This window comes from Ascaphus truei, unplaced genomic scaffold (genome assembly GCF_040206685.1).
Source record: "Ascaphus truei isolate aAscTru1 unplaced genomic scaffold, aAscTru1.hap1 HAP1_SCAFFOLD_1188, whole genome shotgun sequence".
In the NCBI taxonomy this organism is placed as follows: Eukaryota; Metazoa; Chordata; class Amphibia; order Anura; family Ascaphidae; genus Ascaphus; species Ascaphus truei.
In genome coordinates, this window is record NW_027454058.1 from 6912 (window position 1) to 78744 (window position 71833).

At 50.5% G+C, this 71833-nt stretch overlaps 1 protein-coding gene across 1 annotated transcript; it reads right to left on the reverse strand.

Moving 5' to 3' along the window:
- Positions 1-1313: 1313 nt before the first annotated feature.
- On the reverse strand, positions 1314-52292 carry LOC142475361 (uncharacterized). Its single transcript, XM_075581276.1, has 4 exons — positions 51985-52292; positions 4759-4962; positions 4458-4572; positions 1314-2815 (listed from the first exon to the last, which is right to left on the reverse strand). The coding sequence occupies exons 1-4, from the start codon at positions 52063-52065 to the stop codon at positions 1641-1643; spliced, it is 1575 nt and encodes a 524-aa protein (XP_075437391.1). The 5' UTR covers positions 52066-52292; the 3' UTR covers positions 1314-1640.
- Positions 52293-71833: the final 19541 nt, after the last annotated feature.

The following is a 71833-nucleotide window of genomic DNA, read 5'->3' on the forward strand; positions in this document are numbered from 1 at the left end:
CCACATGGACTGAACTTTGGACTGGGGTATTGTTGTCATCTGGAGCGCCGGGTCACTGCATTTTTTGTAATACGGTCCCACACGCGTACTTTACCACACAATTTAATTTGTGCACTACACTACTGTATTTCTTCTCAATTATTTATATACAACATATTCTCTTTACAGGTGAAAATGTTCAAGAGCCAGACATCCCGATGAAGATGCCGATTGAAGAAGAATGTAAATTTAGAAGACAGAAAGAAATGAGCATTATTGTATTTTTCATATTGTCATTTACTGTAATTTAATTTAAAAATATTTCATATTTTAAAATACTTTTTAGTCATCTGAAGTTTTCAGGGGTTGGTTATATTTAAATACCATTTACATATCATATCGTACGAAATGAATGGGAATATGGGACTGGTTACATTGCATTTAGGTTTGAAGACTAGTATCATCTCTGTGGAGTATTGCAACAAACACAAAATTTTCCCAGCTGTGACGCATTCGCGGGACAGCCGCGAGCAGCCAAAAAACTTGCAGTACTCCACCCCAAGACAAAATGCGTCAGTAAATTACGCTATATCTGTAAAATAAGTATGTCGTCTAAATTTAGCATAGGTTGAACTTGATGGACATATGTCTCCCCCCCCTTCTATTATATAACTATGTAACTATATTCATAGTTTTTTTCGTGTGTATTGTTTAATTGTATTCATATTTGTATGCATGTACCTATACTGTATATGCCTTTATGCAGGCGTGATATTCCCATTTTTAAAAGCTGGTTCTCCCCTAATAAACTTTTGGCTGCTGGAAGGACATATCACCACCACGTCACAAGAAAGACATAGTGGCATGCAAACCGTGGTGTGTTTATTATCAGCATATAGATACTCAGCATCATTACGCAGTGTCTTCAATATCAGTGTATAGAGATACTTAGCATCATTATACAAGACACCATATTCTTTATCAGTGTATATACTCAATTATATCAATATTTAATCACAATCATTATATAGTGCTGTGTATTCATTCTCAGTGTTTACTCAACATAATTTTACAGGGTGCAGTATTTGTAATTGTTGTATGGATACCTGGCATCATTATAGTATGATGTGTTCACATTATCTCCTCAGACACTCCCCACTGTCTCCCTCTTATTCCGCCTCACTCTCCCTCCCCATCCCGTCATGTAACTCGCCCCTCTCCATTTCTCTCTCTCTCAAAAAAAAAAAAACCTAATCCTCAAGATGTTATAATTAGAATACATTTTACACAAGGAATGTAGTATAAATAATTAAGTTTTACACATTCTAAATGTTTATACTCTTTATTAAGGTAACAAAACAGATCAGATAATTAAAGTGAAAACCGAGTATGCTGTCAAACCTTTGGAGAAATGTAGACCCATATTTACTAAGTGGTGCTATGATTCACCTCCCAGCACTGCAACACAGCCTAAAACCCATGCATTGGAAAGGGGTTAAATGGAATAGCACCACTAATTATGGACTTTAATGTCTTGAATTCTCTGAGAGCAAAATCCATAACTCACACGGTGGCCTTTTACATTTTGTATATATTTCAGTGTGGTGTTTCTGATGTTCAACAAGCTCTTAACTCTGGATAAAGAATTTCCCACATTTCAATCAAGCAAATGGCATCCCTCCATTGTGAATTATCTGATGTCTAACAAGAGTTGATTTCCTGTTAAAACATTGTCCACATTCAGAACAAAGAAATGGTCTCTCTCTTGTGTGAATTATTTGATGTTTAACAAGGTTTGATTTTCTGTTAAAACATTGCCCACATTCAGAACAATCAAATGGTTTCTGTCCTGTGTGAGCTCTTTGATGTGTAAAAAGATACGAGCTCTGGTTAAAACATTTCCCACATTCAAAGCAAACAAATGGTTTATCTCCTGTGTGAATTCTCTGATGTTTAATAAAAGAGGAGTTCTGGGAAAAACATTTTCCACATTCAGAGCAAACAAATGGCTTCTCTTCTGTGTGAACTTTCTGATGTGTAACAAGATTTGCGTTTCGGGAAAAACATTTTCCACATTCAGAGCAAACAAACGGTTTAACTCCAGTGTGTGTTTTTTGATGCATAACAAGATTTGAGTTCCGGGAAAAACATTTCCCACATTCAGCGCAAACAAACGGTTTCTCTCCTGTGTGCGTTTTTTGATGCATAGCAAGATTTGAGTTCAGGGAAAAACATTTCCCACATGTAGAGCAAACAAATGGCTTCTCTCCTGTGTGAATTGTATGATGTCTAAAGAGAGCAGATTTACAAGAGAAGTGTTTCCCACATTCAGAGCAAGAAAATAACTTATCTCCCTCATGAATTGTCTGATGTTTGACAAGATCCGAGTTACATGCAAAGCATTTTTGACATTCAAAGCAGTTATACAGACTATCTATAGTGTGTGTCCTTTGGTGAATTTTATAAGCTGATTTAGTATTAAAGTTTTTACCACATTCACTGCACTTATATTTTATTGCAGATAAGTTCTTGTGAATTTTCTGTGTACTAGTTTTTCCTTTGTCACATTCCTTAATATGAGTAGATGCATATTCTATCCCAGTATGTTTTCCAATGGTATATATGTGGGAGATTTCTATGAGATTTCCTTCTTCATGCGAGTTTGATTCCTTAGCCAACATTTTTACAGATTTTCTCTGTCTCTTGCTTGGTTTATTTTGCCTGAAGCGATTTAATCTCTGATCACTTATAATAATGATGTTATCTTCATTTACACTCTCTGGTGAGCACAGCGGAATGTGACATCCTGCAGGTGTATTTCTGCTCATGGATCCAACTGTTGATAACAAATGCACTGTGAGAAAATACGTTAATTAATAGCCTAACATAATGTAATATTTGCGGTTGAACGTTTAAATTAGTATAACATACATGTCCCTAATTGCAATTGGTATATAAGGACTGTGGCAAAAGATAAAGCACATCAAAAGTTAGCTTACCTTTTGTACAGATATTTTTTAAACAGGTTCTGCTATCTGAATATTTTTACTCCTTTATGTTAGCTGAGCTGCAAACATATGTCACAAATGTACTGCTTATTTGGCCCTCAGAAAAACACTAAAACACTGGAGTTCACATCAAAGACCAGGGACCAGAGCAGAGACCTGATGGAATGGCAGTCCTGGCTCCTTTTTGTGGGAAAAAAAAAGAATGTATAATGCCACAGAAACACCTTACAATGTATTTGTGTGTTAGAAATATATCTAGAATATATCTAGAGTTAGACTTTTAAGAAACCTATTGTTAAAGTATATAAAATACTATTTATATTGTTTTGAAAGGACAGTTAAAATGTGGAATTTATTACCTCTGGAGACTGATAACTGACACAATAGATATCTTTAAGAAAAGGTTAGACATTTTTCTAGAAAGGAAAGGTATACAGGAGTATACCAAATAAGTTAACATAGGAAGGATGTGGATTCAGAATTCTGATTGCCATTACTGGAATTAGGAAGGAAATAATTTTCCCCCTTATGAGACTTAATTTGATCAAGTTTCACTGGAGTTTTGTTTTTGCATTATGATATAAATAGATAATTACGGGTATATCACTCCCTGGGATGTAGAATTGGGCACCCCTGTCTCTTGTTATATACAATTGCCACGCTCAGTAGCTCTCTTGTTGACATAAATATATATTCATGATGTGGTGGGTGTGGGAGTTTGAGCTAGCTGGGAATGTGTGTTAATCAATGTCAGACTGGTAGCAGTCAATTGGAGGCTGGTGGCACCTCCCCCCAGAGCTCACTCCTCCTCCTTCACCTTTTTAACTTGGGAGGTCTTTTCATTTGCTGCAGGAACAAGACCTATAATGGTTCTTCCTCTCTTACAGAGGTAAAAGGAAGGGTTCACAGTGTAGTGTAGGACCTGCATTAATTTGGTTATACCTTGGCGTTGGTATGCAGGCTTATGACGCTTTGGCCAAAGGGTTAACTAAATAACTAAGTATTTAATATTATTATTGAAGTATTTTACTTTATACTTTTCACCATATATGTTTTGTTAATGGGATGTAGCATTGGGCACCCCCTGTCTCTTATATCACTCCCTACTTTTTTTTTTTTTTTAATCTTATTTCCCTACATGTCACTTAATGGCAATGTACCTGTTTCTGATATGAAGAAAACTCCAAGAGTACTCTGGTGAGATTGAGGGACAAATTAGAGAAGTCCAGAAACTTTGTGGAATTCTCTAAAATAGCCACCCCTGCGGTTCCATATGTAAACTCACTAGTGTCAGAGGTGAAAATCTGCTTGTTGTGCTTTGTAACTTGTTTCTTTTCCCTGATAGAAACTTCACATTAATTTATTATTTTTTTAAATGGCTAATCTCAAAGAAAATGTGTTACTTGAGTTCCTGTTTGCTGGATCCCCACAGGTCTGACATCTCTACTAGAATTAGAGAAAACCTCTTACCCAGTGCCTGGTCTTTCTCCATCATGACATCCTTGTAGAGCTCCTTGTGTCCACCTAAAAACTCCCATTCCTCCAAAGAGAAATAGATAGCAACATCATCACACTTTATAGGTACCTGAAACACAGAGAATTCCCCACTTAATATCCATACATTACAATTGGTCCTTTAGGAGTTTTTTTTATTTATTGACAGTAATGTGAGAAAGACAGGGAGGAGAATACAAATTGATAGAACAAAGTTTGGTCAAGGAAAGGCTGAAATAAAGATGATAAAAACTAACACTATCTAGTAGAGTATCACCTCTCCAGTTAGCAGGTGAATTATCATGTTAGTGTGTTCCAGGATCTTCTCAGTCGTCAGCTTCTTGTCACTGTTTCTCTCATGTATCAGTGAGTTAGTTGGATGCTCCATGATTGGTCTCTGGGTCCTGCAGAATTGTTCTGGCATGCAGGGATTGCTACAGTCTGTGACATGCTCACCATGCTTCTTCACAACGATATACTCCTACATATTGAGATAAACAATAATAGATATCAGTGTGCAGAGCAAGTGTCAAAAGTTCATATGTCTCATGTTCCTGCAGATTTGTTGTTCTTAGGAAAGAGACAAATCTCTTATTAACAGCTCTATACTAAAGTAATCTATTCAAAAGCCAAAAGATTGTATTAGTTTACCAAGAGAAGAGGTATAGAGTATGAAGTGTAGAGGGCCAAGGACAGAGCCTTGAAGGACCTCGTGTAAGGCACAGGTGAAGGTAGACTCTATGGCAAGGAACTGACCCCAATGGGGAAGCAGGGGGTCCCCGATGCTGAAATGCATGCGGCAATGCCTGCTTCAATACTGTATTATTAAAAAAAAATGAAAGTAGTGCGATTGCCTGTTAGAGGAACCCCGCTGTATTAATCACGATGGGCAATTACAGCCAGCTATGAAACCTTTCCTTCTGGATAGATGAAGCATCTTTCTCCACAAACAGATTATCTAATCTCCAATATACAGGTCCCTAGTATTAAACAACAGAACACTTGTTTGACTTTATTAATTTACATTTATATTAAAATTTAATTCTTTGTAATTATCACTGGAGAGCTTCACTATTTCATCAAAAAATCACGTAAAAGTTATTTTTGTAATAGGTTATATAAATAGCTTTACGTAACAATTAATATTGTAAATAGCTATATATATTCCTATCATCACATCATACATATTTGCATGCACTCTCATAAATTCATTTATTTATATATTCACTATTGCACTATTGTTTCTTATATATTATATGATATATTCTTCACTTACACTTCACACACATCACTATTTATATATTTATATATTAATTATTATTTTACACACATCATATCTATACACATCCTATTCACTCCCATACCTACACAGCATATTCACATCCATCCACCCACTACATGGGCACATATTACTTTTCACCATTTTTATATGGTCTACTGTTGAGGTTATTTTGCTATCTGCTCAACATACTTCTCATATAGGGTACACATTGTTGTTTATCATTATCAATGATGTTCCTAGAATTAGGCTTTATATATTTTTTTGTTCCATTTTCTTTATTTGTTGTAACTATTATTACACTTATGTTTCTAGGTAGTGTACATATATTTTGTATTATTTATTGAAAGTATGTATTCTGTTATCTTATGTTTTCTGTTTGTTTTTGTGTTCATGTTTATGTTCGAGACGCTGAGAGTCCCAGCGCACACATCTGCGCATGATCAAGTTTGTTTTGGTGCACTGCACCTTTAACACGGGACTATATATATCGGGACATACAGGGACTACTTTTTTATACCACGTTTACCCCTGAGGAAGAAAGCAAGACTTTCGAAACGCGTAGGGTGTTTCTGAGAGGACCCCCACACTCGGTGGTGAAGCCTGTCCCCCTTGGAACTTGCTAGTTGATGCCCGCAGGCTGACGAATCCGGACATATATCCATCCGCATTTGTACCAGCTCCGTTTGGCGCGCTTTGAGTAGCCGAGCAGGAAGGAATACTACCTCCAGCAGACACGCGAATCATCCGTGTCCACGGCGAACAGAGGTGGATGCCACAAACAGAGGGAGCAAGCACCATCCACGGAGGAGGATACACGTGTGAGCCCAGCAGTTTGTTGCAGCAGCAGCCATCCATAGAGGGGATACTCTTACCTATCCACTGCCTGATACCTTCTTACTTTCGGTAAGCAGGTACCCCCACCTGAGTTGGAGTGTCCTATCAGTTTCTATTTTATGTATTTTATGTATTTTTAATGAGATACTTTATTAAATGTGTTTGTAATTGGTCACCTGTTGTTCTCAGCGTCCGTCTCATGTTACATGTTTGTATGTATGTTTAACAGTATTACACTATGTTGTGATTTTTTTCCTTACAGTACATGTTTACCCATCTCATGTGGAACATCCATTCCTAGGAGAAACATCCACGCCACTGGTTGTATATTTTTATTATTATATATTTACACAATACTAGTGCAGAGCGCCATTGATATATTTTTTTGTACAGCTATGTGGTGTGCCATTGACTGTCAAGGCATTGCACACAGAGCACCAGCACATTCTCTAGGGCAGCTGATAGATACAAGATGCTACACTGGTAGGTGGCAAGGTCTTGGGCCATGAGGGTAGAAGGGGTGCAGATGTAGGTGGGCAGAGAAGGGACATAAAAGTTACAAATATGTGTTCAAGGATAGAGGACAGAGTTTGTATGAGAAAAGAAAAGTAGGTTCCCTTGGCAAGTGAAAGGGCAATATTACAGAAGGAGAGTATGGATTAATAGTGGAGGAAATCAGCGTTGGAGTGTGATTTCCTCTTGTAGCAGTCAGCACTTTTCAAGTTAGCAGATAAAGCATGTGGTGGTAGAAGTTATCCTGTTTAAGGCTGATGAATGTCAAGACAGAAAATGGTAGAAATGCAAGACAGGTGAGGTTGTAAAAATATGGAACATTGGAGGGCGTGTAGGGCATGAAAGTTTCTGTATGTGCATGTGGAATTAGGTATTGTGGAGGGTGCAGGGGGGACAGTAAGGCTAAAGGATAGGTGGTGAGCAGAGTGGGAAGGGAGTGTTAGAGGAGTTTGAGATGAGCAGAAGAAAATCATATCAAGGGAGTAACAATTGCAGTGACTAGGAGAGGTAACCCACTGGGAGAGTCCAAAGGAGAAGGTTATGGAAAGAAATTGGGAGGCTGAAGTGGCATTGGGATTGTCGGTAGATAGGAATTAAGGAAGACTGGTGGTAAAGTACAAAATAATGTAACACAGGCACAATATCTGCATTTTATAATATATGTATAATATATGAAGTGGCCCCTGGCTTTCCCACTGAACAAACATGTCTCTTCCTGGACCCAAGTACATCCAATCACTGAGTACATCCAGTGCCAAAGTACATCCTTCTCTTACCGTATCTGACTCTGTGCTCTCCTGCTGCCCAATCATATTCTTATGTGGCCATTGGCACTTAATATGCCCATTTAAAATCAGAGACAGAACATAAAACACAGACAGAGCTCAGTTTTTAGCACATCCAGTGAAACTCATACACGGTACAGTGCCTACACTGGCGACACGTTTAATTTGAGTAGGGCTAGTACCGCAAGCCGGGACATGTCCCGGCTTGCTAGCCCCACTCCCTCAGCGTGCCGCGCGTCGCCGACGCGCGGTCACGCGTCATCGGGAGCCTGCGCCCCCTGCACGCGCGTCCAGGGCTCCCCGAGGGAGCCCTGGTGTCCCGGGATGTGGGGGACGGCGGCAGGGGGTTCCGGGGGACCCGGCGGACCCGGCGAGCGAGAGGAGAAAGCCCCGATCGGAGGGCGCTCCTCCGCGGCTTCGGCGCGCGCCAGGCACATCCCGGTGCGCGCCTGGTTACTGCTGCGGCCGAGACCGGGCAAATGCTCGAATAAACTCGGCCGCAGCAGTAAATATATATGTATAAATATCAAGTAAAATGGTCTTTTAGTTTAACATTTTTGGCCAAAATTGTTGTAAGCCCCTGAGCCAACTGCACGGCAGACCACAATTCAGGGGTCTCTAACGCTAATATAAATTCTTAATAACCTGTGTAGTAACAGGAAGAATGATTTATAGTAAATCTGTCAATATTAGTTGCAAAGTTCTAAGTCTGATTGAAGCTTTTAATAACCTGTACATTACCAGGAAAAGCACTCTGTATTAGATACCACAAAAGAGAATATAATGCTCACTATTTTGATTGAATTAAAGGTTGAATATGGGGGTGCCTTAACGCCTAGTGTGGCGGTGGGTGCAGCTATGAGCTATAAGTAACAGTAACTAACAACAAGGTGCCATCAAAAAGAAAGAAATTATGCTGTAACACAAATTGCAAAAGCTCAATCATGAACTTGGTATGTTCAATATATCCTGCTCCCCTTGTAGAGAGAAAATGATTGCAAGCCTTAATACCATTGGAGTGTATTATGCTGGAGTAGAGCGATTCTACATCCAATGTGGCAAATAGGGTTGCCTCATCACAATTTATGCCATCTAATCGCAATAAGGTGTCTTTAGTGTCCTTAATGTGAGATGGAAGGGAGGTAACAAATGGACGCATGATTTTATCCAAATAGACACTGCAGTGTTCAGTTAGATTATTATTGCCCGAGACAATAGGTCTACCTGGTGGTCTTTTTTGATCTTTATGAATTTTGGGCAATATATAAAAAGTTGCCACTGTCGGTGTCTTTGGTAATAAATAATCATGTTCATTCTGATCTATGATATTACATGCATGAGCTCTATTGAGAATAGATTGTAGTTCATTAATGAACTTGATAGTTGGATACTTACCATTATTCCACTCTCTCCCGCCATTAGTACATTATATGTTGTTATTATTATTTACTTCATGTTGAGAACTTATTTTAAGAATGTTAAATAAACGCTAAGTTTTATCTGCCCAGGAGTGCATCTGTAAATGAGCATATAGTTGCTAGGTCTTGACACTAATATGTCTATACCTTTCAGCTGTTGTTAGTCACTCTGTATTAGAGTTGTCACAAACATACTGCAAGCCAACAAGTTCCCCTGATTGGACCTATTTTGATCTGGTTTGAAACTGTTTTTCGCCGGCCAATTCAGTTAAACAACAATTCTACTTGTTACCAAGTAGAACAAAGTAAAACCAGTCAAACAAAAATGTAAATGAATCCAACAAGTGCACTGTTAAAGTGCACTTAAAACAGAAGGGTTAATTCTGAAGAACCCTTGATGGGGGATACCGAGCAAAGCACCCCGCCTAACGCCCACTGAGAGGCAAACTCTGAAACCGTCCCAGTGGACTCGGCGTACGAGTACTCTGCCCGAATACGGGAGTGCACCAGCGCCCGGAACATGGCCACGATGTTTGTTGGGACCCTCCCCTCCAAATACTGCTTCCTGGTTTTACAAATGGCTACCTTAGCCAATGCCAGGAGCAGGTTGACCAGCAGATCCCTAGGCTTATCGTTCCGGGACACTGGGCACCCAAAAATAAAAAGACGAGGGGAAAAACCCAGCCAGAACTGCAGGAGAAGGCTCCTCAAGAAAGACATGAGGGGCTGCAGTCTAGCGCAACTTGAATAAATGTGATATACGGACTCCCGCTCGCCACAGAAGGGACAGGCGGCGGGGGAGTCCGTGAAGTGTGCCAAATACTCTCCTGTGCTCAGTGCACCGTGGAGGACCCTCCAACCCAAATCCCCGGCGGGACCGGGAACCAAAGATGAATATAGTTCCCTCCACCGGGGTCTCTCGCCCTCGTTCGCAGGGAATACCCGCCTCCAGATGGTGTCTGGGCGGGTGACAAGGGTGAGGTAATGCACTATATGGAGCACAAGAGAATACAGGACTTTCCTCGGCATGCCGCGAAAACATGCCGGGGACATATCCCCCAACTTGCTGAGGTTGGGGGAGAGAAGAGCCCGAGGGGGTTGCCGTGGCTTCGGTTCCACGCAAAGATCCGGAGAGCTGAAGTTGATAGGTTGACAAGGCTCTCCGGTCTGCAATACCCCCTCAATGAAGGTGCGTGAGTCGGGGTGGATGGCATCCGTAATCTCCTGGATCAAGCGACGAGGGACGCGGGCAGTACGCAGACCCATACGGGGCGCGAGCACCTCTGCTCTTACCCAGTATGGCCGCCCATAGTCCAGGAGATCCCCGACTCTGGTCACCTGTGCCAGGATTAGCCGGCGGCAAATAGAGGGTGAATCCAACATCCGAGCCCCCACTGCCGGATTATACAGCAGGGGCTCGGTGAGGAAATCAACCCCCACCGCCTGTCCCTTCCTGGTCGCGGAGACCAGTTTCCAGGCCTTAAGTAAGTCCCGATAGTATGCCGGCAGCATCGAGAGGTCTCTACCTAAACCCTCGGGCCTGATGATAAACAGTTGCCGGTCATACCTCATATTGTGCAGCTGGCGAAAGAAACTGGTTGCCAGCTGGCACCACTGCGGAGACGGATCTGCGAATAGGTATCTCTGCAGGTATTGGAGGCGGAAAGTGTGTAACTGGGAGCGGACACACACGACTCCCTGTCCACCCTCCTCCAAAGGGAGACACGCAACTCCCGCAGAGACCCAATGCTTCCCTATCCAGAGAAAATCCATCAACTTCCTCTGGATCTTGTTGATAAATTCGGGGGTCGGACCCATGGCTATCAGTCGGTGCCAAAGCTGACTGGCCACCAGCTGATTAATCACCAGGGTTCTTCCCCTGAGGGAAAGCATTCTCGACAGATACACCCATGACCCCAGACGAGCAACGACCCGTTCTTCAAGATCACTGAAGGTTTCCGGGGCCGGGACCTCCGCAGCAGACAGGTAGACTCCCAGATACTTGAGAGTATCGCTCTCCCACGAGACATTCCGAAACGCGGGGGGCAAGGAGTCCACCTGTAAGGGACCCACCAGAATGCCGGAGCACTTGGACCAGTTGATCCGAGCAGAAGAGGCCGCGGTATAGACCTCTTGGCATGCTTGTGCCCGCTCTAGATCATCTAGGTCCTGGGCCACGAGGAGCACGTCATCAGCATATGCCGACAGGACTACCCGCATGTCGGGTTCCCGCAGCACCAGCCCGGTTAGCCTCCTCCTCAGTAGGCAGTTCTCCGCTTAGGAGACATCCGAGGGTGAACGTAATACGGTTCACCCTCCTCGACCTCCTCAATCACCCTTTTGTTTTTGGTTTTAAAAGGCTTCTTCCTGGGGGGCATTTCCCCAGAATAGGGTGCCACTGTCTCTCCAGCCGGAGCTTCCTCCTTCTCCCCTGCACCCTGTACGCTGCTTACATTGGGGGTAAGGTGTTCTTGGGGGGGGTCAGTGACAACAGAGGGTGACTGTTCAGGGGTGACTCTTTTCTTCTCCCTCTTTTTTTGGGGGAGAGGTTCAGATGTCACTGTTTGAGATGGAGCAGTGACATCTTCTGTGGTCCCAGGGGGGACCTGGGCTCTCAAGGGCTTTTCCTTCTCCCTCTGTTCTTTAGGGAGAGGTACAGACGTCACTGTTCCAGATGGGACAGCGACATCTCTTGTGGTCGCAGGACGGACCTGGGCCCCTGAGGGCCCCGCTGTGGTGGGCACAGCGGTACGGGGTGTCTTGGCAGAGGGAGTGGCGGGTGTAGGAGTTGGGATAGGTCCTCTGTTCCCTTTGAGGCAACTCCTGCGAGTATGCCCCAGCTCCTTGCACAAATAGCACCTTACCCCCTCCGTGCCATAGTACACGGTGTATGTTATGCCCTCGTAGCGCACCCCAAAAGAACCCTCCACAGATTCAGTGCTCCCCGGCAGCAGCAGTTGTACCTGCCGCCTAAATGAGAGCACATGCCTCAGCGCCCTATCTCTGCAGCCCAAAGATAATTTTATTATGGGGGACTTAATGTCTCCCAGGGCTTGCAGGTATTGCTTCATGAGGCTATCTGGGATGAAGGGGGGCACATTTGACAGAATGACCTTTTTGCCTAACCCCTCCATGGGTTCTATAGGGATGTATTTCCCCCCTACACTGATGCCTTTCTGTACCAGGGTGTGAGTGGCAGCCAGCGTACGGAGGAAGAAAATGCCCCTCCCATACATTTTGCTGGCCGCCACCACAGCAGAGGGACCACCACATCAGCCACAGCCCTCACATATATCTCCATGTTTAGGCCAGGAGACATTGGGCACCTCACCCCAAGCTTCCTGCTCAGACAGGGCGTGGCCCCAGCATTGTTGTTGCTGGGGCCATTGCCTGCAACTGCCACATGCGCCCATGTTGGAACTGGGACTGCAGGGGTTACGCTGCTAACAGGTGCTGGGGGAGGCGTGGCCAGGGCACTGGAAGGACCAGGCCTAGGGCTGTGACTAAGAGTGTTGCTCCTAGGGGCCACAGTTTTTGGTGTTTTGTATCCGGGCGTCGCCCCCGTTGCCGCACTTGTCCTATTCCCCTTTCCAGGCATGATAACAAATAAGCCTCTAAGTCAGGGGAGGGTATTGCTTAGGGAGAGAGGTACAGAGAGGAAAACTTTCTCTTTAAGAAGAGATCTCTCTGCAAGGGGAAAAAACAGCAGCTTTTAAAAACCTGCTGCAGTTTTAAATCTTTTTCCCCTTATTAGTTACTCTCTCTCTGTTGTAATAAGCAATCACCAAAATTTTACAAGTCTTTATAGAAAAGACACAGAGCTCTCAATTGCAAGTGAGAAAGGAATCAGGCTTAAGAAAAACAAAAGAGTGAAATTGGAAGTTTAAACAACCAGTAAAAACCTCCAGTAGTGAGGGAGGAGAGAGGGGGTGAGACTGCAGTTTTCCAGCCAGCTAAACTGCAGCTATGCTGGGTTAAAACACTGCAGCCCCTGGGTGAAAACCAAAAATGGTTTTTTAATCCTGAAAATGCACCCAAAACCCTCTATAAAACTCCCAGTATACTCACAGTATACTCCCCCACAGATCCACAACAAAATATAACAAATAAAGAAAGAATAAAGCCGATTCCTTACCAAATGCCTGGGAGCTCTGCACATACGCTTCTGAATGGAAGGAGAAGCAGGATCCAGCCAGGAAAAGCACTCTGTATTAGAGTTGTCACAGCCAAACTGCAAGCAAGCAAGTTCCCCTGAGTGGACCTATTTTGATCTGGTTTGAAACTGATTGGCCGGCGAAGCCGGCCAATTCAGTTAAACAACAATTCTACTTGTTACCAAGTAGAACAAAGAAAAACCAGTCAAACAAAAATGTAAATGAATCCAACAAGTGCACTGTTAAAGTGCACTTAAAACAGAAGGGTTAATTCTGAAGAACCCTTGATGGGGGATACCGAGCAAAGCACCCCGCCTAATGCCCACTGGGAGGCAAACTCTGAAACTGTCCCAGTGGACTCGGCGTACGAGTACTCTGCCCGAATACGGGAGTGCACCAGTGCCCGGAACATGGCCACGATGTTTGTTGGGACCCTCCCCTCCAAACACTGCTTCCTGGTTTTACAAATGGCTACCTTAGCCAATGCCAGGAGCAGGTTGACCAGCAGATCCCTAGGCTTATCGTTCCGGGACACTGGGCACCCAAAAATAAAAAGATGAGGGGAAAAACTCAGCAAGAACTGCAGGAGAAGGCTCCTCAAGAAAGACATGAGGGGCTGCAGTCTAGCGCAACTTGAATAAATGTGATATACGGACTCCCGCTCGCCACAGAAGGGACAGGCGGCGGGGGAGACCGTGAAGTGTGCCAAATACTCTCCTGTGCTCAGTGCACCGTGGAGGACCCTCCAACCCAAATCCCCGGCGGGACCGGGAACCAAAGATGAATAGAGTTCCCTCCACCGGGGTCTCTCGCCCTCGTTCGCAGGGAATACCCACCTCCAGATGGTGTCTGGGCGGGTGACAAGGGCGAGGTAATGCACTATATGGAGCACAAGAGAATACAGGACTTTCCTCGGCATGCCGCGGAAACACGCCGGGGACATATCCCCCAACTTGCTGAGGTTGGGGGAGAGAAGAGCCCGAGGGGGTTGTCGTGGCTTCGGTTCCACGCAAAGATCCGGAGAGCTGAAGTTGATAGGCTGACAAGGCTCTCCGGTCTGCAATACCCCCTCAATGAAGGTGCGTGAGTCGGGGTGGATGGCATCCATAATCTCCTGGATCAAGCGACGAGGGACGCGGGCAGTACGCAGACCCATACGGGGCGCGAGCACCTCTGCTCTTACCCAGTATCGCCGCCCATAGTCCAGGAGATCCCCGACTCTGGTCACCTGTGCCAGGATTAGCCGGCGGCAAATAGAGGGTGAATCCAACATCCGAGCCCCCACTGCCGGATTATACAGCAGGGGCTCGGCGAGGAAATCAACCACCACCGCCTGCTCCTTCCTGGTCGCAGAGACCAGTTTCCAGGCCTTAAGTAAGTCCCGATAGTATGCCGGCAGCACCGAGAGGTCTCTACCTAAACCCTCGGGCCTGATGATAAACAGTTGCCGGTCATACCTCATATTGCGCAGCTGGCGAAAGAAACTGGTTGCCAGCTGGCACCACTGCGGAGACGGATCTGCGAATAGGTATCTCTGCAGGTATTGGAGGCGGAAAGTGTGTAACTGGGAGCGGACACACACCACTCCCTGTCCACCCTCCTCCAAAGGGAGACACGCAACTCCCGCAGAGACCCAATGCTTCCCTATCCAGAGAAAATCCATCAACTTCCTCTGGATCTTGTTGATAAATTCGGGGGTCGGACCCATGGCTATTAGCCGGTGCCAAAGCTGACTGGCCACCAGCTGATTAATCACCAGGGTTCATCCCCTGAGGGAAAGCATTCTCGACAGATACACCCATGACCCCAGACAAGCAACGACCCGTTCTTCAAGATCACTGAAGTTTTCCGGGGCCGGGACCTCCGCAGCAGACAGGTAGACTCCCAGATACTTGAGAGCATCGCTCTCCCACGAGACATTCCGAAACGCGGGGGGCAAGGAGTCCACCTGTAAGGGACCCACCAGAATGCCGGAGCACTTGGACCAGTTGATCCGAGTAGAAGAGGCCGCGGTATAGACTTCTTGGCACGCTTGTGCCCGCTCTAGATCATCTAGGTCCTGGGCCACGAGGAGCACGTCATCGGCATAAGCCGACAGGACTACCCGCATGTCGGGTTCCCGCAGCACCAGCCCGGTGAGCCTCCTCCTCAGTAGGCAGAGGAAGGGCTCAATGGCCAGCGCGTACAGTTGCCCAGACAGGGCTTGACGTACTCCCCGACCAAACACAAAAGGTGCCGTCAGGGACCAGTTGATCTTCACCAGACACTCTGCAGAGGCGTACAGCATCTGGAGAAAGCCCACAAATTGTGGGCCGAAGCCAAATGCCTGCAGGGTCTGCATAAGGTAACGGTGATCCACTCTGTCAAACGCCTTCTCTTGATCTAGGGACAGGAAGGCGAGTGATAGACCAGTCCTTTGTGCGTAGTGCATCAGGTCCCGGACCAGAAAGATGTTGTCATGAATACTCCGGCCCGGGACAGTATAGGACTGGTCGGGGTGAATCACCTCTGCCAGCACGGACTTGAGCCTCAGCGAAAGCGCTTTGGCTACGATCTTATAGTCCGTGCTGAGCAGTGATACCGGTCGCCAGTTGGAAATCTGGCGGAAATCCCCCTTCTTCGGCAGCAGAGACAGTATTGCCCGCCGACACGAAAGGGGCATCTCACCGGTCTCCAGGGCTTCGGCTAGGACCTCGGTGAAATCAGGTCCCAGCATCTCCCAGAAAAACCGGAAGAACTCCACAGTCAGTCCGTCTAGACCCGGCGTTTTTCCGCGGGACATGAGATTGAGAGCTTCAGAGAGCTCGGCCAGGGTCAAAGGTAACTCAAGCCGCTCCCTTCCATCCTCACCAACCGTGGGAAGCCCCTCCCATAAGACCCTGCATTTATCTGGCTGGATTGACTCCGGAGAGAAAAGATCTACATAGAATCTCCGGGTTCTGTCCCGGATGCTCTCCGGGTCAGTCAGAGGAGTACCGTCCTCTGCCAACAAGCAGGTGATATGTTTACGGTTTCCCCTCTTTTTCTCCAGCGCGTAGAAGAGGCGCGACTCGCGATCCATCTCCCGAAGGAAGTGGATGCGGGATCGCACATACGCCCCCCGAGCTCTCCGATCTTCCAAGTCCCTGAGAGCGTACTTCCTCTCCACGTACATACTCTGCAGGTATTGGTCTCCTTCCACAGACAGCTGCTTCTCGAGATCGAGCACCTCCTCCCTGAGGGCCTTGATCTCGGCATCGCGCTGCCCGCTGGCACCTCTGGTGTACTCCTGACACACGAGGCGCAGATGAACCTTGCCCACGTCCCACCACTGCTCTAACGTGGCAAAGTCTGACCTGCAACCTCTCCAGGCCATCCAAAAGTCTCGGACCGACATCTCAAACCCCTTGTCCTCCAACAAAGTATTGTTGAAGTGCCAATAAGCGGCTGAAGGTGCTGCAGGTAGCAGCGTCACCGTCACGGACGCACAATTGTGGTCCGAAAACGGCGCCAGCCTAATGGCACTGGACTGGGCTCGCGACAGGCTGTGGCTGGAAATATACAGCCTGTCTATCCGGGACCAGGACATCCGTTCACCCCTAAACACCCTAACATGTGTGAACTCAGTGGATGCCTCAGGATGTTGTTCTCGCCAGACGTCTACCAAGGAGTAGCGGGTGATGACCTCCCGCAAGGCCGACGCAGAACACGGGGGTGGCTCCGGACCATTCCGGTCTTTCCGAGCCTCGAGGGTACAGTTAAAATCACCCCCGAGCACCACGTATTCGTTCGCGTCGACTGTCTCCAGGTATTCAGACATTCTGACGAAGAACTGCCTTCTCAGGGGTCCGGTGGCAGGAGCATACACGTTCAGGAAATTAAACGTGTAGTCCTCGTGTCGGACCCTGATATGTAACAGGCGACCTGGAACAACAACTTTGGTAAGCATCAGTTCTGGTTGAAAGGACTCAGAGAACAGGGTCACCACCCCACTAGATGATGAAGTGTGGTGGCTGAAGAAAACACTGCCTCGCCACTCCAAATGCCAGCTGGCTTCAGCCTCTGGAGTGGTATGGGTTTCCTGCAGGAAACTCACAGAATACTTTCCCTTCTGTAAAAAGGAGAGTACCTGGAACCTACGCAACCTGTCCTTACAGCCGTTTACGTTAAGCGTACCGATGCTCAAAGCCATTGGTAGTCAAAGAGTTTTTCCGTCCCACAGGCGCTCAGGGTGCTATACCCCGAGAAGCCTTTACGTGCTCTCGCATCAATTTGTAGAACTTCAGGGCACGAACATGTTCATTAGACCCTGAGATTCTGGCCTTGCGGTTGGCCCTGGTGTATACAAAAAGAGAGTGGAGAATGAACGAAGCATCCTTCCACTTCTTGAGGGCCAACTTCACCTTCTTTTTTCCTTGCTTGTGAAGGGTATCTCCTAGGAACTCATCTATCTCCTGGGCAGGGATAACGGGGCTCAAGGAGCCCACCGACTCTGAGGTGCCAGAGGACGCCTCACTGAGCCCCAACTCCCCAAGCTCCTCTTGGCTGAAAAACTCAAGACCCCCGCCCCTCTCTGTGGGAGCCTTTCTCAGCCCTAGAGTGGGTCCCCTCTTCGGTGTTTCCACGAGGGGGTCCACTATATCCTCCACATCCAACCCCGGGGTAGAATCTTCAGGGGTATCTGGAGGCGGTATGATGGAGGCAGCGGTCTCCCGAGTGTCCTCGGGGGCCACAGAGGCACCCAGTGCCCTCCTAATCTCCTCTATCGCCATGTGGATAAATGGGAAGCCACAGGTGTTCTCACCAACCGTGGGAGGGCACTCGCCAACCGCGGGAGGGCACTCGCCAACCGCGGGAGGGCACTCGCCAACCGCGGGAGGGCACTCGCCAACCGCGGGAGGGCACTCGCCAACCGCGGGAGGGCACTCCTCAGCATGCACCCCAAGGAGAGAGTCCAGCTTGGCAGTCATCTCTGACAAAGACCAAAACTCTCTGCGAAGAGGGCTCACGTCAGACACCCTCCAGGTGTATCCCGAATTGCTCGCTAAAGCCTCCTCTCCTACACCTGCCTTCCCCGCTCCATCCTCTAAATCCTCAAACATGGGGGTCAGCACTAGCCAATCCCCTCCTTCCGGTGACATAAAACCTGACTCGGCCTCAGGTGCTTCACCCGAAGGTGGTACAGCCGGAGGGGGATTCTGGTCGACCCCCGAGTCTCCGAAGACAGCTACTTTCGGTGTGATAGGTTCACCAAAGCACAAGTCCCCGGGGGATGTTCTCCAACTGGAAGGAGTGTTGGAAGGCTTCCCAACGTCCATTTCTAGGGGCAAAGCCTCATGTTTTTGAGCACTTTGATCTTCCACCCCAGGGACGCCGGGTACCTCCTCTTCCCCTTGTATTCCCTCCAGATCTTCGAGGGGGGGGCTGCATATTTATGGATTTCGGCTCACACTGGCTAATCCTAACCAGTGGGCCGGATGGAGCCACCTTGTGCGGAACTGATGTTTCGTTCCGCTTAGGAGACATCCGAGGGTGAACGTAATACGGTTCACCCTCCTCGACCTCCTCAATCACCCTTTTGTTTTTGGTTTTAAAAGGCTTCTTCCTGGGGGGTATTTCCCCAGAATAGGGTGCCACTGTCTCTCCAGCCGGAGCTTCCTCCTTCTCCCCCGCACCCTGTACGGTGCTTACATTGGGGGTAAGGTGTTCTTGGGGGGGGGACAGTGACAACAGAGGGTGACTGTTCTGGGGTGACTCTTTTCTTCTCCCTCTTTTTTTGGGGGAGAGGTTCAGATGTCACTGTTTGAGATGGAGCAGTGACATCTTCTGTGGTCCCAGGGGGGACCTGGGCTCTCAAGGGCTTTTCTTTCTCCCTCTGTTCTTTGGGGAGAGGTACAGACGTCACTGTTCCAGATGGGACATCGACATCTCTTGTGGCCCCAGGACGGACCTGGGCCCCTGAGGGCAACGCTGTGGCGGGCACAGTGGTACGGGGTGTCTTGGCAGAGGGAGGGGCGGGTGTAGGAGTTGGGATAGGTCCTCTGTTCCCTTTGAGGCAACTCCTGCGAGTATGCCCCAGCTCCTTGCACAAATAGCACCTTACCCCCTCCGTGCCATAGTACACGGTGTATGTTATGCCCTCGTAGCGCACCCCAAAAGAACCCTCCACAGATTCAGTGCTCCCCGGCAGCAGCAGTTGTACCTGCCACCTAAATGAGAGCACATGCCTCAGCGCCCTATCTCTGCAGCCCAAAGATAATTTTATTATGGGGGACTTAATGTCTCCCAGGGCTTGCAGGTATGGCTTCATGAGGCTATCTGGGATGAAGGGGGGCACATTTGACAGAATGACCTTTGTGCCTAACCCCTCCATGGGTTCTATAGGGATGTATTTCCTCCCTACACTGATGCCTTTCTGCACCAGAGTGTGAGTGGCAGCCAGCGTACGGAGGAAGAAAATGCCCCTCCCATACATTTTGCTGGCCGCCACCACAGCAGAGGGACCCACCACATCAGCCACAGCCCTCACATATATCTCCATGTTTAGGCCAGGAGACATTGGGCACCTCACCCCAAGCTTCCTGCTCAGACAGGGCGTGGCCCCAGCATTGTTGTTGCTGGGGCCATTGCCTGCAACTGCCACATGCGCCCATGTTGGAACTGGGACTGCAGGGGTTACGCTGCTAACAGGTGCTGGGGGAGGCGTGGCCAGGGCACTGGAAGGACCAGGCCTAGGGCTGTGACTAAGAGTGTTGCTCCTAGGGGCCACAGTTTTTGGTGTTTTGTATCCGGGCGTCGCCCCCGTTGCCGCACTTGTCCTATTCCCCTTTCCAGGCATGATAACAAATAAGCCTCTAAGTCAGGGGAGGGTATTGCTTAGGGAGAGAGGTACAGAGAGGAAAACTTTCTCTTTAAGAAGAGATCTCTCTGCAAGGGGAAAAAACAGCAGATTTTAAAAACCTGCTGCAGTTTTAAATCTTTTTCCCCTTATTAGTTACTCTCTCTCTGTTGTAATAAGCAATCACCACAATTTTACAAGTCTTTATAGAAAAGACACAGAGCTCTCAATTGCAAGTGAGAAAGGAATCAGGCTTAAGAAAAACAAAAGAGTGAAATTGGAAGTTTAAACAACCAGTAAAAACCTCCAGTAGTGAGGGAGGAGAGAGGGGGTGAGACTGCAATTTTCCAGCCAGCTAAACTGCAGCTATGCTGGGTTAAAACACTGCAGCCCCTGGGTGAAAACCAAAAACGTTTTTTTAATCCTGAAAATGCACCCAAAACCCTCTATAAAACTCCCAGTATACTCACAGTATACTCCCCCACAGATCCACAACAAAATATAACAAATAAAGAAAGAATAAAGCTGATTCCTTACCAAATGCCTGGGAGCTCTGCACATACGCTTCTGAATGGAAGGAGAAGCAGGATCCAGCCAGGAAAAGCACTCTGTATTAGAGTTGTCACAGCCAAACTGCAAGCAAGCAAGTTCCCCTGAGTGGACCTATTTTGATCTGGTTTGAAACTGATTGGCCGGCGAAGCCGGCCAATTCAGTTAAACAACAATTCTACTTGTTACCAAGTAGAACAAAGAAAAAAAACCAGTCAAACAAAAATGTAAATGAATCCAACAAGTGCACTGTTAAAGTGCACTTAAAACAGAAGGGTTAATTCTGAAGAACCCTTGATGGGGGATACCGAGCAAAGCACCCCGCCTAATGCCCACTGGGAGGCAAACTCTGAAACTGTCCCAGTGGACTCGGCGTACGAGTACTCTGCCCGAATACGGGAGTGCACCAGTGCCCGGAACATGGCCACGATGTTTGTTGGGACCCTCCCCTCCAAACACTGCTTCCTGGTTTTACAAATGGCTACCTTAGCCAATGCCAGGAGCAGGTTGACCAGCAGATCCCTAGGCTTATCGTTCCGGGACACTGGGCACCCAAAAATAAAAAGATGAGGGGAAAAACTCAGCAAGAACTGCAGGAGAAGGCTCCTCAAGAAAGACATGAGGGGCTGCAGTCTAGCGCAACTTGAATAAATGTGATATACGGACTCCCGCTCGCCACAGAAGGGACAGGCGGCGGGGGAGACCGTGAAGTGTGCCAAATACTCTCCTGTGCTCAGTGCACCGTGGAGGACCCTCCAACCCAAATCCCCGGCGGGACCGGGAACCAAAGATGAATAGAGTTCCCTCCACCGGGGTCTCTCGCCCTCGTTCGCAGGGAATACCCACCTCCAGATGGTGTCTGGGCGGGTGACAAGGGCGAGGTAATGCACTATATGGAGCACAAGAGAATACAGGACTTTCCTCGGCATGCCGCGGAAACACGCCGGGGACATATCCCCCAACTTGCTGAGGTTGGGGGAGAGAAGAGCCCGAGGGGGTTGTCGTGGCTTCGGTTCCACGCAAAGATCCGGAGAGCTGAAGTTGATAGGCTGACAAGGCTCTCCGGTCTGCAATACCCCCTCAATGAAGGTGCGTGAGTCGGGGTGGATGGCATCCATAATCTCCTGGATCAAGCGACGAGGGACGCGGGCAGTACGCAGACCCATACGGGGCGCGAGCACCTCTGCTCTTACCCAGTATCGCCGCCCATAGTCCAGGAGATCCCCGACTCTGGTCACCTGTGCCAGGATTAGCCGGCGGCAAATAGAGGGTGAATCCAACATCCGAGCCCCCACTGCCGGATTATACAGCAGGGGCTCGGCGAGGAAATCAACCACCACCGCCTGCTCCTTCCTGGTCGCAGAGACCAGTTTCCAGGCCTTAAGTAAGTCCCGATAGTATGCCGGCAGCACCGAGAGGTCTCTACCTAAACCCTCGGGCCTGATGATAAACAGTTGCCGGTCATACCTCATATTGCGCAGCTGGCGAAAGAAACTGGTTGCCAGCTGGCACCACTGCGGAGACGGATCTGCGAATAGGTATCTCTGCAGGTATTGGAGGCGGAAAGTGTGTAACTGGGAGCGGACACACACCACTCCCTGTCCACCCTCCTCCAAAGGGAGACACGCAACTCCCGCAGAGACCCAATGCTTCCCTATCCAGAGAAAATCCATCAACTTCCTCTGGATCTTGTTGATAAATTCGGGGGTCGGACCCATGGCTATTAGCCGGTGCCAAAGCTGACTGGCCACCAGCTGATTAATCACCAGGGTTCATCCCCTGAGGGAAAGCATTCTCGACAGATACACCCATGACCCCAGACAAGCAACGACCCGTTCTTCAAGATCACTGAAGTTTTCCGGGGCCGGGACCTCCGCAGCAGACAGGTAGACTCCCAGATACTTGAGAGCATCGCTCTCCCACGAGACATTCCGAAACGCGGGGGGCAAGGAGTCCACCTGTAAGGGACCCACCAGAATGCCGGAGCACTTGGACCAGTTGATCCGAGTAGAAGAGGCCGCGGTATAGACTTCTTGGCACGCTTGTGCCCGCTCTAGATCATCTAGGTCCTGGGCCACGAGGAGCACGTCATCGGCATAAGCCGACAGGACTACCCGCATGTCGGGTTCCCGCAGCACCAGCCCGGTGAGCCTCCTCCTCAGTAGGCAGAGGAAGGGCTCAATGGCCAGCGCGTACAGTTGCCCAGACAGGGCTTGACGTACTCCCCGACCAAACACAAAAGGTGCCGTCAGGGACCAGTTGATCTTCACCAGACACTCTGCAGAGGCGTACAGCATCTGGAGAAAGCCCACAAATTGTGGGCCGAAGCCAAATGCCTGCAGGGTCTGCATAAGGTAACGGTGATCCACTCTGTCAAACGCCTTCTCTTGATCTAGGGACAGGAAGGCGAGTGATAGACCAGTCCTTTGTGCGTAGTGCATCAGGTCCCGGACCAGAAAGATGTTGTCATGAATACTCCGGCCCGGGACAGTATAGGACTGGTCGGGGTGAATCACCTCTGCCAGCACGGACTTGAGCCTCAGCGAAAGCGCTTTGGCTACGATCTTATAGTCCGTGCTGAGCAGTGATACCGGTCGCCAGTTGGAAATCTGGCGGAAATCCCCCTTCTTCGGCAGCAGAGACAGTATTGCCCGCCGACACGAAAGGGGCATCTCACCGGTCTCCAGGGCTTCGGCTAGGACCTCGGTGAAATCAGGTCCCAGCATCTCCCAGAAAAACCGGAAGAACTCCACAGTCAGTCCGTCTAGACCCGGCGTTTTTCCGCGGGACATGAGATTGAGAGCTTCAGAGAGCTCGGCCAGGGTCAAAGGTAACTCAAGCCGCTCCCTTCCATCCTCACCAACCGTGGGAAGCCCCTCCCATAAGACCCTGCATTTATCTGGCTGGATTGACTCCGGAGAGAAAAGATCTACATAGAATCTCCGGGTTCTGTCCCGGATGCTCTCCGGGTCAGTCAGAGGAGTACCGTCCTCTGCCAACAAGCAGGTGATATGTTTACGGTTTCCCCTCTTTTTCTCCAGCGCGTAGAAGAGGCGCGACTCGCGATCCATCTCCCGAAGGAAGTGGATGCGGGATCGCACATACGCCCCCCGAGCTCTCCGATCTTCCAAGTCCCTGAGAGCGTACTTCCTCTCCACGTACATACTCTGCAGGTATTGGTCTCCTTCCACAGACAGCTGCTTCTCGAGATCGAGCACCTCCTCCCTGAGGGCCTTGATCTCGGCATCGCGCTGCCCGCTGGCACCTCTGGTGTACTCCTGACACACGAGGCGCAGATGAACCTTGCCCACGTCCCACCACTGCTCTAACGTGGCAAAGTCTGACCTGCAACCTCTCCAGGCCATCCAAAAGTCTCGGACCGACATCTCAAACCCCTTGTCCTCCAACAAAGTATTGTTGAAGTGCCAATAAGCGGCTGAAGGTGCTGCAGGTAGCAGCGTCACCGTCACGGACGCACAATTGTGGTCCGAAAACGGCGCCAGCCTAATGGCACTGGACTGGGCTCGCGACAGGCTGTGGCTGGAAATATACAGCCTGTCTATCCGGGACCAGGACATCCGTTCACCCCTAAACACCCTAACATGTGTGAACTCAGTGGATGCCTCAGGATGTTGTTCTCGCCAGACGTCTACCAAGGAGTAGCGGGTGATGACCTCCCGCAAGGCCGACGCAGAACACGGGGGTGGCTCCGGACCATTCCGGTCTTTCCGAGCCTCGAGGGTACAGTTAAAATCACCCCCGAGCACCACGTATTCGTTCGCGTCGACTGTCTCCAGGTATTCAGACATTCTGACGAAGAACTGCCTTCTCAGGGGTCCGGTGGCAGGAGCATACACGTTCAGGAAATTAAACGTGTAGTCCTCGTGTCGGACCCTGATATGTAACAGGCGACCTGGAACAACAACTTTGGTAAGCATCAGTTCTGGTTGAAAGGACTCAGAGAACAGGGTCACCACCCCACTAGATGATGAAGTGTGGTGGCTGAAGAAAACACTGCCTCGCCACTCCAAATGCCAGCTGGCTTCAGCCTCTGGAGTGGTATGGGTTTCCTGCAGGAAACTCACAGAATACTTTCCCTTCTGTAAAAAGGAGAGTACCTGGAACCTACGCAACCTGTCCTTACAGCCGTTTACGTTAAGCGTACCGATGCTCAAAGCCATTGGTAGTCAAAGAGTTTTTCCGTCCCACAGGCGCTCAGGGTGCTATACCCCGAGAAGCCTTTACGTGCTCTCGCATCAATTTGTAGAACTTCAGGGCACGAACATGTTCATTAGACCCTGAGATTCTGGCCTTGCGGTTGGCCCTGGTGTATACAAAAAGAGAGTGGAGAATGAACGAAGCATCCTTCCACTTCTTGAGGGCCAACTTCACCTTCTTTTTTCCTTGCTTGTGAAGGGTATCTCCTAGGAACTCATCTATCTCCTGGGCAGGGATAACGGGGCTCAAGGAGCCCACCGACTCTGAGGTGCCAGAGGACGCCTCACTGAGCCCCAACTCCCCAAGCTCCTCTTGGCTGAAAAACTCAAGACCCCCGCCCCTCTCTGTGGGAGCCTTTCTCAGCCCTAGAGTGGGTCCCCTCTTCGGTGTTTCCACGAGGGGGTCCACTATATCCTCCACATCCAACCCCGGGGTAGAATCTTCAGGGGTATCTGGAGGCGGTATGATGGAGGCAGCGGTCTCCCGAGTGTCCTCGGGGGCCACAGAGGCACCCAGTGCCCTCCTAATCTCCTCTATCGCCATGTGGATAAATGGGAAGCCACAGGTGTTCTCACCAACCGTGGGAGGGCACTCGCCAACCGCGGGAGGGCACTCGCCAACCGCGGGAGGGCACTCGCCAACCGCGGGAGGGCACTCGCCAACCGCGGGAGGGCACTCGCCAACCGCGGGAGGGCACTCCTCAGCATGCACCCCAAGGAGAGAGTCCAGCTTGGCAGTCATCTCTGACAAAGACCAAAACTCTCTGCGAAGAGGGCTCACGTCAGACACCCTCCAGGTGTATCCCGAATTGCTCGCTAAAGCCTCCTCTCCTACACCTGCCTTCCCCGCTCCATCCTCTAAATCCTCAAACATGGGGGTCAGCACTAGCCAATCCCCTCCTTCCGGTGACATAAAACCTGACTCGGCCTCAGGTGCTTCACCCGAAGGTGGTACAGCCGGAGGGGGATTCTGGTCGACCCCCGAGTCTCCGAAGACAGCTACTTTCGGTGTGATAGGTTCACCAAAGCACAAGTCCCCGGGGGATGTTCTCCAACTGGAAGGAGTGTTGGAAGGCTTCCCAACGTCCATTTCTAGGGGCAAAGCCTCATGTTTTTGAGCACTTTGATCTTCCACCCCAGGGACGCCGGGTACCTCCTCTTCCCCTTGTATTCCCTCCAGATCTTCGAGGGGGGGGCTGCATATTTATGGATTTCGGCTCACACTGGCTAATCCTAACCAGTGGGCCGGATGGAGCCACCTTGTGCGGAACTGATGTTTCGTTCCGCTTAGGAGACATCCGAGGGTGAACGTAATACGGTTCACCCTCCTCGACCTCCTCAATCACCCTTTTGTTTTTGGTTTTAAAAGGCTTCTTCCTGGGGGGTATTTCCCCAGAATAGGGTGCCACTGTCTCTCCAGCCGGAGCTTCCTCCTTCTCCCCCGCACCCTGTACGGTGCTTACATTGGGGGTAAGGTGTTCTTGGGGGGGGGACAGTGACAACAGAGGGTGACTGTTCTGGGGTGACTCTTTTCTTCTCCCTCTTTTTTTGGGGGAGAGGTTCAGATGTCACTGTTTGAGATGGAGCAGTGACATCTTCTGTGGTCCCAGGGGGGACCTGGGCTCTCAAGGGCTTTTCTTTCTCCCTCTGTTCTTTGGGGAGAGGTACAGACGTCACTGTTCCAGATGGGACATCGACATCTCTTGTGGCCCCAGGACGGACCTGGGCCCCTGAGGGCAACGCTGTGGCGGGCACAGTGGTACGGGGTGTCTTGGCAGAGGGAGGGGCGGGTGTAGGAGTTGGGATAGGTCCTCTGTTCCCTTTGAGGCAACTCCTGCGAGTATGCCCCAGCTCCTTGCACAAATAGCACCTTACCCCCTCCGTGCCATAGTACACGGTGTATGTTATGCCCTCGTAGCGCACCCCAAAAGAACCCTCCACAGATTCAGTGCTCCCCGGCAGCAGCAGTTGTACCTGCCACCTAAATGAGAGCACATGCCTCAGCGCCCTATCTCTGCAGCCCAAAGATAATTTTATTATGGGGGACTTAATGTCTCCCAGGGCTTGCAGGTATGGCTTCATGAGGCTATCTGGGATGAAGGGGGGCACATTTGACAGAATGACCTTTGTGCCTAACCCCTCCATGGGTTCTATAGGGATGTATTTCCTCCCTACACTGATGCCTTTCTGCACCAGAGTGTGAGTGGCAGCCAGCGTACGGAGGAAGAAAATGCCCCTCCCATACATTTTGCTGGCCGCCACCACAGCAGAGGGACCCACCACATCAGCCACAGCCCTCACATATATCTCCATGTTTAGGCCAGGAGACATTGGGCACCTCACCCCAAGCTTCCTGCTCAGACAGGGCGTGGCCCCAGCATTGTTGTTGCTGGGGCCATTGCCTGCAACTGCCACATGCGCCCATGTTGGAACTGGGACTGCAGGGGTTACGCTGCTAACAGGTGCTGGGGGAGGCGTGGCCAGGGCACTGGAAGGACCAGGCCTAGGGCTGTGACTAAGAGTGTTGCTCCTAGGGGCCACAGTTTTTGGTGTTTTGTATCCGGGCGTCGCCCCCGTTGCCGCACTTGTCCTATTCCCCTTTCCAGGCATGATAACAAATAAGCCTCTAAGTCAGGGGAGGGTATTGCTTAGGGAGAGAGGTACAGAGAGGAAAACTTTCTCTTTAAGAAGAGATCTCTCTGCAAGGGGAAAAAACAGCAGATTTTAAAAACCTGCTGCAGTTTTAAATCTTTTTCCCCTTATTAGTTACTCTCTCTCTGTTGTAATAAGCAATCACCACAATTTTACAAGTCTTTATAGAAAAGACACAGAGCTCTCAATTGCAAGTGAGAAAGGAATCAGGCTTAAGAAAAACAAAAGAGTGAAATTGGAAGTTTAAACAACCAGTAAAAACCTCCAGTAGTGAGGGAGGAGAGAGGGGGTGAGACTGCAATTTTCCAGCCAGCTAAACTGCAGCTATGCTGGGTTAAAACACTGCAGCCCCTGGGTGAAAACCAAAAACGTTTTTTTAATCCTGAAAATGCACCCAAAACCCTCTATAAAACTCCCAGTATACTCACAGTATACTCCCCCACAGATCCACAACAAAATATAACAAATAAAGAAAGAATAAAGCTGATTCCTTACCAAATGCCTGGGAGCTCTGCACATACGCTTCTGAATGGAAGGAGAAGCAGGATCCAGCCAGGAAAAGCACTCTGTATTAGAGTTGTCACAGCCAAACTGCAAGCAAGCAAGTTCCCCTGAGTGGACCTATTTTGATCTGGTTTGAAACTGATTGGCCGGCGAAGCCGGCCAATTCAGTTAAACAACAATTCTACTTGTTACCAAGTAGAACAAAGAAAAAAAACCAGTCAAACAAAAATGTAAATGAATCCAACAAGTGCACTGTTAAAGTGCACTTAAAACAGAAGGGTTAATTCTGAAGAACCCTTGATGGGGGATACCGAGCAAAGTACCCCGCCTAACGCCCACTGGGAGGCAAACTCTGAAACCGTCCCAGTGGACTCGGCGTACGAGTACTCTGCCCGAATACGGGAGTGCACCAGCGCCCGGAACATGGCCACGATGTTTGTTGGGACCCTCCCCTCCAAACACTGCTTCCTGGTTTTACAAATGGCTACCTTAGCCAATGCCAGGAGCAGGTTGACCAGGAGATCCCTAGGCTTATCGTTCCGGGACACTGGGCACCCAAAAATAAAAAGTTGAGGGGAAAAACCCAGCCAGAACTGCAGGAGAAGGCTCCTCAAGAAAGACATGAGGGGCTGCAGTCTAGCGCAACTTGAATAAATGTGATATACGGACTCCTGCTCACCACAGAAGGGACAGGCGGCGGGGGAGTCCGTGAAGTGTGCCAAATACTCTCCTGTGCTCAGTGCACCGTGGAGGACCCCCCAACCCAAATCCCCGGCGGGACTGGGAACCAAAGATGAATAGAGTTCCCTCCACCGGGGTCTCTCTCCCTCGTTCGCAGGGAATACCCGCCTCCAGATGGTGTCTGGGCGGGTGACAAGGGCGAGGTAATGCACTATATGGAGCACAAGAGAATACAGGACTTTCCTCGGCATGCCGCGGAAACACGCCGGGGACATATCCCCCAACTTGCTGAGGTTGGGGGAAAGAAGAGCCCGAGGGGGTTGCCGTGGCTTCGGTTCCACGCAAAGATCCGGAGAGCTGAAGTTGATAGGTTGACAAGGCTCTCCGGTCTGCAATACCCCCTCAATGAAGGTGCGTGAGTCGGGGTGGATGGCATCCATAATCTCCTGGATCAAGCGACGCGGGCAGTACGCAGACCCATACGGGGCACGAGCACCTCTGCTCTTACCCAGTATCGCCGCCCATAGTCCAGGAGATCCCCGACTCTGGTCACCTGCGCCAGGATTAGCCGAAGGCAAATAGAGGGTGAATCCAACATCCGAGCCCCCACTGCCGGATTATACAGCAGGGGCTCGGCGAGGAAATCAACCCCCACCGCCTGTTCCTTCCTGGTCGCGGAGACCAGTTTCCAGGCCTTAAGTAAGTCCCGATAGTACAGTATGCCGGCAGCAACGAGAGGTCTCTACCTAAACCTTCGGGCCTGATGATAAACAGTTGCCGATCATACCTCATATTGCGCAGCTGGCGAAAGAAACTGGTTGCCAGCTGGCACCACTGCGGAGACGGATCTGCGAATAGGTATCTCTGCAGGTATTGGAGGCGGAAAGTGTGTAACTGGGAGCGGACACACACCACTCCCTGTCCACCCTCCTCCAAAGGGAGACACGCAACTCCCGCAGAGACCCAATGTTTCCCTATCCAGAGAAAATCCATCAACTTCCTCTGGATCTTGTTGATAAATTCGGGGGTCGGACCCATGGCTGTCAGCCGGTGCCAAAGCTGACTGGCCACCAGCTGATTAATCACCAGGGTTCTTCCCCTGAGGGAAAGCATTCTCGACAGATACACCCAAGACCCCAGATGAGCAATGACTCGTTCCTCAAGATCACTGAAGTTTTCTGGGGCCGGGTTCTCCGCAGCAGACAGGTAGACTCCCAGATACTTGAGAGTATCGCTCTCCCACGAGACATTCCGAAACGCGGGGGGCAAGGAGTCCACCTGTAAGGGACCCACCAGAATGCCGGAGCACTTGGACCAGTTGATCCGAGTAGAAGAGGCCGCGGCATAGACCTCTTGGCACGCTTGTGCCCGCTCTAGATCATCTAGGTCCTGGGCCACGAGGAGCACGTCATCGGCATAAGCCGACAGGACTACCCGCATGTCGGGTTCCCGCAGCACCAGCCCGGTGAGCCTCCTCCTCAGTAGGCAGAGGAAGGGCTCAATGGCCAGCGCGTACAGTTGCCCAGACAGGGGGCACCCTTGACGTACTCCCCGACCAAACACAAAAGGTGCCGTCAGGGACCAGTTGATCTTCACCAGACACTCTGCAGAGGCGTACAGCATCTGGAGAAAGCCCACAAATTGTGGGCCGAAGCCAAATGCCTGCAGGGTCTGCATAAGGTAACGGTGATCCACTCTGTCAAACGCCTTCTCTTGATCTAGGGACAGGAAGGCGAGTGATAGACCAGTACTTTGTGCGTAGTGCATCAGGTCCCGGACCAGAAAGATGTTGTCATGAATACTCCGGCCCGGGACAGTATAGGACTGGTCGGGGTGAATCACCTCTGCCAGCACAGACTTGAGCCTCAGCGAAAGCGCTTTGGCTACGATCTTATAGTCCGTGCTGAGCAGTGATACCGGTCGCCAGTTGGAAATCTGGCGGAGATCCCCCTTTTTCGGCAGCAGAGACAGTATTGCCCGCCGACACTAAAGGGGCATCTCTCCGGTCTCCAGGGCTTCGGCTAGGACCTCGGTGAAATCAGGTCCCAGCATCTCCCAGAAAAACCGGAAGAACTCCACAGTCAGCCCGTCTAGACCCGGCGTTTTTCCGCGGGACATGAGATTGAGGGCTTCAGAGAGCTCGGCCAGGGTCAAAGGTAACTCAAGCCGCTCCCTTCCATCCTCACCGACCATGGGAAGCCCCTCCCATGAGACCCTGCATTTATCTGGCTGGATTGACTCCGGAGAGAAAAGATCTACATAGAATCTCCGGGTTCTGTCCCGGATGCTCTCCGGGTCAGTCAGAGGAGTACCGTCCTCTGCCAACAAGCAGGTGATATGTCTACAGTTTCCCCTCTTTTTCTCCAGCGCGTAGAAGAGGCGCGACCCGCGATCCATCTCCCGAAGGAAGTGGATGCGGGATCGCACATACGCCCCCCGAGCTCTCCGATCTTCCAAGTCCCGGAGAGCGTACTTCCTCTCCACGTACATACTCTGCAGGTATTGGTCTCCTTCCATAGACAGCCGCTTCTCGAGATCGAGCACCTCCTCCCTGAGGGCCTTGATCTCGGCATCGCGCTGCCCGCTGGCACCTCTGGTGTACTCCTGACACATGAGGCGCAGATGAACCTTGCCCACGTCCCACCACTGCTCTAACGTGGCAAAGTCTGACCTGCAACCTCTCCAGGCCATCCAAAAGTCTCGGACCGACATCTCAAACCCCTTGTCCTCCAACAAAGTATTGTTGAAGTGCCAATAAGCGGCTGAAGGTGCTGTAGGTAGCAGCGTCACCGTCACGGACGCACAATTGTGGTCCGAAAACGGCGCCAGCCTAATGGCACTGGACTGGGCTCGCGACAGGCTGTGGCTGGAAATATACAGCCTGTCTATCCGGGACCAGGACATCCGTTCACCCCTAAACACCCTAACATGTGTGAACTCAGTGGATGCCTCAGGATGTTGTTCTCGCCAGACGTCTACCAAGGAGTAGCGGGTGATGACCTCCCGCAAGGCCGACGCAGAACACGGGTGTGGCTCCGAACCATTCCGGTCTTTCCGAGCCTCGAGGGTACAGTTAAAATCACCCCCGAGCACCACGTATTCGTTCGCGTCGACTGTCTCCAGGTATTCAGACATTCTGACGAAGAACTGCCTTCTCAGGGCTCCGGTGGCAGGAGCATACACGTTCAGGAAATTAAATGTGTAGTCCTCGTGTCGGACCCTGATATGTAACAGGCGACCTGGAACAACAGCTTTGGTAAGCAGCAGTTCTGGTTGAAAGGACTCAGAGAACAGGGTCACCACCCCACTAGATGATGAAGTGAGGTGGCTGAAGAAAACACTGCCTCGCCACTCCAAATGCCAGCTGGCTTCAGCCTCTGGAGTGGTATGGGTTTCCTGCAGGAAACTCACAGAATACTTTCCCTTCTGTAAGAAGGAGAGTACCTGGAACCTGCGCAACCCGTCCTTACAGCCGTTTACGTTAAGCGTACCGATGCTCAAAGCCATTGGTAGTCAAAGAGTTTTTCCGTCCCACAAGCGCTCAGGGTGCTATACCCCGTGAAGCCTTTACGTGCTCTCGCATCAATTTGTAGAACTTCAGGGCACGAACATGTTCATTAGACCCTGAGATTCTGGCCTTGCGGTTGGCCCTGGTGTATACAAATAGAGAGTGGAGAATGAACGAAGCATCCTTCCACTTCTTGAGGGCCAACTTCACCTTCTTTTTTCCGTGCTTGTGAAGGGTATCTCCTAGGAACTCATCTATCTCCTGGGCAGGGATAACGGGGCTCAAGGAGCCCACCGACTCTGAGGTGCCAGAGGACGCCTCACTGAGCCCCAACTCCCCAAGCTCCTCTTGGCTGAAAAACTCAAGACCCCCGCCCCTCTCTGTGGGAGCCTTTCTCAGCCCTAGAGTGGGTCCCCTCTTCGGTGTTTCCACGAGGGGGTCCACTATATCCTCCACATCCAACCCCGGGGTAGAATCTTCAGGGGTATCTGGAGGCGGTATGATGGAGGCAGCGGTCTCCCGAGTGTCCTCGGGGGCCACAGAGGCACCCAGTGCCCTCCTAATCTCCTCTATCGCCGTGTGGATAAATGGGAAGCCACAGGTGTTCGCACCAACTGCGGGAAGGCACTCACCAACCGCGGGAGGGCACTCGCCAACCGCGGGAGGGAACTCGCCAACCGCGGGAGGGCACTCGCCAACCGCGGGAGGGCACTCGCCAACCGCGGGAGGGCACTCGCCAACCGCGGGAGGGCACTTGCCAACCGCGGGAGGGCACTCGCCAACCGCGGGAGGGCACTCCTCAGCATGAACCTCAAGGAAAGAGTCCAGCTTGGCAGTCATCTCTGACAAAGACCAAAACTCTCTGCGAAGAGGGCTTACGTCAGACTCCCTCCAGGTGTATCCCGAATTGCTCGCTAAAGCCTCCTCTCCTACACCTGCCTTCCCCGCTCCATCCTCTAAATCCTCAAACATGGGGGTCAGCCCTAGCCAATCCCCTCCTTCCGGTGACATAAAACCTGACTCGACCTCAGGTGCTTCACCCGAAGGTGGTACAGCCGGAGGGGGATCCTGGTCGACTCCCGAGTCTCCGAAGACAGCTACTTTCGGTGTGATAGGTTCACCGAAGCACAAGTCCCCGGGGGATGTTCTCCAACTGGGAGGAGTGTTGGAAGGCTTCCCAACGTCCATTTCTAGGGGCAAAGCCTCATGTTTTTGAGCACTTTGATCTTCCACCCCAGGGATGCCGGGTACCTCCTCTTCCCCTTGTATTCCCTCCAGATCTTCGAGGGGGGGGGGCTGCATATTTATGGATTCCGGCTCACACTGGCTAATCCTAACCAGTGGGCCGGATGGAGCCACCTTGTGCGGAACTGATGTTTCGTTCCGCTTAGGAGACATCCGAGGGTGAACGTAATACGGTTCACCCTCCTCGACCTCCTCAATCACCCTTTTGTTTTTGGTTTTAAAAGGCTTCTTCCCGGGGGGTATTTCCCCAGAATAGGGTGCCACTGTCTCTCCAGCCGGAGCTTCCTCCTTCTCCCCCGCACCCTGTACGGTGCTTACATTGGGGGTAAGGTGTTCTTGGGGGGGGGACAGTGACAACAGAGGGTGACTGTTCTGGGGTGACTCTTTTCTTCTCCCTCTTTTTTGGGGGGAGAGGTTCAGATGTCACTGTTTGAGATGGAGCAGTGACATCTTCTGTGGTCCCAGGGGGGACCTGGGCTCTCAAGGGCTTTTCCTTCTCCCTCTGTTCTTTGGGGAGAGGTACAGACGTCACTGTTCCAGATGGGACAGCGACATCTCTTGTGGCCCCAGGACGGACCTGGGCCCCTGAGGGCAACACTGTGGTGGGCACAGCGGTACGGGGTGTCTTGGCAGAGGGAGTGGCGGGTGTAGGAGTTGGGATAGGTCCTCTGTTCCCTTTGAGGCAACTCCTGCGAGTATGCCCCAGCTCCTTGCACAAATAGCACCTTAATACATAGTGGACAGACAGAGCTCCTGTAGATAGCACTCTGTTTCTGTATGAATTGGTGATTTATTTAAAATAGCTTTATTAATTGACAAAATCGTTAAAATTTTGGGGTTTAAAACAATGATTAAATGATGCCAAGTGTGGCTAACTCTATGGATAGGTGTATCCAGAGGACTATACAATGGTGTATTAATGCCCAGTGTTAGGGTAATTCACTGGCCCTAGTGTTCCTCATATGGAGAGAATGGGCTAGAGTTCTTGTAATGAAAGTAGCGGCTGTGTGGACCACAGATGTAGTGCCCCAGTATTGAAATACTAGTAGGTGCACTAGTTGATTGGACCTGTACTTAGCTGCTTTTGGGCTGCAGCTATTGGTACATTATAGAATAGACACTATTCTAGCCCTGTTATTACACACTTGGGATGTACATGTGTTAAGTATCACACACTTGTATTTAAATACCACCACCCACACATGCTGGTGTTAAAAACTCATAATAGGTGCACATAGACCTAGATCTGTATACACAAGTCTATAATGTACCAATAGCTGCAGCCCAAAAGCAGCTAAGTACAGGTCCAATCAACTAGTGCACCTAGTGCACTAGTTTAGGCCAGGAGACATTGGGCACCTCACCCCAAGCTTCCTGCTCAGACAGGGCGTGGCCCCAGCATTGTTGTTGCTGGGGCCATTGCCTGCAACTGCCACATGCGCCCATGTTGGAACTGGGACTGCAGGGGTTACGCTTAAAAAAATAAATTAAAAAAAATTAAAAAAAACAGCAGCTTTTAAAAACCTGCTGCAGTTTTAAATCTTTTTCCCCTTATTAGTTACTCTCTCTCTGTTGTAATAAGCAATCACCACAATTTTACAAGTCTTTATAGAAAAGACACAGAGCTCTCAATTGCAAGTGAGAAAGGAATCAGGCTTAAGAAAAACAAAAGAGTGAAATTGGAAGTTTAAACAACCAGTAAAAACCTCCAGTAGTGAGGGAGGAGAGAGGGGGTGAGACTGCAGTTTTCCAGCCAGCTAAACTGCAGCTATGCTGGGTTAAAACACTGCAGCCCCTGGGTGAAAACCAAAAACGTTTTTTTAATCCTGAAAATGCACCCAAAACCCTCTATAAAACTCCCAGTATACTCCCAGTATACTCCCCCACAGATCCACAACAAAATATAACAAATAAAGAAAGAATAAAGCCGATTCCTTACCAAATGCCTGGGAGCTCTGCACATACGCTTCTGAATGGAAGGAGAAGCAGGATCCAACCAGGAAAAGCACTCTGTATTAGAGTTGTCACAGCCAAACTGCAAGCAGGCAAGTTCCCCTGAGTGGACCTATTTTGATCTGGTTTGAAACTGATTGGCCGGCGAAGCCGGCCAATTCAGTTAAACAACAATTCTACTTGTTATCAAGTAGAACAAAGAAAAAACCAGTCAAACAAAAATGTAAATGAATCCAACAAGTGCACTGTTAAAGTGCACTTAAAACAGAAGGGTTAATTCTGAAGAATCTTTGATGGGGGATACCGAGCAAAGCACCCCGCCTAACGCCCACTGGGAGGCAAACTCTGAAACCGTCCCAGTGGACTCGGCGTACGAGTACTCTGCCCGAATACGGGAGTGCACCAGCGCCCGGAACATGGCCACGATGTTTGTTGGGACCCTCCCCTCCAAACACTGCTTCCTGGTTTTACAAATGGCTACCTTAGCCAATGCCAGGAGCAGGTTGACCAGCAGATCCCTGGGCTTATCGTTCCGGGACACTGGGCACCCAAAAATAAAAAGTTGAGGGGAAAAACCCAGCCAGAACTGCAGGAGAAGGCTCCTCAAGAAAGACATGAGGGGCTGCAGTCTAGCGCAACTTGAATAAATGTGATATACGGACTCCCGCTCGCCACAGAAGGGACAGGCGGCGGGGGAGTCCGTGAAGTGTGCCAAATACTCTCCTGTGCTCAGTGCACCGTGGAGGACCCTCCAACCCAAATCCCCGGCGGGACCGGGAACCAAAGATGAATAGAGTTCCCTCCACCGGGGACTCTCGCCCTCGTTCACAGGGAATACCCGCCTCCAGATGGTGTCTGGGCGGGTGACAAGGGTGAGGTAATGCACTATATGGAGCACAAGAGAATACAGGAATTTCCTCGGCATGCCGCGGAAACACGCCGGGGACATATCCCCCAACTTGCTGAGGTTGGGGGAGAGAAGAGCCCGAGGGGGTTGCCGTGGCTTTGGTTCCACGCAAAGATCCGGAGAGCTGAAGTTGATAGGTTGACAAGGCTCTCCGGTCTGCAATACCCCCTCAATGAAGGTGCGTGAGTCGGGGTGGATGGCATCCGTAATCTCCTGGATCAAGCGACGAGGGACACGGGCAGTACGCAGACCCATACGGGGTGCGAGCACCTCTGCTCTCACCCAGTATCGCCGCCCATAGTCCAGGAGATCTCCGACTCTGGTCACCTGCGCCAGGATTAGCCGGCGGCAAATAGAGGGTGAATCCAACATCCGAGCCCCTACTGCCGGATTATACAGCAGGGGCTCGGCGAGGAAATCAACCCCCACCGCCTGTTCCTTCCTGGTTGCGGAGACCAGTTTCCAGGCCTTAAGTAAGTCCCGATAGTATGCCGGCAGCACCGAGAGGTCTCTACCTAAACCCTCGGGTTCTGATGTTAAACAGTTGCCGATCATACCTCATATTGCGCAGCTGGCGAAAGAAACTGGTTGCCAGCTGGCACCACTGCGGAGACGGATCTGCGAATAGGTATCTCTGCAGGTATTGAAGGCGGAAAGTGTGTAACTTGGAGCGGACACACACCACTCCCTGTCCACCCTCCTCCAAAGGGAGACACGCGACTCCCGCAGAGACCCAATGCTTCCCTATCCAGAGAAAATCCATCAACTTCCTCTGGATCTTGTTGATAAATTCGGGGGTCGGACCCATGGCTATCAGCCGGTGCCAAAGCTGACTGGCCACCAGCTGATTAATCACCAGGGTTCTTCCCCTGAGGGAAAGCATTCTCGACAGATACACCCATGACCCCAGACGAGCAACGACCCGTTCTTCAAGATCACTGAAGTTTTCCGGGGCCGGGACCTCCGCAGCAGACAGGTAGACTCCCAGATACTTGAGAGTATCGCTCTCCCACGAGACATTCCGAAACGCGGGGGGCAAGGAGTCCACCTGTAAGGGACCCACCAGAATTCCGGAGCACTTGGACCAGTTGATCCGAGCAGAAGAGGCCGCGGTATAGACCTCTTGGCACGCTTGTGCCCGCTCTAGATCATCTAGGTCCTGGGCCACGAGGAGCACGTCATCGGCATAAGCCGACAGGACTACCCGCATGTCGGGTTCCCGCAGCACCAGCCCGGTGAGCCTCCTCCTCAGTAGGCAGAGGAAGGGCTCAATGGCCAGCGCGTACAGTTGCCCAGACAGGGGGCACCCTTGACGTACACCCCGACCAAACACAAAAGGTCTGCATAAGGTAACGGTGATCCACTCTGTCAAACGCCTTCTCTTGATCTAGGGACAGGAAGGCGAGTGATAGACCAGTCCTTTGTGCGTAGTGCATCAGGTCCCGGACCAGAAAGATGTTGTCATGAATACTCCGGCCCGGGACAGTATAGGACTGGTCGGGATGAATCACCTCTGCCAGCACGGACTTGAGCCTCAGCGAAAGCGCTTTGGCTACGATCTTATAGTCCGTGCTGAGCAGTGATACCTGTCGCCAGTTGGAAATCTGGCGGAGATCCCCCTTCTTCGGCAGCAGAGACAGTATTGCCCGCCGACATGAAAGGGGCATCTCACCGGTCTCCAGGGCTTCGGCTAGGACCTCGGTGAAATCAGGTCCCAGCATCTCCCAGAAAAACCGGAAGAACTCCACAGTCAGCCCATCTAGACCTGGCGTCTTTCCGCGGGACATGAGATTGAGGGCTTCAGAGAGCTCGGCCAGGGTCAAAGGTAACTCAAGCCGCTCCCTTCCATCCTCACCGACCGTGGGAAGCCCCTCCCATAAGACCCTGCATTTATCTGGCTGGATTGACTCCGGAGAGAAAAGATCTACATAGAATCTCCGGGTTCTGTCCCGGATGCTCTCCGGGTCAGTCAGAGGAGTACCGTCCTCTGCCAACAAGCAGGTGATATGTCTACGGTTTCCCCTCTTTTTCTCCAGCGCGTAGAAGAGGCGCGACCCGCGATCCATCTCCCGAAGGAAGTGGATGCGGGATCGCACATACGCCCCCCGAGATCTCCGATCTTCCAAGTCCCGGAGAGCGTACTTCCTCTCCACGTACATACTCTGCAGGTATTGGTCTCCTTCCATAGACAGCCGCTTCTCGAGATCGAGCACCTCCTCCCTGAGGGCCTCGATCTCGGCATCGCGCTGCCCGCTGGCACCTCTGGTGTACTCCTGACACACGAGGCGCAGATGAACCTTGCCCACGTCCCACCACTGCTCTAACGTGGCAAAGTCTGACCTGCAACCTCTCCAGGCAATCCAAAAGTCTCGGACCGACGTCTCAAACCCCTTGTCCTCCAACAAAGTATTGTTGAAGTGCCAATAAGCGGCTGAAGGTGCTGCAGGTAGCAGCGTCACCGTCACGGACGCACAATTGTGGTCCGAAAACGGCGCCAGCCTAATGGCACTGGACTGGGCTCGCGACAGGCTGTGGCTGGAAATATACAGCCTGTCTATCCGGGACCAGGACATCCGTTCGCCCCTAAACACCCTAACATGTGTGAACTCAGTGGATGCCTCAGGATGTTGTTCTCGCCAGACGTCTACCAAGGAGTAGCGGGTGATGACCTCCCGCAAGGCCGACGCAGAACACGGGTGTGGCTCCGGACCATTCCGGTCTTTCCGAGCCTCGAGGGTACAGTTAAAATCACCCCCGAGCACCACGTATTCGTTCGTGTCGACTGTCTCCAGGTATTCAGACATTCTGACGAAGAACTGCCTTCTCAGGGGTCCGGTGGCAGGAGCATACACGTTCAGGAAATTAAACGTGTAGTCCTCGTGTCGGACCCTGATATGCAACAGGCGACCTGGAACAACAGTTTTGGCAAGCAGCAGCTCTGGTTGAAAGGACTCAGAGAACAGGGTCACCACCCCACTAGACGATGAAGTGAGGTGGCTGAAGAAAACACTGCCTCGCCACTCCAAATGCCAGCTGGCTTCAGCCTCTGGAGTGGTATGGGTTTCCTGCAGGAAACTCACAGAATACTTTCCCTTCTGTAAAAAGGAGAGTACCCGAAACCTGCGCAACACGTCCTTACAGCCGTTTACGTTAAGCGTACCGATGCTCAAAGCCATTGGTAGTCAAAGAGTTTTCCGTCCCACAGGCGCTCAGGGTGCTACACCCCGAGAAGTCTTTACGTGCTCTCGCATCAATTTGTAGAACTTCAGGGCACGAACATGTTCATTAGACCCTGAGATTCTGGCCTTGCGGTTGGCCCTGGTGTATACAAAAAGAGAGTGGAGAATGAACGAAGCATCCTTCCACTTCTTGAGGGCCAACTTCACCTTCTTTTTTCCTTGCTTGTGAAGGGTATCTCCTAGGAACTCATCTATCTCCTGGGCAGGGATAACGGGGCTCAAGGAGCCCACCAACTCTGCGGTGCCAGAGGACGCCTCACTGAGCCCCAACTCCCCAAGCTCCTCTTGGCTGAAAAACTCAAGACCCCCGCCCCTCTCTGTGGGAGCTTTTCTCAGCCCTAGAGTGGGTCCCCTCTTCGGTGTTTCCACGAGGGGGTCCACTATATCCTCCACATCCAACCCCGGGGTAGAATCTTCAGGGGTATCTGGAGGCGGTATGATGGAGGCAGCGGTCTCCCGAGTGTCCTCGGGGGCCGCAGAGGCACCCAGTGCCCTCCTAATCTCCTCTATCGCCGTGTGGATAAATGGGAAGCCACAGGTGTTCTCACCAACTGCGGGAAGGCACTCACCAACCGCGGGAGGGCACTCGCCAACCGTGGGAGGGCACTCGCCAAATGCGGGAGGGCACTCGCCAACCGCGGGAGGGCACTCCTCAGCATGCACCTCAAGGAGAGAGTCCAGCTTGGCAGTCATCTCTGACAAAGACCAAAACTCTCTGCGAAGAGGGCTCACGTCAGACACCCTCCAGGTGTATCCCGAATTGCTCGCTAAAGCCTCCTCTCCTACACCTTTCTTCCCTGCTCCATCCTCTAAATCCTCAACCATGGGGGTCAGCCCTAGCCAATCCCCTCCTTCCAGTGACATAAAACCTGACTCTGCCTCAGGTGCTTCACCCGAAGGTGGTACAGCCGGAGGGGGATTCTGGTCGACCCCCGAGTCTCCGAAGACAGCTACTTTCGGTGTGAAAGGTTCAACGAAGCACAAGTCCCCGGGGGATGTTCTCCAACTGGGAGGAGTGTTGGAAGGCTTCCCAACATCCATTTCTAGGGGCAAAGCCTCATGTTGTTGAGCACTTTGACCTTCCACCCCAGGGACGCCGGGTACCTCCTCTTCCCCTTGTATTCCCTCCAGATCTTTGAGGGGGGGGGGCTGCATATTTATGGATTCCGGCTCACACTGGTTAATCCTAACCAGTGGGCCGGACAGGGCCACCCTGTGCGGAATTGCTGTTACATTCCGCTTCGGAGACTTCTGAGGGTGAACGTAATACGGTTCACCCTCCTCACCCTCCTCAATCACCCTCTTGTTTTTAAAAGGCTTCTTCCTGGGGGGTGCTTCCCCAGAAGAGGGTGCCACTGTCTCTCCAGCCGGAGCTTCCTCCTGCTCCCCCGCACCCTGTATGGTGCTTACATTGGGGGTAAGGTGTTCTTGGGGGTGGACAGTGACAACAGAGGGTGACTGTTCTGGGGTGACTCTTTTCTTCTCCCTCTTTTTTTGGGGGAGAGGTTCAGATGTCACTGTTTGAGATGGAGCAGTGACATCTTCTGTGGTCCCAGGGGGGACCTGGGCTCTCAAGGGCTTTTCCTTCTCCCTCTGTTCTTTGGGGAGAGGTACAGACGTCACTGTTCCAGATGGGACAGAGACATCTCTTGTGGTCCCAGGATGGACCTGGGCCCCTGAGGGCCCCACTGTGGTGGGCACAGCGGTACGGGGTGTCTTGGCAGAGGGAGGGGTGGGTGTAGGAGTTGGGATAGGTCCTCTGTTCCCTTTGAGGCAACTCCTGCGAGTATGCCCCAGCTCCTTGCACAAATAGCACCTTACCCCCTCCGTGCCATAGTACACAGTGTATGTTATGCCCTCGTAGCGCACCACAAAAGAACCCTCCACAGATTCAGTGTTCCCCGGCAGCAGCAGTTGTACCTGCCGCCTAAATGAGAGCACATGCCTCAGCGCCCTATCTCTACAGCCCAAAGATAATTTTATTATGGGGGACTTAATGTCTCCCAGGGCTTGCAGGTATGGCTTCATGAGGCTATCTGGGATGAAGGGGGGCACATTTGACAGAATGACCTTTGTGCCTAACCCCTCCATGGGTTCTATAGGGATGTATTTCCCCCCTACACTGATGCCTTTCTGCACCAGAGTGTGAGTGGCAGCCAGCGTACGGAGGAAGAAAATGCCCCTCCCATACATTTTGCTGGCCGCCACCACAGCAGAGGGACCCACCACATCAGCCACAGCCCTCACATATATCTCCATGTTTAGGCCAGGAGACATTGGGCACCTCACCCCAAGCTTCCTGCTCAGACAGGGCGTGGCCCCAGCATTGTTGTTGCTGGGGCCATTGCCTGCAACTGCCACATGCGCCCATGTTGGAACTGGGACTGCAGGGGTTACGCTGCTAACAGGTGCTGGGGGAGGCGTGGCCAGGGCACTGGAAGGACCAGGCCTAGGGCTGTGACTAAGAGTGTTGCTCCTAGGGGCCACAGTTTTTGGTGTTTTGTATCCGGGCGTCGCCCCCGTTGCCGCACTTGTCCTATTCCCCTTTCCAGGCATGATAACAAATAAGCCTCTAAGTCAGGGGAGGGTATTGCTTAGGGAGAGAGGTACAGAGAGGAAAACTTTCTCTTTAAGAAGAGATCTCTCTGCAAGGGGAAAAAACAGCAGATTTTAAAAACCTGCTGCAGTTTTAAATCTTTTTCCCCTTATTAGTTACTCTCTCTCTGTTGTAATAAGCAATCACCACAATTTTACAAGTCTTTATAGAAAAGACACAGAGCTCTCAATTGCAAGTGAGAAAGGAATCAGGCTTAAGAAAAACAAAAGAGTGAAATTGGAAGTTTAAACAACCAGTAAAAACCTCCAGTAGTGAGGGAGGAGAGAGGGGGTGAGACTGCAATTTTCCAGCCAGCTAAACTGCAGCTATGCTGGGTTAAAACACTGCAGCCCCTGGGTGAAAACCAAAAACGTTTTTTTAATCCTGAAAATGCACCCAAAACCCTCTATAAAACTCCCAGTATACTCACAGTATACTCCCCCACAGATCCACAACAAAATATAACAAATAAAGAAAGAATAAAGCTGATTCCTTACCAAATGCCTGGGAGCTCTGCACATACGCTTCTGAATGGAAGGAGAAGCAGGATCCAGCCAGGAAAAGCACTCTGTATTAGAGTTGTCACAGCCAAACTGCAAGCAAGCAAGTTCCCCTGAGTGGACCTATTTTGATCTGGTTTGAAACTGATTGGCCGGCGAAGCCGGCCAATTCAGTTAAACAACAATTCTACTTGTTACCAAGTAGAACAAAGAAAAAAAACCAGTCAAACAAAAATGTAAATGAATCCAACAAGTGCACTGTTAAAGTGCACTTAAAACAGAAGGGTTAATTCTGAAGAACCCTTGATGGGGGATACCGAGCAAAGTACCCCGCCTAACGCCCACTGGGAGGCAAACTCTGAAACCGTCCCAGTGGACTCGGCGTACGAGTACTCTGCCCGAATACGGGAGTGCACCAGCGCCCGGAACATGGCCACGATGTTTGTTGGGACCCTCCCCTCCAAACACTGCTTCCTGGTTTTACAAATGGCTACCTTAGCCAATGCCAGGAGCAGGTTGACCAGGAGATCCCTAGGCTTATCGTTCCGGGACACTGGGCACCCAAAAATAAAAAGTTGAGGGGAAAAACCCAGCCAGAACTGCAGGAGAAGGCTCCTCAAGAAAGACATGAGGGGCTGCAGTCTAGCGCAACTTGAATAAATGTGATATACGGACTCCTGCTCACCACAGAAGGGACAGGCGGCGGGGGAGTCCGTGAAGTGTGCCAAATACTCTCCTGTGCTCAGTGCACTGTGGAGGACCCCCCAACCCAAATCCCCGGCGGGACTGGGAACCAAAGATGAATAGAGTTCCCTCCACCGGGGTCTCTCTCCCTCGTTCGCAGGGAATACCCGCCTCCAGATGGTGTCTGGGCGGGTGACAAGGGCGAGGTAATGCACTATATGGAGCACAAGAGAATACAGGACTTTCCTCGGCATGCCGCGGAAACACGCCGGGGACATATCCCCCAACTTGCTGAGGTTGGGGGAAAGAAGAGCCCGAAGGGGTTGCCGTGGCTTCGGTTCCACGCAAAGATCCGGAGAGCTGAAGTTGATAGGTTGACAAGGCTCTCCGGTCTGCAATACCCCCTCAATGAAGGTGCGTGAGTCGGGGTGGATGGCATCCATAATCTCCTGGATCAAGCGACGCGGGCAGTACGCAGACCCATACGGGGCGCGAGCACCTCTGCTCTTACCCAGTATCGCCGCCCATAGTCCAGGAGATCCCCGACTCTGGTCACCTGCGCCAGGATTAGCCGAAGGCAAATAGAGGGTGAATCCAACATCCGAGCCCCCACTGCCGGATTATACAGCAGGGGCTCGGCGAGGAAATCAACCCCCACCGCCTGTTCCTTCCTGGTCGCGGAGACCAGTTTCCAGGCCTTAAGTAAGTCCCGATAGTACAGTATGCCGGCAGCAACGAGAGGTCTCTACCTAAACCTTCGGGCCTGATGATAAACAGTTGCCGATCATACCTCATATTGCGCAGCTGGCGAAAGAAACTGGTTGCCAGCTGGCACCACTGCGGAGACGGATCTGCGAATAGGTATCTCTGCAGGTATTGAAGGCGGAAAGTGTGTAACTGGGAGCGGACACACACCACTCCCTGTCCACCCTCCTCCAAAGGGAGACACGCAACTCCCGCAGAGACCCAATGTTTCCCTATCCAGAGAAAATCCATCAACTTCCTCTGGATCTTGTTGATAAATTCGGGGGTCGGACCCATGGCTGTCAGCCGGTGCCAAAGCTGACTGGCCACCAGCTGATTAATCACCAGGGTTCTTCCCCTGAGGGAAAGCATTCTCGACAGATACACCCAAGACCCCAGACGAGCAATGACTCGTTCCTCAAGATCACTGAAGTTTTCTGGGGCCGGGTTCTCCGCAGCAGACAGGTAGACTCCCAGATACTTGAGAGTATCGCTCTCCCACGAGACATTCCGAAACGCGGGGGGCAAGGAGTCCACCTGTAAGGGACCCACCAGAATGCCGGAGCACTTGGACCAGTTGATCCGAGTAGAAGAGGCCGCGGCATAGACCTCTTGGCACGCTTGTGCCCGCTCTAGATCATCTAGGTCCTGGGCCACGAGGAGCACGTCATCGGCATAAGCCGACAGGACTACCCGCATGTCGGGTTCCCGCAGCACCAGCCCGGTGAGCCTCCTCCTCAGTAGGCAGAGGAAGGGCTCAATGGCCAGCGCGTACAGTTGCCCAGACAGGGGGCACCCTTGACGTACTCCCCGACCAAACACAAAAGGTGCCGTCAGGGACCAGTTGATCTTCACCAGACACTCTGCAGAGGCGTACAGCATCTGGAGAAAGCCCACAAATTGTGGGCCGAAGCCAAACGCCTGCAGGGTCTGCATAAGGTAACGGTGATCCACTCTGTCAAACGCCTTCTCTTGATCTAGGGACAGGAAGGCGAGTGATAGACCAGTACTTTGTGCGTAGTGCATCAGGTCCCGGACCAGAAAGATGTTGTCATGAATACTCCGGCCCGGGACAGTATAGGACTGGTCGGGGTGAATCACCTCTGCCAGCACGGACTTGAGCCTCAGCGAAAGCGCTTTGGCTACGATCTTATAGTCCGTGCTGAGCAGTGATACCGGTCGCCAGTTGGAAATCTGGCGGAGATCCCCCTTTTTCGGCAGCAGAGACAGTATTGCCCGCCGACACGAAAGGGGCATCTCACCGGTCTCCAGGGCTTCGGCTAGGACCTCGGTGAAATCAGGTCCCAGCATCTCCCAGAAAAACCGGAAGAACTCCACAGTCAGCCCGTCTAGACCCGGCGTTTTTCCGCGGGACATGAGATTGAGGGCTTCAGAGAGCTCGGCCAGGGTCAAAGGTAACTCAAGCCGCTCCCTTCCATCCTCACCGACTATGGGAAGCCCCTCCCATGAGACCCTGCATTTATCTGGCTGGATTGACTCCGGAGAGAAAAGATCTACATAGAATCTCCGGGTTCTGTCCCGGATGCTCTCCGGGTCAGTCAGAGGAGTACCGTCCTCTGCCAACAAACAGGTGATATGTCTACGGTTTCCCCTCTTTTTCTCCAGCGCGTAGAAGAGGCGCGACCCGCGATCCATCTCCCGAAGGAAGTGGATGCGGGATCGCACATACGCCCCCCGAGCTCTCCGATCTTCCAAGTCCCGGAGAGCGTACTTCCTCTCCACGTACATACTCTGCAGGTATTGGTCTCCTTCCATAGACAGCCGCTTCTCGAGATCGAGCACCTCCTCCCTGAGGGCCTTGATCTCGGCATCGCGCTGCCCGCTGGCACCTCTGGTGTACTCCTGACACATGAGGCGCAGATGAACCTTGCCCACGTCCCACCACTGCTCTAACGTGGCAACGTCTGACCTGCAACCTCTCCAGGCCATCCAAAAGTCTCGGACCGACATCTCAAACCCCTTGTCCTCCAACAAAGTATTGTTGAAGTGCCAATAAGCGGCTGAAGGTGCTGTAGGTAGCAGCGTCACCGTCACGGACGCACAATTGTGGTCCGAAAACGGCGCCAGCCTAATGGCACTGGACTGGGCTCGCGACAGGCTGTGGCTGGAAATATACAGCCTGTCTATCCGGGACCAGGACATCCGTTCACCCCTAAACACCCTAACATGTGTGAACTCAGTGGATGCCTCAGGATGTTGTTCTCGCCAGACGTCTACCAAGGAGTAGCGGGTGATGACCTCCCGCAAGGCCGACGCAGAACACGGGTGTGGCTCCGAACCATTCCGGTCTTTCCGAGCCTCGAGGGTACAGTTAAAATCACCCCCGAGCACCACGTATTCGTTCGCGTCGACTGTCTCCAGGTATTCAGACATTCTGACGAAGAACTGCCTTCTCAGGGCTCCGGTGGCAGGAGCATACACGTTCAGGAAATTAAACGTGTAGTCCTCGTGTCGGACCCTGATATGTAACAGGCGACCTGGAACAACAGCTTTGGTAAGCAGCAGTTCTGGTTGAAAGGACTCAGAGAACAGGGTCACCACCCCACTAGATGATGAAGTGAGGTGGCTGAAGAAAACACTGCCTCGCCACTCCAAATGCCAGCTGGCTTCAGCCTCTGGAGTGGTATGGGTTTCCTGCAGGAAACTCACAGAATACTTTCCCTTCTGTAAGAAGGAGAGTACCTGGAACCTGCGCAACCCGTCCTTACAGCCGTTTACGTTAAGCGTACCGATGCTCAAAGCCATTGGTAGTCAAAGAGTTTTTCCGTCCCACAAGCGCTCAGGGTGCTATACCCCGTGAAGCCTTTACGTGCTCTCGCATCAATTTGTAGAACTTCAGGGCACGAACATGTTCATTAGACCCTGAGATTCTGGCCTTGGGCCAACTTCACCTTCACCTTCTTTTTTCCGTGCTTGTGAAGGGTATCTCCTAGGAACTCATCTATCTCCTGGGCAGGGATAATGGGGCTCAAGGAGCCCACCGACTCTGAGGTGCCAGAGGACGCCTCACTGAGCCCCAACTCCCCAAGCTCCTCTTGGCTGAAAAACTCAAGACCCCCGCCCCTCTCTGTGGGAGCCTTTCTCAGCCCTAGAGTGGGTCCCCTCTTCGGTGTTTCCACGAGGGGGTCCACTATATCCTCCACATCCAACCCCGGGGTAGAATCTTCAGGGGTATCTGGAGGCGGTATGATGGAGGCAGCGGTCTCCCGAGTGTCCTCGGGGGCTACAGAGGCACCCAGTGCCCTCCTAATCTCCTCTATCGCCGTGTGGATAAATGGGAAGCCACAGGTGTTCGCACCAACTGCGGGAAGGCACTCACCAACCGCGGGAGGGCACTCGCCAACCGCGGGAGGGAACTCGCCAACCGCGGGAGGGCACTCGCCAACCGCGGGAGGGCACTCGCCAACCGCGGGAGGGCACTCGCCAACCGCGGGAGGGCACTCGCCAACCGCGGGAGGGCACTCCTCAGCATGAACCTCAAGGAGAGAGTCCAGCTTGGCAGTCATCTCTGACAAAGACCAAAACTCTCTGCGAAGAGGGCTCACGTCAGACTCCCTCCAGGTGTATCCCGAATTGCTCGCTAAAGCCTCCTCTCCTACACCTGCCTTCCCCGCTCCATCCTCTAAATCCTCAAACATGGGGGTCAGCCCTAGCCAATCCCCTCCTTCCGGTGACATAAAACCTGACTCGACCTCAGGTGCTTCACCCGAAGGTGGTACAGCCGGAGGGGGATCCTGGTCGACTCCCGAGTCTCCGAAGACAGCTACTTTCGGTGTGATAGGTTCACCGAAGCACAAGTCCCCGGGGGATGTTCTCCAACTGGGAGGACACTATTCTAGCCCTGTTATTACACACTTGGGATGTACATGTGTTAAGTATCACACACTTGTATTTAAATACCACCACCCACACATGCTGGTGTTAAAAACTCATAATAGGTGCACATAGACCTAGATCTGTATACACAAGTCTATAATGTACCAATAGCTGCAGCCCAAAAGCAGCTAAGTACAGGTCCAATCAACTAGTGCACCTACTAGTATTTCAATACTGGGGCACTACATCTGTGGTCCACACAGCCGCTACTTTCATTACAAGAACTCTAGCCCATTCTCTCCATATGAGAAACACTAGGGCCAGTGAATTACCCTAACACTGGGCATTAATACACCATTGTATACTCCTCTGGATACACCTATCCATAGAGTTAGCCACACTTGGCATCATTTAATCATTGTTTTAAACCCCAAAATTTTAACGATATTGTCAATTAATAAAGCTATTTTAAATAAATCACCAATTCATACAGAAACAGAGTGCTATCTACAGGGGCTCTGTCTGTCCACTATGTATTAAGTTATACGCCCTTTGCAGCACCAGTTTCATTGTTCTATAGTAAAGCTGAAGCGGGGGTAAACATTCGTATAAACAAATAGCACCTTACCCCCTCCATGCCATAGTACACGGTGTATGTTATGCCCTCGTAGCGCACCCCAAAAGAACCCTCCACAGATTCAGTGCTCCCCGGCAGCAGCAGTTGTACCTGCCGCCTAAATGAGAGCACATGCCTCAGCGCCCTATCTCTGCAGCCCAAAGATAATTTTATTATGGGGGACTTAATGTCTCCCAGGGCTTGCAGGTATGGCTTCATGAGGCTATCTGGGATGAAGGGGGGCACATTTGACAGAATGACCTTTGTGCCTAACCCCTCCATGGGTTCTATAGGGATGTATTTCCCCCCTACACTGATGCCTTTCTGCACCAGAGTGTGAGTGGCAGCCAGCGTACGGAGGAAGAAAATGCCCCTCCCATACATTTTGCTGGCCGCCACCACAGCAGAGGGACCCACCACATCAGCCACAGCCCTCACATATATCTCCATGTTTAGGCCAGGAGACATTGGGCACCTCACCCCAAGCTTCCTGCTCAGACAGGGCGTGGCCCCAGCATTGTTGTTGCTGGGGCCATTGCCTGCAACTGCCACATGCGCCCATGTTGGAACTGGGACTGCAGGGGTTACGCTTAAAAAAATAAAAAATAAATTAAAAAAAACAAAAAAAAACAGCAGCTTTTAAAAACCTGCTGCAGTTTTAAATCTTTTTCCCCTTATTAGTTACTCTCTCTCTGTTGTAATAAGCAATCACCACAATTTTACAAGTCTTTATAGAAAAGACACAGAGCTCTCAATTGCAAGTGAGAAAGGAATCAGGCTTAAGAAAAACAAAAGAGTGAAATTGGAAGTTTAAACAACCAGTAAAAACCTCCAGTAGTGAGGGAGGAGAGAGGGGGTGAGACTGCAGTTTTCCAGCCAGCTAAACTGCAGCTATGCTGGGTTAAAACACTGCAGCCCCTGGGTGAAAACCAAAAACGTTTTTTTAATCCTGAAAATGCACCCAAAACCCTCTATAAAACTCCCAGTATACTCACAGTATACTCCCCCACAGATCCACAACAAAATATAACAAATAAAGAAAGAATAAAGCCGATTCCTTACCAAATGCCTGGGAGCTCTGCACATACGCTTCTGAATGGAAGGAGAAGCAGGATCCAACCAGGAAAAGCACTCTGTATTAGAGTTGTCACAGCCAAACTGCAAGCAGGCAAGTTCCCCTGAGTGGAAGATGCTATGGAGTGAGCCCTTAACCATTTAAATGTGGGAGGGGTGAGCTACAATTAGGTAGGAGGTTGCCACCCTCCAATCAGCCAAGACTAGCTGAACAACAATTGGAAAACATACTGGACACCTAACAAGCTTCTATTGAACCCCCAAAATAACCACAACATATATATAAGCATATGAGTGTCACAGAGGAGTGCTACTGAGCATGGCAATATATGTTTAAAATCAGAAACAGAACATAAAACACAGACAGAGCTCAGTTTTTAGCACATCCAGTGAAACTCATACACGGTACAGTGCCTAAATATATATGTATAAATAGCAAGTAAAATGGTCTTTTAGTTTAACATTTTTGGCCAAAATTGTTGTAAGCCCGAGCCAACTGCACGGCAGACCACAATTCAGGGGTCCCTAACGCTAATATAAATTCTTAATAACCTGTGTAGTAACAGGAAGAATGATTTATAGTAAATCTGTCAATATTAGTTGCAAAGTTGTATATGTTGTGGTTATTTTGGGGGTTCAATAGGAGCTTGTTAGGTGTCCAGTATGTTTTACAATTGTTGTTCAGCTAGTCTTGGCTGATTGGAGGGTGGCAACCTCCTACCTAATTGTAGCTCACCCCCTCCCACATTTAAATGGTTAAGGGCTCACTCCATAGCATCTTCCACTCAGGGGAACTTGCTGGCTTGCAGTATGGTTGTGACAACTCTAATACAGAGTGCTTTTCCTGGTAATGTACAGGTTATTAAAAGCTTCAATCAGACTTAGAACTTTGCAACTAATATTGACAGATTTACTATTAGTCATTCTTCCTGTTACTACACAGGTTATTAAGAATTTATATTAGCGTTAGGGACCCCTGAATTGTGGTCTGCCGTGCAGTTGGCTCAGGGGCTTACAACAATTTTGGCCAAAAATGTTAAACTAAAAGACCATTTTACTTGATATTTATACATATATATTTAGGCACTGTACCGTGTATGAGTTTCACTGGATGTGCTAAAAACTGAGCTCTGTCTGTGTTTTATGTTCTGTCTCTGATTTTAAATATATATTGCCATGCTCAGTAGCACTCCTCTGTGACACTCATATGCTTATATATATGTTGTGGTTATTTTGGGGGTTCAATAGGAGCTTGTTAGGTGTCCAGTATGTTTTACAATTGTTGTTCAGCTAGTCTTGGCTTATTGGAGGGTGGCAACCTCCTACCTAATTGTAGCTCACCCCCTCCCATATTTAAATGGTTAAGGGCTCACTCCATAGCATCTTCCACTCAGGGGAACTTGCTGGCTTGCAGTATGGTTGTGACAACTCTAATACAGAGTGCTTTTCCTGGTAATGTACAGGTTATTAAAAGCTTCAATCAGACTTAGAACTTTACAACTAATATTGACAGATTTACTATAAATCATTCTTCCTGTTACTACACAGGTTATTAAGAATTTATATTAGCGTTAGGGACCCCTGAATTGTGGTCTGCCGTGCAGTTGGCTCAGGGGCTTACAACAATTTTGGCCAAAAATGTTAAACTAAAAGACCATTTTACTTGCTATTTATACATATATATTTAGGCACTGTACTGTGTATGAGTTTCACTGGATGTGCTAAAAACTGAGCTCTGTCTGTGTTTTATGTTCTGTCTCTGATTTTAAATATATATTGCCATGCTCAGAAGCACTCCTCTGTGACACTCATATGCTTATATATATGTTGTGGTTATTTTGGAGGTTCAATAGGAGCTTGTTAGGTGTCCAGTATGTTTTGACTTAATATGCCCAAACATCTTAATTGTCTTTGGGCTCTCCTTTGCCTAATTTGTTAATGGACATTGCTTCTCAATTCTTCCCATATTTCCAACTTAATTTTTATTGGAGTTTTTCAAAATGAGGAATGGGGGGGGAGGGGGAGGGAATAACGACACCATTACATCATAATTACAGGTGGTTACAGCAAGATTGCATAGTATTTATCAACAGTAATAACATGGTTCTACTTCTTTGGACATTCCTCCTATATTAATGTTCTGCAGCTCCCTGTTGTACGTGGTGTCATTATTACATTCTTCAGCAGCACTCACCTCTCCAGTCAGCAGGCGGGTTATCTCCAGGATGTGATCCAATATCTTTTCAGTCATCTGCTTCTTGTCCTTGTTCATCATTGGCAAGTTAGTGATATAAATATATGCACTTGACCTTCACAGCAATATCATCCTTAGAAATGGGGAGAAAACGGGATGTTACCCTGCAGTGAAAGAAAATGATACAATGGAATAAGTGTCCCTCCTGTCGGTGTCACCCTGTAGTTAGAGAGACAGATATGAGGAACTGTGGGTCTTTTCTGAGTCCCTCCTACAAGTGGAGTGAGATGTACATGACTGGGATCTGACTGCATTTCTCTCATCTTATACCAGTATTACAATATCTGCTTAATCTCAGTGTGTGTATGTATGTATGTATGTATGTATGTATGTATGTATGTATGTATACATATATACAACAAAACAAAAGCGCAAAATGAGAAGCACCATATAAAGTGGTTAAATAATAAAAAAGTAATGCACTCACACACTAGTGTCATTGTATTAAGCTTATCTATGGAATGTTTTTAGGTTCTCCTTAGCTTCCATTGTCTCTGCACTGTTAGGCGCCGGCTGCACACGAGCCTGAAGCCTAAACAGGCCGAACCGAATTCCTCAAACACTCACTCAGTGTCTCTGCACCACAGCCTCTACACATTTTGTATTTTACTGTCTGCATCTTCAGGAGAGGATTATTAGCTGTAGATGTGTACATAGGTAGGCAATTATTAAGCCCTTGTGGATAACTTACATTAACTTTTACAAAACAAAACAATTTTAGTGTATTTTATACATTTACTCATTGCCCCTATAGAAATTGTGCAGGATCGAGCATACCGTGTCAATTTATATTCAATCGACATTGAAACTACAAGGGGTTAACAATTACCTACATAAAAGGGCACATCTACAGCCAATAATCCTCTTCTGAAGAAGCAGACCGTGATCTGTAAAACGCGTAGAAGCTGTGGTACAGAGTGTTTGAGGAATCAGGTTCATCCTGTGTAGGCTTCCATAGTGACATGATCGGGCTCATGTGCAGTCAGCGTCTACCAGTGTGGAGGGGTGCCAGGATCAGGTGGTTAGTGAATCACCCACACTGATGAGGGATGCCATCAGTGACAACATATAAACTTAAAACAAAGACACGAGTTTGTGAGTGCATTATTTTAATTATATTAACCAATTCTGTTGATTTAAACTTATGGGGCTTTATGTTTTAGACTTCTGATTTTTTATATATACATCGGCAGCCATTGAGGTGATACAGCGATTCCCTCCAACAGGAAGCATCAACAGGCATCAGGAGACATTTCTTGCTTCTATGCTCTTGTGGAACATATAAGCTCATTATTTTTAGGAACTTATCACAGTCATTCTACCACTAAAGCGCAATCAGTATATTCATTTACTATATATATATATCTATTTACTATATATATATATAACATGGCCTTCCGGCAGTTAATTCTTCTTCTGGGCTTTTCCTCTGTCAGTCCTGTTAGAACAGGCAGTGGAAAGGTTAATTCCTTCAAAAAGCCTGTTTGTGTATTCAGCTTTGAAAATGTAGCCATATTCAAGGGCGGGCTTTGCAACCTGAGGTTTGTCAACCAAAGGGGTGGATATTGTTTGGAACACCCCCTGCTGTGTGTGGGCCAATCTGTATCCGACTTTGTCTTGTAATGATTCAAAGTTAGAGACACTCCCCTGAGATGTCCAAATTGAGACACACCTCCTAAATTAAGTTATCAGTTAGTGAGTTAGTCTGAGGATTGGAGACTTCAGAGAGAGAAGTACAGAGAAGAGATCTCTCCCTCCTACCCCCACCTGGGTAAGGAGGTAGGGGAATTATCCTGCTAAGAGCAGGATGGCAGAGAATGCTGAGCAGTGCCTAGGCATGCAGAGAGACAATGCTGTTAGAACAGGCAGTGGAAAGGTTAATTCCTTCAAAAAGCCTGTTTGTGTATTCAGCTTTGAATATGTAGCCATATTCAAGGGCGGGCTTTGCAACCTGAGGGTTGTCAACCAAAGGGGTGGATATTAGTTGGAACACCCCCTGCTGTGTGTGGGCCAATCTGTATCCGACTTTGTCTTGTAATGATTCAAAGTTAGAGACACTCCCCTGAGATGTCCAAATTGAGACACACCTCCTAAATTAAGTTATCAGTTAGTGAGTTAGTCTGAGGATTGGAGACTTCAGAGAGAGAAGTACAGAGAAGAGTTCTCTCCCTCCTACCCCCACCTGGGTAAGGAGGGAGGGGAATTATGCTGCTAAGGGAAGGATGGCAGAGAATACTGAGCAGGGCCTAGGCATGCAGAGAGACAATAATGTGTATCATGCTGTATGCTGCTCTGCTGAATAAGATCAACAAGAAAGAGATACTGCTGTATGGAGTCATTGTCTTTGGTGAATGAAGAGTGTCAGTGGGGGTCCCTCCTCTGCAGACCCAGAGGATCCCTACTGGCTGGAGGCGCTGCTACCACCCAGAGAAGATCCAATCCAGGTAACCTGTCTCAACCCCTGTCCCTGTCCTCGGCTCTCCCCACAACACCACGGAGTCTCAGCCCTCCTGTTTGCCAGCAGGTCCCAGCACCAAGTCCCATTTAATGTAACCAGAACCCACCTGGGTAAGGACGTCACTGAGGAAGCTAATGCGAAACGCGTCTGATAGTTTTTGGACATCACAGGCCACCGTACAGAGGGGAAGGAGCATTTTCAGTTTTGGCCAGCATCTCGACCGGAGCGCATGCGCATGCGCAGAGGGACGGAAGCTGTGGAAGGAGTGTTTGTGCAGGGAAGCAGACGGAAGGAGACACAGGCCGTGCACAGGCTTTTGGAGATCCCCCCTGCTACCCACTGGTCTTCACACACCTTTTAAAGACCCTGCCAGCTGAAACAGAGGACACAAGAGACTACCCATCTACTAGAGGGCCGCTCTGTGAAGTCTGGACATATCTCCTCTACATGCCAATTTTATTTGGCCGCTTGTGAGTTTTTAATCTCTTTTTTATTTCTGTTAATAAACTTTATTACACTATTTTTTCCCTTCTCTTCCCTAATTTTGAGGAACCATCAGGGGGTTTCCCTCTCTTCCCCCTTCACCCCCCCCCCGCCATCTGCACCAGAGGATCAGCCCAACACAGGGATCAGATACCTTATGTAAGTGTGTTTCCTCCCTTCCATTTTCTGAAAGGATATTGTTCACATATATTGAATTATCCCTGATTGTGGTCCCCCATCTCTCCTTTACATTTGCATGTGTCCTGGAGTCAAGAGTGGAGCAGCGCGCCTGAGGATCCCCCCCTTCTCCCTTTTCTACAATTACTACAGAGGTTGGTGAATCACTTCTGAGAGACTTGGGCTGCATAATCACACTCTATGAAGGACTGAAAACAAAGACTATACAGTAGGACTTTGGGCGCATTTTATTCCATTTCTTTCAATACAGGGCTATTGCTGTAACGGTTTGGGAGGCGTCCCCTGAAGCTACCCCAGGGCGCGTGGTACTCTGCAAGAAAAGGAAAATTGTGCTTTACTTTGCGTAGCCCCTTATGGAAAAAAGTGGGTCACGCCTGTCTCACAAGTCCTCACGGGATGGCGGTTTTTGCTCTAAAGGAGACCGCGTGGTGATGGACTTTGTGCATTTAAAATGGCGGCCCCAGATCACTGGGGCCGCATGGACTCTGATTGTGCTCAAAGTGGCGCTTCCCGCCTTACCAGGGAAGCCATGTGCTATTCTGCAAAAGCTATCTTCACTTGCAAGCTCTTGCTGACCTACAGTTTGCAGAAACAGCGGCAACCACTGAAATCCCTCCCCCTTTGCTTGCTCTGGATTGGACTATACTGTTTACCAGGGGGAGGAGCTGGGTGTGCCTTGAAGGAGCACACAGGAAGTGAGGAGCCAGGTACATGTGCACTCCAGAGACAGCAGTTGTGCCTTTAATTTTGTCTGCTGCCTACACCTATGGAGAATCAAGGACAGATCCATGAATTGACCGGAGGAGTCCTCGTCATTAGGGACTCCCCTGAGAACCAACTGCTCGGGATCTGCCAGTTATGTGACTGCCCAGGCGGCTCCCTTCATCTGCTGGGAAGTTGCTCCGCTTGTGGTGTACCTTATCTGCGGGCTAGGACAGATGGCCCTGCTGAACCAGAGCTTGCAATGAGCACTGGGGAACTGCGCACCTTATACACCCTGGTGCGTAAGTTATCCCAGTTGGCTCAAGCATCTGCTGACGACGCTGCACACCATTACATCGCAATGGTCTATGAACTTTTTTATCCAGACCTACAAGTGGTGTCGACTTACCCCTCATCCAGGTCCAGCATGGACCTCCCTATCGTCCGGCATGGCGGCCGGAAGGAAGGCTCCCTGCTTGGACCCACTGCCTGTGTACAAGCCTTCAACCGAGTACCTGATCCTCCTCCAGCTCCAGAGCCGTCCTCGTCTGTGCCTGTGCCAGCGGCGCTGAGTGGTCTGCCGGCCGAGACATGCGGTACCGCCTCACACCCATACTGTGAGGTGCGTTCTACTGCTGCTCCGGTAATCTGCTCCAACAGGGAGGAACCCTCTGTCGAGCCTGCTGTTCCAGCCACTCCAGAGGTATCGGCCGATATCTCCCACGTACCCGATGTTGCTGTGACCAGACTTGCTGCTGCTGCTGATGGCGGTGAGTCGCTTGTTCTATCTTCAGATCCCCGCTGAGATCAAGCCCAGAACGCTGCGGAGCTGTACCTGCGGCGTCAGCAGGAAATGCGCGAGGCCCGTGCTCGTGCTCTCTCCTACATGCGAGCTGCGGAACGCCACTATGACAAGATGCTGTTGCAGAGTCCACTGATGGGAGAAGTGCCGGCCGGCACCAACCCTGATGACTGCATCCACTCTGCTACCGTTGCTGCTCCGCCACTGGGAGATGAGAAGGCCACCGAGTCACCCGGCCGGGTGAGCTCAAAAGATATCCAGGCCACTCCGGTGAGTGCTACAATTCCGAATGATCCTTTCCTCCTGACATGCAGGGAGCGGAAGGAAGCCCGAGACGCTCGACAAGGCCCAAGAGCTGGCTGTAGCCCGCTACATTAAGGCCAAAGGGAGGGGCAAATTGAACTTGACCCAGGACTGTGCCATTGCTCCTCCCCGGGACAGTTCCCTGAATGAGCCCCCTCGAGACTTTGGTGAGGCCCCCTTGTCACCGGCGGCCCCAGTCCCTGGGTCGTCTGCCCCTTCTGCCCTGCCTTCCCCGTCAGTCACCAGTCCCAAGATACGACCCCTGACCCCCAGGACTTTAACACCAGTGAGTCCCGTGGCTCCAAATGAACACTATGATGTATTGTCCAATCCTGTGTCACTTTTGGAGGGTATTGTTCAGTGGGGGGATTGTGATGATAAGGGGATGTGCTTAGCAAATTCTGAAAATGTGCTCTCTCCTGTTAGAGAGGAGGCAGAAGGAACCCCTATGTGGGATGGTCCTCTGTTCTGGGTGCTACCTGGCACTGTCACTGATAGGAGCCTAATAAAGTTTAGCCGTGCAGCTCGAGTAATAGTGCACAGGTTCAGGAAGATGGGATATGAGTTTCCATATCTTCCTGAGAAATTGATGAGAACTGTAGAAACTCACCGCCTAGAGTGGGTGAAAGAGGCCATAATTGCCCAAATTGGGACATATGCAAGAGATCCCGCTTATGTGGATCTAGATAGAGCTCCAAAACGTCTAAAATTATGGATGATAGGCCGAGATATCTACCTAGACAGGGTGGAGTATGTATCAGAATATGGTAAACGCAGGTCCTATTCTGTGAAAGTACCTGATGACAATGGTAAACTGGTCAGGAAGCCTGACCCCGCTCATTATTATTAATGCAATTCTCTATTAATGTACTTTCTCTTACTACAGAGGTAGCAAATGTTCTGTTCATTCGCTGTGTCTCATGTTGTATCATGTATCTGTGATATGCAGTGTTATGCCGGTCATGTTAGCTGAAATGTACAGGGATGCATTTCAGCTCATGTTGAATTCACAGGTGTTGCACAGCAAGGTAAGGGTTATACCTGCTGTAGTCCCAAGCCGGGACGGTTGGGGTTTTAGCAGAAGGAGAATGTAACATGGCCTTCCGGCAGTTGCTTCTTGTTCTGGGCTTTTCCTCTGTCAGTCCTGTTAGAACAGGCAGTGGAAAGGTTAATTCCTTCAAAAAGCCTGTTTGTGTATTCAGCTTTGAATATGTAGCCATATTCAAGGGCGGGCTTTGCAACCTGAGGTTTGTCAACCAAAGGGGTGGATATTAGTTGGAACACCCCCTGCTGTGTGTGGGCCAATCTGTATCCGACTTTGTCTTGTAATGATTCAAAGTTAGAGACACTCCCCTGAGATGTCCAAATTGAGACACACCTCCTAAATTAAGTTATCAGTTAGTGAGTTAGTCTGAGGATTGGAGACTTCAGAGAGAGAAGTACAGAGAAGAGTTCTCTCCCTCCTACCCCCACCTGGGTAAGGAGGGAGGGGAATTATGCTGCTAAGAGCAGGATGGCAGAGAATGCTGAGCAGGGCCTAGGCATGCAGAGAGACAATGCTGTGTATCATGCTGTATGCTGCTCTGCTGAATAAGATCAACAAGAAAGAGATACTGCTGTGTGGAGTCATTGTCTTTGGTGAATGAAGAGTGTCAGTGGGGGTCCCTCCTCTGCAGACCCAGAGGATCCCTACTGGCTGGAGGCGCTGCTACCACCCAGAGAAGATCCAATCCAGGTAACCTGTCTCAACCCCTGTCCCTGTCCTGGGCTCTCCCCACAACACCGCGGAGTCTCAGCCCTCCTGTTTGCCAGCAGGTCCCAACACCAAGACCCATTTAATGTAACCAGAAGGAGGGTACCCCCCCAATCTCACGTAGGGGGGGGGGGGTAAGGGGGTTATATATATATATATATATATATATAAAAACAAAAAGCGCATGCTCCATAGCACATAAATGTGTATTTAATAAAATAAAGGGGGATAGACCAGGTGGGGAAACAGGCACACTTACAAAAGTAAGTAATAGAAACAGCGGTTGTGAATATATTACCGCCAAATTGACTGCTTCGGGATCCAACTTCCTCAGATGGCAAGCAGTGTGAGCAGAGGGATCCAGTCGGCTGTCACTCCAGATGTGGCGTATGCAGCTCAGGTGCTTTCTCAGACTGCCTGCTGGAAAATCCTTAAGGCCCGTAATATAGTGTGCGCTTCCGCGTGCCTGTGCGAACTCGCGTGCACGCGATGCATACTTTTTGTGTGTATGCTGTGAGCGACAGTCTTGGAAGGTACTGTGTGTTTGTGTGTGTCATTGGGTATCTGTGTGTGTGTGTGTGCATGTATATGTACTTGCGTATGTAAATGTGTTTTTACCCACGCATGAATGGATATATTTTATTTATTTTACTTTATTAAACCTTTCTAAACACCATACACATAAATACATACATACATTACAGCCGCGATAGCATCGCGAAAACGTTATTTTCCCAATCTTCCCCCCTGTCGGACGGTTCCCTACCGGCCCTATTATAGAAAGGCTGACTAACCACAGCCAACTATAACTGCCGCATGCGCGCACGGCGCAGCAAGCACGCCCTCTATAGAACAGCCCTAAGTCTTAACATGCGGTCCGAGTCTGTCTTTGAAAGAGTGCACTCACACCTGCCCGTGTGAGTGTTTATAGTGTATTTTAGCCCTGTTCCTATCCCTTGGGACATTTTTTAATTAATTAATAACTTTCTTACTGTTTATGTATTCTGCTCATCTGTTCATTCGTTTATCCCGAGGGTGATACTACATCAAAGAAGGAGAAGAAGTTCGCAGACGGAGAGTGAAGAAAGATTCCACATGACAGAGAGGAGAAGACCCAAAGATACCTTGATGCGACAGCATTTGCATAAGGCCGTGTGAGTGTTAAGAGTTAAATACACACTTTAAAAACACCATTGTCATTGCTTCAGGGCTTAACACACCTGAACCATATTCTGTTTCATTTCACCCCTCCACCTGTGCTCCCCCATCTCTCTCTCTAACTTCAGCCTGTGCATGGGCATGATTTCTGAAACAGCTAAGGCCTAGGACATAGTAAAATCAGCGTCGCTGAGGCGGGCTGAGCCGCGCTGAACAGATGCACAAAGCCCCTGCATCTGTAATCAGCGCGGCTATAGTTTCTCCCTCCGCATGCGCGCTGATGTGTGCTGATGTGTGCGGAGGCTGAGAAAATCAGAAGAGACAGGGGAGTTTGAAATTTTGCCGCTTGGGGGAGCGGAGGAGCGGTCACGTGACCGCTCCCATCCAATGGGGCTGAAGCCTTTTTTTTCCCTACTGTGTCGGTGTTCTGAGATAGCAGAGCCACCAGACCAGCACAGCACAGAGCCAGCACAGAGGTGTGTGTGTGTGTGTGTGTGTCTGTGTGTGTGTCTGTGTATGTGTGTGTGTATGTATGTGTCTGTGTGTGTATGTGTGTTTGTGTGTGTGTATGTGTGTGTATGTGTATCTGTGTATGTCTGTGTGTGTGTCTGTCTGTGTGTGTGTCTGTGTGTGTATATGTGTGTGTGTGTGTGTGTCTCTGTGTGTGTGTGTGTGTGTGTGTGTGTGTGTCTATGTATGTGTGTGTGTATGTATGTGTGTCTATGTGTGTGTGTGTGTGTGTGTGTCTGTGTATGTGTGTGTATGTGTGTATGTTGTATGTTGTATGTGTGTGAATATATTTATCAAAGTTGCACAATGTTAATAAATAATTTATTCTCACGTCTTTTTTTTCAATTTTTAAAATATTATATAATACACACACACACACACAAACACACACACACACACACACACACACACACACACACACACACACACACACACACACACACACACACACACGTTCCCCAGTGACACACAAACACACAGACCACTTCAAAGTGACACACACACACTGACAGCTACCAAGTGACACACACACAGTGATACCCGCCTCCCAAGCGCGCTTGCTATCTCCTCTGCCAGGACAGCAAAAAGCTCCTGGTAGAGCGAGCGGCAGCAAGCAACAGCCAGCAGCAGCACCTAAACGCTTACTATGTCCCAGGCCTAAGAGTGACGCCGACACGTGAGCTATGTAACCAGGCAAGAATATGCTGTATTTTCATGCTCATCTACTTTGAACTAAGTGTTCTGGGCATTGCAGCTTTAGAAAATAAATGAAACAAAGCAGTGAACACGCAGTTAAGTACTGTACAGTATGCACATCATTTGGCTTGAAACGTTAATGTTTACACCCTCTTTTAACACCTGTACTGTACCATCGAGATGGGGATACAATGCATAAAAGGTCAGTCTCCACAGTGGCTGATCTGACTCTGAAAGAACTTTTTTCTGTCCAGATAATGTTTTGTGCTTAATCTTCTGACATGAATCAGTCCAAATTCTACAGACGCAACAAGCGTCTAGCTGCTGCTGTCCCTGATAATAGAAAGAGAAATGCAGCAGCAGTCTGCGTGCCAAAGGCAAAGATGGCCAGAAAGCATACGGTACCTAAAGAAAAGGCACTAAAAGTTCCCAAGGCAAAACAGCCTGGACCAGGCTTTTGCAGGAAGAAAATTGGAACCATCATAAATAAGGACATTGAATGGGTTCAAGCGAACGTTGCAGAACCAGGCACACCTGGGTCTACCCAAGCTGAAGATGAACAAGATGTCCCCAGCACCAGCTATGCACAACCAGACGTGCACCTGACAACAGAAGCCAAACCAGATGTCCCCTCTCGCACTGATGTACAAGCAGAAGACCCACTTACATCAGAACCCGAACCAGACGTCCACGGCCGCACTTATACGCAAGCAGACATCCCTCACACCTTTTGTGAGCCTAAGTTCCGTAGGTCGCATACTGGAATCTTTAAGTGACTAGGGAAGCAATACATGGAAAGTTGGATCAACTTTTGGAGAGAATGGATGTAATGGGGAGGGGCATGGGCTACTGTACATAAACTATGACATTGCTGGGCTCTTGTTTTGTTTCTGTCCCTCCCCCTGTATGTCCGACGCAGGAGCAGGAGGGTGACCAGGAGGAACACCATCCCCCTCCTGCACCTTCTACTTCACCGGAATTGGCCTGCACACCACCAAGACAACGCACACCACCGGAGGAATGTATCCTACCAGACACTCTACCCTCACCCACAGACAGAAGCACACCTCTTCCACCAACACCCACCGCACCCAGATGTGTACAGGTGCAAATATGAAGCCCCACTAACCACCTATCCTCGCCCAGTGAATTAAGCACACCTGCTGCACGACCCGCAGCACCCAGGAGAGTACAGCTTCAAATGCAACTCAATACGGACACGATCCCAGACATAACACTAACAGATCTCCCGAAGAGCATACGTGAAAAATACTTTGCGAGATGTGCAGGAAAAGTGACCATACTAGCCCTTCACATAATGAAACACCATGTCCGTTATGAGCTGTACCTTCACTGGTTTAAGGTGGTCAGTTATGATGGCAATAGGGTCAAGAAAGCACTGCCTTTGAATTTGCGCAAAAATATTATAGACAAACTAAAAAGGCATTATATTATGACTCCAATTCATTTCCGAGCAGTGAAAGACAACATATATGCATTTTAAAGGCATAAAATCCATCTTCCCTGGCACACCCACGCCTATGTGGACGAATTCTTGTTTCAATAATCAACTAAAAGTGTACTGTGATTGTTTTTCATATAATAAAAAATTAGTTTTGTTTTATAAAGTATTCACTGGTTTCATTGTTTTACAAAGTTTTTACTCTTTTGCAGTAAATTTAATAACCTGGTTTGGTGGGGGATGGGGATCAGTTGAGGGATGGTTGTTAATATTGCGCATGTGTTTGGGCGAATGTAGGGTTAGAAACCTCACCTCACAAAACTCACACTTTGTTCCCTCAAGTACGGGGGAGTGAGTTTGGCTGGCTGGTGATGGGGGTTGGTGGTTTGTGGATGTCATTTAATTGTGTATACAGTATGCAGAGTACAGCAGTCTACAGAGCATCTTTTCAAGTACTTTACTTTAGGCATCACGTTTGGCGACACGGTGGAGGACATGCACAGCTTGATCAATGAACCGTAACATCAAACAAAAAATGCAATTAAAAAAAAGATCTAAAGTATACTGTACTGTATGTGTACAATCTAACATCAGTACTGAATATATATATTTATACGTATGTACTGTATACGCACAGATTGCAGCAAGTACGTTTTCATCTAATAAAAAATAAGTTGTGTTATAAAGTGTTGACTGGTTTCATTGCTCGAGTAGTACATTTAATACACTTACATTAGAACTGGAAATAAAGTACTAATGTTTTCTAGCCCTTGCCAACATGCAACATGCAGTACAGCGAGTGTAACACAACCTACAGTAGTCCTGGTCAAGCATGTCACCTGCAGTAGACACTCAGCATGCAGTACAGTGAATGTCACTCAACCGGCAGTAGCCCTTGTCAGCATGTATAAAGTGTTGACTGGTTTCATTGTTCATTGTTCATTGTTTTAACACGTTTAAGACATGAGGTGACACAATAACTCGCGATCACCGGCTTGAGATTCTGGCTGGTATTGCATTTAACGCCACATATCGAATTTCTGTCCGTCTTCAGGTCTCACTTCACCCAGGTTAAATCGCAGACAAATCGCGTGAATTTCTTGGGAAATTTCACGTAAGTGACAGGCTCGGATCAGGAAAACCCTGGATACAAACAGGCTACATGTGTGTATATTGTTGTAAGAAATTGGGGAACACGTCCTTTGCGACGTGTTCCCTCCTTACCGGTCATATCTCAGACCTCCGCTCTGGCACAAGCACGTGCACGCACCCCCGCTCTGCTTAAAGAGCGCGCGTGCATACGTGCAGCTCTTCTACTGTGCCACGGAGCTTAGCTCCGCCCCCTCGGACGTGCTGCACTTCTCACGCGCGGCACCGCTCCCCAGCTGCGTGGCAAGTACTCGTTTAGCCCACTTGTCTCCTGCAGCCAATCCTTGCTTCTGCAGAGGCCGCGCCTCCGCTCCGCCTCCCTTGCTACTGGTTCCTGTACAATACCCTGCAGTTCCTTTCACACGTTGCTGAGCATAACTTGTTGTAGCCTTGAGCTCCTGCGTCTGTTGTGCCTTGCTCCCTGTCCTGTGTTCTCTTGTAGTTAACTCTTCGTGTACCGACCGGCTTGACTTTGGAACCCCTCTGGATACTGACCCCGGCTTACCCTCGACTCTGCGGATATCTCCAACCCAGACCACGGCAATACGGACCTCTACAATTCTAACCTCTCCAACCCCAGACCACGGCTATACGGACTTGACTATTCTGAACTCTCCATTCCAAGACCTTGGCAAGTATCAACTAACTTACTCTCTCCAACCCAGACCCGGCTACGTTTGACAATCCGCTGCTGTGGGTGCGTGGTTTTCTACTTCCCCACCTCAGTACCGGGGTCCTGTCTTGCTTGTGAGCAGCGCAAGCGTTACAATTGTGACGTCTCAGTCCCAGCGTAGGGTCTTACGTCCAGATTAAAGGCAGGAAAACTTAGCTTTTGTGCATAGAAGGGTTTATTTACAAGGTACAAATCAGGAACAGGAATAACTCATAACACAAAACAGAAACAAAAGACCTAACTCCTTTCAGGTGTTCTGACTAATATAGCTTAGTCCCTAACTAACAGTGGGAGAACTAACCTCTTTCCGCACTTTACACTCTGTACCTGCAGCTTTCCACTTGCAGTCTCTCACAGGGCTGTCTGTGTATGTGCCTTCAGATCAGCACAGGAAACTGTCTGTGTTGCCTTTTACATGGTACCTGATTAGTTAAGGCTCAGGTGTGAGGGAAGGGAACACGCACTGGAAGGTGCTGGGTCCTATGTACCTCCCCTCAAACACATTCTGATTCAGTACATCACTGTGTGCGTGTGTGTGCGTGCGTGTTTTAGACAAAACAAGAATAAAAACACAGGCGCACTCCTAGTGTATTAAAGTCTAAACAATTTAATGGGACTGAACTCAAGTAAAATACACACTCACAAACACAGCTCTGACAAGTATTTGAGAATATTCTCAATCGCCTGCACTGCAGTTGGATCCACAAGGCTACTGATGTGATCTGGTGCCTCCCTCCACTGCCAGATGTGGAACCTGAGCACCATGTCACCTTCAAATCGGCTGCCCCGGCTACTAATACTCCTCTGTTAATTCCGGCTCCTACTTGGTGCTTGTTAGGACCAGCGGTATGGGTACTCCTCCTGCTCTTTGTGCTCAGATATGAAAATGTCCGTTCTGAGCGTCTCAACGTCTGCTCAGTACAAGCTGCAATGTGCTGCACTTGACTCACAATACCACCCTACGCGTTTCATCAGTGAATTACTTTATATGGGGATAACCTCAGTAGTCACCACACACTCTTTATAGGCTTGCTAACTGATTGCACATGTTGATTAAAATTGATTGTTTAACAGGTTTGCTAATAATTAACCCCTTACTCTATTTGAGTTAGACAAACTGATGGAGATATTCATACCATACTACTCAATGCCTTAAATAAGTTAATTAATTCAAATAGGTATGTTCAAAGGTAGGTGAATCTATACATAGATTGAAAATTAGTAACAATAGAGAATAATACAATTCCAAATCATGAAGACTATAAAAGGATGACATGCTTCCAAATAAAACAATGGATAATAAATGGTTAATTGAGAGGGAGAAAAACAAATCTATATAACTATTTGTAAACCATAGAAGATGCATGATTGCATTAGCCCCAAACTAGGGATCAATTTGGACAAAGATGTGGAGAACAAGTCTAATCCTCTATTGTACTTGCTCCTTATACATTTGCAAACATTTGATCAATTTGCTACCCATTAATGTCATTCATAAATGGTATCAAAGTAATATATCAATATTTATGAATACCTATAGAGTTGATATTTGGACCCACATGGTATATAATGATTATGAACAGCAAAGACAAGAAGGGATATTAAATGACTGGTGGTGGCCAACAGCTACACAACAAACCATCAATTAGGATTGGTGTATAACTAGTAAGATTAATGGCTTTCTAAAGCCAATTTTTTTTCCGATTTATATAATAAGATTAATTAATTTTTGTATATAGGGACCCCCATTTTCCCCTTAATATTTGGAATATTTGTGATATTAATTATTTGACTGATGTATAGGTTAAATCGCGGACAACTCACATGAATTTCTTGGGAAATCTCACGTAAGGGACAGGCTCGGGTCAGGAAAACCCTGGATACAAACAGGCTACGTGTGCGTGTGTATGTATACATACATATACACAGTTAAGTTATGGTGGGTAAAAAAAGTGACAAAAACCCTCCACAGCAAAGCATATAGCAAATGGAAATATTACTGTAGGCTCATTGGCATGTCTTAGGCAGGTCTGCAACCCCACCTGTCACCATTATCACCCAGCACACAGCACTTCCACTGCAGCAAGGGATTCTGGGAAATGACATGCAAATGAGCACACAGTGCCACCTTTTGCATCAAAACACACACACACACACAGACACATACATACATACATACATATATATATATATACACACATATATACACACATATATAAATGTGTGTGTTCATTTAGTTCCTGACTGGCAACAGTTGCTTGGAGGTAAGTGGCCCCTCCTCCCAGAGCTCACCCCTCCCACCTTTTTAGCTTGGGAGGTTCTAGAATTTTGCTGTATGGATAGGACTCACTGTGGTTGCTTCCCCTCATACAGATGCAAAAGGAAGGACCTGCATTCATTTTGGTTATACCTTGACGTGGTATGCAGGCTTACGATGCTTTGGTCAAAGGGTTTAACTAAATAACCAAGTAAATATTATTATTATTGAAGTATTTAAACTTTATACTTATTACTTTATATGTTTTGTCAATTGGATATAGCATTGGGCACCGCTGTCTTTTGTTTGTATACATTCCCTTGAAAAGCAAACCTACTTTTCGTCTCTTTCCGCTAACCTTCAATACCTATTTGCCATCTTTAACTCCCTTCTCTGCCCAACTGCACCTTCACCCTCATGGACCAAGACCTTGCGACCTACTTCGCAGATAAAGAGAAATCCGCTGTAAAAACGAGGAAGGGCCATGCACTGCCAAAATAAGTTGGGCTATTGTGAGAGATTGTCAGTATGTGAGAAATTGTCGGTGTGTCAGAGCGCGCGCCGGTGTGTCAGAGTGCGCGCCGGTGTGTCAGAGCGTGTCAGAGAGCGCATCGCTGCATCAGAGAGCGCGTCAGAGAGCACGTAGGTGTGTAAGAGAGCACGTCGGTGTGTGTCAGAGAGCACATCGGTGTTTCAGAGAGCGCGTCAGAGAGAGCACATCGGTGTGTCAGAGAGTGCATCAGACAGCGCAACAGTGTGTCAGAGAGCACATTGGTGTATCAGAGAGCGCATCAGAGAGCACGTCGGTGTGTCAGAGAGCGCGTAAGACAGCACGTCGGTGTGTCAGAGAGCGCGTCAGAGAGCGCGACGGTGTGTCAGAGAGCGCGTCAGAGAGTGTGACGGTGTGTCAGAGAGCGCGTCAGAGAGTGTGACGGTGTGTCAGAGAGCGCGGCAATGTGTCAGAGAGCACGGCAATGTGTCAGAGAGCGCGCAGGTGCGTCAGAGCGCGTGTGTGTGGGACAGTGCCAGTGTGACAGAGTGCCAGTGCGTTAGCATGAGTGAGAGCGCCAGTGCGTGAGAGAGAGAGCGCCAGAGAGAGAGAGCGCCAGAAAGAGAGAGTGAGCGCCAGTGCGTGAGAGAGAGCGAGCGCCAGTGCGTGAGAGCGAGCGAGCGCCAGTGCGTGAGAACGAGCAGGCGCCAGTGCGTGAGAACGAGCGAGCGAGCACCAGTGCGTGAGAGCGAGCGAGCGCCAGTGCGTGAGAGCGAGCGCCAGTGCGTGAGAGCGAGCGAGCCCCAGTGGTAAGAGCGAGCGCCAGTGCTTGAGAGCGAGCGAGCGCCAGTACGTGAGAGCGAGCGCCAGTGCGTGAGAGAGAGCGAGCGAGCGCCAGTGCGTGAGAGAGAGCGAGCGAGCGCCAGTGCGTGAGAGAGAGCGAGCGAGCGCCAGTGCGTGAGAGAGAGCGAGCGAGCGCCAGTGCGTGAGAGAGAGCGAGCGAGCGCCAGTGCGTGAGAGCGAGCGAGCGCCAGTGCGTGAGAGAGAGCGAGCGCCAGTGCGTGAGAGAGAGCGAGCGCCAGTGCGTGAGAGAGAGCGAGCGCCAGTGCGTGAGAGCGAGCGCCAGTGCGTGAGAGCAAGCGCCAGTGCGTGAGAGCGAGCGCCAGTGCGTGAGAGCGAGCGCCAGTGCGTGAGAGCGAGCGAGCGCCAGTGCGTGAGAGAGCGAGCGAGCGCCAGTGCGTGAGAGCGAGCGCCAGTGCATGAGAGAGAGCGAGCGAGCGCCAGTGCGTGAGAGAGAGCGAGCGAGCGCCAGTGCGTGAGATAGAGCGAGCGAGCGCCAGAGTGTGAGAGAGAGAGCGGGCGCCAGTGCATGAGAGTGAGCGAGCGCCAGTGCGTGAGAGCGAGCGCCAGTGCGTGAGAGCGAGCGCCAGTGCGTGAGAGCGTGCGAGCGCCAGTGCGTGAGAGCGAGCGAGCGCCAGTGCGTGAGAGAGAGCAAGCGCCAGTGCGTGAGAGAGAGCGAGCGAGCGCCAGTGCGTGAGAGAGAGCGAGCAAGCACCAGTGCGTGAGAGAGAGAGAGCGAGCGCCAGTGCGTGAGAGAGCGAGCGAGCGCCAGTGCGTGAGAGAGAGCGAGCGAGCGCCAGTGCATGAGAGAGAGCGAGCGAGCGCCAGTGCGTGAGAGAGCGAGCGAGCGCCAGTGCGTGAGAGAGAGCGAGCGAGCGCCAGTGCGTGAGAGAGAGCGAGCGAGCGCCAGTGCGTGAGAGAGAGCGAGCGAGCGCCAATGCGTGAGAGAGAGCGAGCGCCAGTGCATGAGAGAGAGCGAGCGCCAGTGCGTGAGAGTGAGCGAGCGCCAGTGCGTGCGACCGAGCGCCAGTGTGTGAGAGCGAGCGAGCGCCAGTATGTGAGAGCGAGCGCCAGTGCGTGAGAGCGAGTGAGCGCCAGTGCGTGAGAGCGAGCGAGCGCCAGTGCGTGAGAGAGAGCGAGCGAGCGCCAGTGCGTGAGAGAGAGCGAGCGCCAGTGCGTGAGAGAGAGCGAGCGCCAGTGCGTGAGAGAGAGCGAGCGCCAGTGCGTGAGAGCGAACGAGCGCCAGTGCGTGAGAGCGAACGAGAGAGAAAGAGAGAGCGCGTCAGTGCGTGAGAGAGATATCATCAGTGCATGAGAGTGAGCGAGCGCAAGTGCGTGAGAGCGAGCGCCAGTGCGTGAGAGTGTGCGAGCGCCAGTGCGTGAGAGCGAGCGAGCGCCAGTGCGTGAGAGAGAGCGAGCGCCAGTGCGTGAGAGAGAGCGAGCGAGCGCCAGTGCGTGAGAGAGAGCGAGCAAGCACCAGTGCGTGAGAGAGAGAGAGCGAGCGCCAGTGCGTGAGAGAGCGAGCGAGCGCCAGTGCGTGAGAGAGAGCGAGCGAGCGCCAGTGCGTGAGAGAGAGCGAGCGAGCGCCAGTGCGTGAGAGAGAGCGAGCGAGCGCCAGTGCGTGAGAGAGAGCGAGCGAGCGCCAGTGCGTGAGAGAGAGAGAGCGAGCGCCAATGCGTGAGAGAGAGCGAGCGCCAGTGCATGAGAGAGAGCGAGCGCCAGTGCGTGAGAGTGAGCGAGCGCCAGTGCGTGCGACCGAGCGCCAGTGTGTGAGAGCGAGCGAGCGCCAGTACGTGAGAGCGAGCGCCAGTGCGTGAGAGCGAGCGAGCGCCAGTGCGTGAGAGCGAGCGAGCGCCAGTGCGTGAGAGCGAGCGAGCGCCAGTGCGTGAGAGCGAGCGAGCGCCAGTGCGTGAGAGCGGGCGAGCGCCAGTGCGTGAGAGAGAGCGAGCGCCAGTGCGTGAGAGAGAGCGAGCGCCAGTGCGTGAGAGCGAACGAGCGCCAGTGCGTGAGAGCGAACGAGAGAGAGAGAGAGCGCGTCAGTGCGAGAGAAAGAGATTGCGCGTCAGTGCGTGAGAGAGATATCATCAGTGCGACAGAGTGCCAGTGCGTCAGCATGAGTGAGAGCGCCAGTCCGTGAGAGAGAGCGAGCGCCAGTGCGTGAGAGAGCGCGTCAGTGCGTGAGAGAGCGCGGCAGTGCGTGAGAGAGCGCGGCAGTGCGTGAGAGAGCGCGGCAGTGTGAGAGAGAGAGCGCGGCAGTGCGAGAGAGAGAGCGCGGCAGTGCGAGAGAGAGAGCGCGGCAGTGCGAGAGAGAGAGCGCGGCAGTGCGAGAGAGAGAGCGCGGCAGTGCGAGAGAGAGAGCGCGGCAGTGCGAGAGAGAGAGAGCGCGGCAGTGCGAGAGAGAGCGAGAGCGCGGCAGTGCGAGAGAGAGCGCGGCAGTGCGAGAGAGACAGAGCGCGGCAGTGCGAGAGAGAGCGCGGCAGTGCGAGAGAGAGCGCGGCAGTGCGAGAGAGAGCGCGGCAGTGCGAGAGAGAGCGCGGCAGTGCGAGAGAGAGCGCGGCAGTGCGAGAGAGAGCGCGGCAGTGCGAGAGAGAGAGAGCGCGGCAGTGCGAGAGAGAGAGAGCGCGGCAGTGCGAGAGAGAGAGAGCGCGGCAGTGCGAGAGAGAGAGAGCGCGGCAGTGCGAGAGAGAGAGAGCGCGGCAGTGCGAGAGAGAGAGAGCGCGGCAGTGCGAGAGAGAGAGAGCGCGGCAGTGCGAGAGAGAGAGAGCGCGGCAGTGCGAGAGAGAGAGAGCGCGGCAGTGCGAGAGAGAGAGAGCGCGGCAGTGCGAGAGAGAGAGCGCGGCAGTGCGAGAGAGAGCGCGGCAGTGCGAGAGAGAGCGCGGCAGTGCGAGAGAGAGAGAGCGCGGCAGTGCGAGAGAGAGAGAGCGCGGCAGTGCGAGAGAGAGAGAGTGCGGCAGTGCGAGAGAGCGCGGCAGTGCGAGAGAGCGCGGCAGTGCGAGAGAGCGCGGCAGTGCGAGAGAGCGCGGCAGTGCGAGAGAGCGCGGCAGTGCGAGAGAGCGCGGCAGTGCGAGAGAGCGCGGCAGTGCGAGAGAGCGCGGCAGTGCGAGAGAGCGCGGCAGTGCGAGAGAGCGCGGCAGTGCGAGAGAGCGCGGCAGTGCGAGAGAGCGCGGCAGTGCGAGAGAGCGCGTCAGTGCGAGAGAGCGCGTCAGTGCGAGAGAGCGCGTCAGTGAAAGAGAGCGCGTCAGTGAAAGAGAGAGCGTCAGTGAAAGAGAGCGCGTCAGTGCGAGAGAGAGAGCGCGTCAGTGCGAGAGAGAGAGTGCGTCAGTTCGACAGAGAGCGCGTCAGTGCGAGAAAGAGAGTGCGTCAGTGCGAGAGAGAGTGCGTCAGTGCGAGAGAGAGAGCGCGTCAGTGCGAGAGAGAGAGCGTGTCAGTGCGACAGGCATGGCGCGTCAGTGCGAGAGAAAGAGCGCGTCAGTGCGAGAGGCAGAGCGCGTCAGTGCGAGAGAGAGAGAGCACGTCAGTGAGAGAGAGCGCGTCAGTGCGAGAGAGAGAGCGCATCAGTGCGAGAGAGAGAGCGCGTCAGTGCGAGAGAGAGAGCACGTCAGTGAGAGAGAGCGCGTCAGTGCGAGAGAGAGAGCGCGTCAGTGCGAGAGAGAGAGCGCGTCAGTGCGAGAGAGAGAGCGCGTCAGTCCGACAGAGAGCGCGTCAGTGCGACAGAGAGCGCGTCAGTGCGAGAGAGAGCGCGTCAGTGCGAGAGAGAGAGCGCGTCAGTGCGAGAGAGAGAGCGCGTCAGTGTGAGAGGGCGCGTCAGTGCGAGAGAGAGAGCGCGTCAGTGCGAGAGTGAGAGCGCGTCAGTGC

Bases quoted from the DNA above. Each gene is read 5' to 3' on its own strand.
- LOC142475361 (XM_075581276.1), bottom strand. From the start codon at position 52,065: ATGATGAACAAGGACAAGAAGCAGATGACTGAAAAGATATTGGATCAC. The intron at 4,573-4,758 runs GTGATACTCTAC...TCTGTGTTTCAG, and splicing joins TTCACCTGCTAACTGGAGAG to GTACCTATAAAGTGTGATGA. The intron at 2,816-4,457 runs GTAAGAGGTTTT...TGTTATCAACAG, and splicing joins GGAGAAAGACCAGGCACTGG to TTGGATCCATGAGCAGAAAT.